Source organism: Jaculus jaculus, chromosome 3 (assembly GCF_020740685.1).
Source record: "Jaculus jaculus isolate mJacJac1 chromosome 3, mJacJac1.mat.Y.cur, whole genome shotgun sequence".
Taxonomy (NCBI): Eukaryota; Metazoa; Chordata; class Mammalia; order Rodentia; family Dipodidae; genus Jaculus; species Jaculus jaculus.
In genome coordinates, this window is record NC_059104.1 from 174556347 (window position 1) to 174628435 (window position 72089).

At 39.2% G+C, this 72089-nt stretch overlaps 7 protein-coding genes and 1 pseudogene across 7 annotated transcripts; 5 read left to right on the forward strand and 3 right to left on the reverse strand.

The window, feature by feature from the left end:
* Positions 1–8840: 8840 nt before the first annotated feature.
* LOC101599119 lies at positions 8841–9526 on the forward strand (annotated as a pseudogene).
* A 3315-nt stretch (positions 9527–12841) lies between these two features.
* Positions 12842–13787, forward strand: LOC101598821 (olfactory receptor 502-like). The gene has a single exon (XM_012950073.2). The coding sequence runs from the start codon at positions 12843–12845 to the stop codon at positions 13785–13787; it is 945 nt and encodes a 314-aa protein (XP_012805527.2). The 5' UTR covers position 12842.
* Positions 13788–23493: 9706 nt separating this feature from the next.
* Positions 23494–24438, forward strand: LOC101598527 (olfactory receptor 502-like). Its single transcript, XM_004650696.2, has one exon. It carries the CDS (start codon positions 23494–23496, stop codon positions 24436–24438), a length of 945 nt encoding a protein of 314 aa, XP_004650753.2.
* A 7723-nt stretch (positions 24439–32161) lies between these two features.
* On the forward strand, positions 32162–33106 carry LOC101605665 (olfactory receptor 502-like). Its single transcript, XM_004650897.3, has one exon. The coding sequence runs from the start codon at positions 32162–32164 to the stop codon at positions 33104–33106; it is 945 nt and encodes a 314-aa protein (XP_004650954.3).
* Positions 33107–40689: 7583 nt separating this feature from the next.
* LOC101605372 (olfactory receptor 502-like) lies at positions 40690–41634 on the forward strand. The gene has a single exon (XM_004650896.2). The coding sequence runs from the start codon at positions 40690–40692 to the stop codon at positions 41632–41634; it is 945 nt and encodes a 314-aa protein (XP_004650953.2).
* Positions 41635–48260: 6626 nt separating this feature from the next.
* Positions 48261–49085, reverse strand: LOC101598228 (28S ribosomal protein S7, mitochondrial-like). Its single transcript, XM_004650695.2, has one exon. It carries the CDS (start codon positions 49083–49085, stop codon positions 48357–48359), a length of 729 nt encoding a protein of 242 aa, XP_004650752.2. The 3' UTR covers positions 48261–48356.
* Positions 49086–53962: 4877 nt separating this feature from the next.
* On the reverse strand, positions 53963–54895 carry LOC101605084 (olfactory receptor 491). Its single transcript, XM_004650895.2, has one exon. It carries the CDS (start codon positions 54893–54895, stop codon positions 53963–53965), a length of 933 nt encoding a protein of 310 aa, XP_004650952.2.
* Positions 54896–69749: 14854 nt separating this feature from the next.
* LOC101597935 (olfactory receptor 502-like) lies at positions 69750–70698 on the reverse strand. Its single transcript, XM_004650694.2, has one exon. The coding sequence runs from the start codon at positions 70695–70697 to the stop codon at positions 69750–69752; it is 948 nt and encodes a 315-aa protein (XP_004650751.2). The 5' UTR covers position 70698.
* Between the last annotated feature and the right edge of the window lie 1391 nt (positions 70699–72089).

Here is a 72089-nt window from a genome sequence, read left to right on the forward strand (position 1 = left end):
AAAATATTTTTGTTTATTTATTTCAGAGTGACAGAGAGAAAAAGAGAGAGATAGAGAGAGAGAGAGAATGGGTGCACCAGGGCCTCCAGCCACTGCAAACAAACTCCAGACCTGTGCACCCCCTTGTGCATCTGGCTAATGTGGGTCCTGGGGAATTGAGCCTCCAACCGGGGTCCTAAGGCTTCACAGGCAAGCACTTAACCACTAAGCCATCTCTGTAGCCCAGAATCAATATTTTTAACATTAATTATTCAAAAGAAATTATGCATGTGACCCAAAAAACTAAAATAGAAAGACTTAGGAAAAGAAAGGAGGCGAACTGCTTAGGCACCCCTGACATGGAGAACAAAATAGCAGTGAGTCTCAGGTTTCCTTTTGCTTCTGCATCCTCTGAGAAGTCAGTTCATAGCCCCATCCCACCAATAGACATGGGCAAAAGAGCTCTAAGAAATGCCTGTGCTTCCTCATTCTGGAATGGTGTAATACAAAACATATGACAATCCTACTGTAGTGCTCACAAACACTATAAAAAAAAAATGGCAGCCTCCTACCAACCTCCCAGGTTTAGTGACCAAAGGAAAGGGCTGATTTACACCACCAGCCCTTCTAGTCTCTCTGCCTGAACCATCAGTCCCACTTGGGAAGTAAACCTCTGCTTTTCCCTGATACTCATAAAAAGACCTAGTGAGGTGCTGTGAGGTAGAACTACATGTCACTTTGACCTCCTCCCCTGTGTGTGCAGACCCCTTTGGAAGCAGTGTCCCCATCCTCACCCGAAAACCCAGGTCAGTAGGCTTTGCAAGCAAGCGCCTTTAACCACTGAGCAATCTCCCCAGCCCCATGAATAGATATGTTCATATATATATACATATGCTCAACTTGTTTATCCAGTCATTGTTGACAAAAGAAATTGGTCTACACGTCAGGTTGAATACCTCAGTGTCTATTATGCTCCATCAAGATATATAAGCCAAAACCAATTGTCACTCATTTGTGATGCAGCCTTGTTTGAGTCAGATCAAAGTACAAATAATGTACTACTGAGCCATCCCTCCAGCCCATCATCTGGTGTTTTTATTGAACACAAAACTACCAATATTGGACCAAAGTGTCAGCATTACAACCAACATGTGATTGAGGGACAAGAAACCTTGATTAAAGGAAGAGATTTAGTGGCATGATCAGTTGTACTCTACTGATCCAGAAGACACACATACTCTTCACAAAGACCATATGTTGCTTTCAATATTTCTGTGGGCAAAAAGTTACTTTTGACATTATCACATTCAATAGAATGGTCAGCACATCTTAGGTACATACACATACTATCTGGCATAAATATTCTCAGAGAAGTTGTTTCCAAGGTCCCTGAGCAGCATTTTCACAGTATTTCCCACAGTTAATTTCTGCATATTTCATTCCAACAGTTCATTCTCAAAGTTCATTCCAAAAATGGAGGTCTGAATAAAAGTAATCTGTGGATAGTGGCCAACCAATCTCACCAAGGGAGGATGGGGAATAAATTGCATAATGTATAGGTATATAATTGGGGACTAGTGAGCTGGAGAGGTGACTCAGTAGATATAGTGCTTGCTGCACAAGCTGAGGTACTTGAATTCATTCAATCCATGGAAAAAGTTAAAAGACTAGTGGGCTTCTATCATCACAATAACCTAACATCGAGATAGGAGGCAGAGGCAGGAGAATTTCTTGGAAGCTCTCAGAGAATAGAGTAAAAATGACAGCAGTGGGCTGAGAAATGGCTTAATAGTTAAGGCGCTTGCCTGTGCAGCCTAAGGACCCATGTTCTACTCTCCAGATCCCACACACAAAGGTGAGGCAAGCTCAAGGTCACACATGCCCACTAGGTGGAGGTGGTGCAAGCATTTGGAGTTCAAGAGCACTGGAGTGCTGGCTGAGGACCTGGTGTGCCAATTCTCTCTCTGTGTCACCCTCTAAAAAAAAAAAAAGAAAGGAAAGGAAAAAAAAAAAAAAACGACAGCAGACAGAGATCCAGAATAACACTACCACAAATGAGGTGGAAATGAGAACAGGGTTCAAAAGAAAGTCTTACAGGGCTGGAGAGATGGCTTAGCAGTCAAGGCACTTGCCTCTGAAGCCTAAGAACCCATGTTTGACTCTCCAGATCCCATGTAGGCCAGAAGCAGAAAGGTGAGGCAAGCTCCAGGCCGCACAAGCCCACTAGGTGGCATAAGCATCTGTAGTTTGATTTCAGTGGCTGAGGCCCTGGCATGCCAATTCTGTCTCTCTCTCACTCCCTAAAATAAAAAAAAAAAAGTCTTTTTAAGCTGGGCATGGTGGCGCACGCCTTTGATCCCAGCACTTGGGAGGCAGAGGTAGGAGGATCACTGTGAGTTTGAGGCGAGCCTGAGACTACATAGTGAATTTCAGGTCAGCCTGAGCTAGAATGAGACCCTACCTAGGAAAACAAACAAACAAACAAACAAAAAGTCTTTTTACCTACACACACACCATAATATTCATATATCTATACTCATACCAAAATGAATGTACATACACATAGTAACAAATACACAGACACACAATGGGATTAGAAAGTGGGGCTGAGTCTTCAGATTGAAGAGCATCACAATTTCTGTTCTCCCCCATTGCAGCCCACAAGTCCACAGCAGTTGCTACCCAACAATGATGAAGCCTTCTTTAAGCGACATTGAGGTAAGATAATGTAATTATAAGTCATACCTAAAAGTCTTCCATCTTGTTTTCACCCTCAGGTTTATTTTCAAATATTAAAATTTTATTAGTTTGACTAAAAAAATTATTTGTCTTAGAAATTTCTATTTAAAACTAGACTTTACTTGTCATTCTTTCTGTATTCCTCAAATGGACCTAGTGGTGTGTATTATGACAACCCCCACAAACCACCATCTGACTGAAAACAGCATTGCAGGAAAGAACCCAATGAAGCCTGCTTTGTGATTATGGTGAAGGGTCCTCTAATCTGAGGTATCAACTAAAATTAGGGCCAGTATTTGCTTGAAATAATGTTATTGTACATATTCCATAGGTGTCAAATGAAACTACACCAGTACTTACATTAAACAAAAATGGGATTGGGACTAAAGAGATGGCTTAACTGCTAAAGCACTTGCTTGTGAAGCCTAAACACTTATGTTTGACTCTCCAGGTCCCACATAAGCCAGAAGCACAGTGATTCGTGTGCACAAGGGGGCGCACACAGCTGGAGTTCGATTTCAGTGGCTGCAGGCCCTGCCATGCCAATTCTCTCTCTCTCTCTCTCTCTCTCTCTCTCTCTCATAAAAAAAAAAGGCCAGTCTGCCATTCCATATGAAATTTGAGATCATTTTTTCTATCTCTGTGAAGAACACTGTAAGGATTTTAATTGGAATTGCATTAAATCAATATTTGCCTTTGGTAGGATTATCATCTTCACAATGTTAATTTTGCCTATCCAGGAGCACAGGAGGTCTTTCCATTTTCTCAAGTCCTCCTCAATTTCTTTTTTGAGTATTTTTATATTTTCGTTGTATAGGTCTTTCACTTCCTTGGTTAACGTTATTCCAAGGTTTTTTTTGTTGTTGTTGTTGTTGCTACTGAGAATGGGACTATGTCCCTTATTTCTTTCTCTGTATCTTTGTCATTTACATGTAGAAATGCTACTGATTTTTGTGCATTGATTTTGTATCCTGCTACTTTGCTATAGGAGTTAATCACCTTCAGGAGTTTCTCGGGTCTCTTACATACACAATCATGTCATCAGTGAATAGAGCTAACTTAACTTCTTCCTTTCCAAATTGTATACCTTTTATTTCCTTCTCCTGTCTTATTGCTTGAACTAGGACTTCCAATACTATATTGAAAAGCAGAGGTGAGAGAGGACAACCCTGTCTTGTTCCTGATCTTAATGGGAATTCCTCCAGCCTCTCTCCATTAAGTATTATTTGGGCCTTCAGAGCTTTGTATATTGCCTTTATTATGTTAAGATATGTACCAACTATGCCAATTCTATCCAATGTTTTGATCATGAAGTGATGTTGTATCTTGTCAAAGGCCTTTTCTGCATCTATTGAAATGATCATGTGGTTTGTATGTTTAACCTTGTTTAGGTGGTGTAGTACATTGACAGATTTCCGTATGTTGAACCAGCCTTGTGTTCCTGGGATGAATTCCACTTGGTCAAGGTGGATGATGCTTTTGATGTGTTGTTGGATTCAGTTTGAAAGGATTTTGTTCAGGATCTTTGCATCTAAGTTCATTAGGAAAATAGGCCAGTACTTTTCTTTTCTTGTGGCATCTCTGCCTGGTTTTGGAATTAGGGTGATACTAGCCTCATAAAAGGAGTTGGGTAGCTTTCCCTGTTCTTCAACTGTGTGGCACAGTTTAAGGAAGATTGGTTTGAGTTCTTCCATGAAGGTTTGATAGAATTCAGCTGACAAGCCATCTGTTCCTGGACTCTTCTTTTTAGGGAGGTTTTTTATTACTTTCTCCATGAGTGTGATGGGTTCATTGAGGTGATTAATCTGCTCTGAGTTTAGCTTTGATAGATGATATGCGTCCAGGAATTTATCCATCTCCTCCACATTATCCAGTTTTGTGGAGTAGATGTTTTTGAAATAAGTCCTGATTATTCTCCAAATTTCACTTATGTCTGTTGTGATCTCTCCTTTTTCATTTTGAATTTTGTTAATTTGAAGCCTCTCCTTTTTTTTGCTTGATCAAATTGGCCAGGGGTTTGTTAATCTTGTTTATTTTTTCAAAAAACCAGCTCTTTGTTTGGACAAAGTGGATAACCACATGCAGGAAACTGAAACTTGATCCACACATTTCACCATGCACTACACTCAAATCCAAATGGATCAAAGACCTCAATATAAGACCAGAAATCAAGTACTACTGGAAGAAAATTTAGGAAGTACTTTCCATGATATAGGAATGGAAAAAGACTTCTTGAACAAAACCGCAGTAGCTCACAATCTTAAACAGTCACTCAACCAATGGGATCATATGAAACTCTTTAAGAGAAGAGTTTCTTTACAGACAAGCATACAATAAGCAAAGCCAATAGAATACCCACAGAATGGGAGAAAATATTTGCAGGTTATCCAACTGATAGAGGCCTAATCTCTAGAATCTACAAAGATCTCAAAAATGTAAACAGTAAGAAGTCAAACACACTACTCACAAAATGGGGCAAAGAGCTGAACAGACAGTTCACAGAGGAAGAAATACAAATGGCAAACACACACTTAAGAAAATGTTCATCATCCCTAATCATCAGAGAAATGCAAATTAAAACAACTATGAGATTCCACCTTATCCCAATAAGGATAGCAAACATCAAAAAGTCAAATGAAAATAAATGCTGGCGAGGATGTGGAAAAGCAGGAACACTCATGCATTGTTGGTGGGAATGTAGGGTGGTACAACCACTTTGGAAAGCAATATGGAGACTTCTGAAAAAGCTGAGTATAGAGATACCAACAGACCCAGTTATTCCCTTCCTGGGCGTCTACCCTAAAACCTTCAAACCACAGGCCAGAGAGATTTGCTCAACCATGTTTGTAGCAGCTCAATTCACAATAGCTAAGGGCTGGAATCAACCCAGATGTCCATCACTAGAAGAATGATAACTAAGATGTGGTATATCTACACAATGGAATTCTAAACAGCAGTAAGAAAAAATGACACAAAAAAATTTGAGGACAAATGGTGGAGCCTAGAACAGATCATTCTCAGTGAACTTAGCCAATCACAGAAAAAAAAATCGCCATATATTCTCACTCATCTACAGCACCTAACCTGAATCTACCCAAGATACCTTACATACCCAGCAAGCATCTCATGGACTAGACACTAGGATGGATGGGGAGGGAGGGGAGGGCATTGAAAGGGTGGGAAACACTAATTTAGACCCAAACAGCAATGGTACCATAAAATTCTACTTCCTAAAAGGCAGACCAAATGGCTGAACCTTCACCAGGCCTTTACAGGAAACACATGAACCACAAAACATTGGAGAAGGGAGCTTCAAGTCCAACCTAAATCTTCTACATCTTCCCTCTCTCTCCCTTCCTCTCTCTCTCTCTTCTCTAACTCCTATATATTAGTTACCGTTTTTCCTCATTTTCCTAGTGGGTACTGACCAGTAACTCCCAGTACCAGCATGGGGCTATCACCCACAATGAGCTTTTGACCAGAAAAACCTACAAGATTTTCTAAAAGAATGACAGATTTCTGTCAGAGAACTTGATGACCCACCAAAGGTCAGTGGTAAGACCCTATTGCTGAAGACTCCATACGCAGCTGACACATAAACTCGAACAGCATGGCTGGAAGCCAGGAGAGAGTCAGTCCCCAGACAGTCAGTGTGTCTAGTGCCAGAAGGTGCTACATGGGCGACTTGGGGAAATGACCAATATCTGTCCAAGCAACTCATGGTCTAACCTACTTAGCAACAAATAACCTGGTGTGATGCCCACACAAGTGCAATAGTGGCACACAGCCATGGTGGGGAACCAACTGCTCTTGATTTGGCTAACTGATCCCTTCAGTGGTACAAGACCCATAGCTGGAGCTGAGAAACAAGTCAGAACCACATCCAAACATAAGCCCACTCTCCAATATCAAGCTACCATCAATCATGGGCTACAGGAGGGCCTACACCTATTAAACTCTCTATAAAAAACGTAAGGGCAATCGCATTTGTCCTGGTACTAACTCACTCTCCATTGGAGAATCTGCTTTTCTTTTTCAGATAGATACAGATCCTAAGGAGAGAGCCACCCCATCATACCTCAAAAAGGCCCTGGCTGAAAGTAAGGAAAATTGGTGAAACAAGCAAGGGTGCTGTTTTCCTGATAAGCTGGATACCAGCACAAGGGGCAAGGAGACTAACACAGAGAAAAATTAACTCCTACCAAATCAGAGAGCCAGAGCCCCAGAGGTCCCCAACACCTCCTCACTGAAGCAGACCAAAAATGAACCCAACATGGCTCAGGGAAATTTTGCAGAATTGGGGGCGGAAAGAATGTCAGAGCCACATGGGTCATCATATGCAGAGACATTTATTGTAGCAATAACTGGGTTAACTCCACAATGCACAACCCATATACCTCAACAAGGAGGGGCCAATGGGGAGGTGGTAGGTCACGGATGAGCCTAATAATGGTACCAAACTGCCTGTACTTGCAGAATAGAAAACTAATTTTAAAAAAGATAAAATTAAAAAAATTTTTTAAAAGGCCAGTCTGTTGGGCTTCCCTCAAGAAACAAATGGGATTGGGATTCTCTTTCAGAAATTAAAAAGTTTTGTGCGAAATTAACTGTTGAATATTCACCTGAGAGTGTGATGATAATCCATTGTGAATTTGAATTCACATTTGAACCCAGAGATTCTCCAGACAATTACCCATAGTGATAAACAATAACAAAAGACAGCTTATCTTCCATGTAATCAGAATTATCTAGACTTTCATATTTTCAAATGAATTTTCATTTCAGGAGGTAAGATTTTACTATTGTGGGTAAATCTGATTTAACAAATTCCCTTTACAATGGAGAATGTATTTGAAAATGTATCTTTATTTATAAACCATACTTGAGATCAAGTCAGGTTGAATCATGCAATCAACTAAAATAAGTATCTGAATTGATTAATATTTTCATCAAATTCCTGTGAATAATCAGGTTGCGTTCAATCTTCAAAGATTCCTCATTAGTTCACTCATAATGGGCTTAAGAGTATATGTAACACTCATCCAAAATGGTAATCAATTCACTTGCTTTAAAATGCTTTGCTTGTTTACTGTCAGTAAATGTCTGTGGAAAGAGTGACTTGTTTCTCGACTTAAAGCTCCAGTTTGAGAGACACAATGCACTGGACTGTCTATCACAAGGATATAATGCCAACAACTAAGGTGATGAGAATCCATCTGGCTGCTAGCTGTGTGAACCTCAGCGAATGCCTTAAAATTTCAGATTGAATATTTGTTTACCAATATTTTGTTTTTCAAATCACACTATTTCTTTTCATCATAGTCCACTTAGAAATTTTATTATATTAGCAAAGCACATGGAGCATGTGGATACACAAGCTAATTGGCAATGCTGTAAATTTTATTTGTATATTTCTCTGGTAGAATATTAAAATTTCAAACAACTTGAAAAACCAAGTTTAAGTAGAAGTTTCTAAACTATTTAATAAATTAATAATAGGTACTTCCACTTGGTATTTTCATTTATAATTTTTAGCCTAAGTTCTTTTTAAGTTCTCCATGTTTCCACCCAGAAAAGTTATTTCTTACTTTCAAAGTTGTCCTTAAAACAAGGCTTGTTCTATCGATTGACTTTACGAATTATATCACCAATAAAACACTCATTTTTGTGCTAATCATTAAATCTGTAAAGCTAACCTGCCATGTCTCCAAATTCATGTGAGCCTTGAACTCCATTGTCACTAATCCTATATTCTATAGTTCCTAAAGGAATGGACTGAGTTCAACTTGCCTGGAGTTCACTGCTTACTATGCAGCATTTCCAGATTAAGTTTTCACCAAAATAAAGTGATTTTCACCAAAATAAAGTGAAAGTAACACAAGTTCTTTTTAGTGTTCCATAGAAAAGAAAATAGAATTCATGTAAAACATAATTTCCATGGTCATGATTCAGTAAGCATTCAGTAAATAAAACATCAATTTTTAGTCTTTTTCTCTATGTATTTTATTGTATTTTTTGTAATAAATGCCATCCATGGGTTAATGAAAATGAAGCACCATATTCATAAACTTTCATGCTATGAGTCCATCACAGCTCTGTGTTGGCAGCAGCTGCACTGTCCCATGGATTTCCTGGCGCATGGGAACCACACTGCAGTGACAGAGTTCATTTTACTGGGCTTAACCGATGACCCAGTCCTGTGAGTCTTCCTCTTCATGGTCATCCTGGGCGTCTACCTGGTGACTGTGTCTGGAAACCTCAGCACAGTTGTTCTTATGAGAGTCTCTTCTCAGCTTCATCACCTCGTGTACTTTTTCTTGAGCCAGCTGGCTTGTCGTGACTAAGGCTGTTCATCTTCCATAACAATCAATATGCTTGTGAACTTCTGGTGGAGAGAAACACCATCTCCTACCTTGGAACTGGCATCCAGCTAACAACAACTGCTTTCTCTGGGGCAGCGGAATGCTTCCTCCTGGCTGCCGTGGCCTAAGATCCCTTTGTGACCATCTGCAGCTCACTGCTTTTCTCAACCAGAATGTTCACATGAGTCCTTGTCCAGTTGCTTAGAGTAGCTTATGTAGGTGGTTTTTCTCAATTACTCCTCTTATACAATTTCTTTCTTTTATTTTGTCTTTTGTGAAACAAAAAGTCAGTCATTTTTACGGTGATTTTACTCCATGAGTTAAACTCTCCTGTTCTGATGTGAGCATCTCCATAGTTCGTTCCTTAATTTTTTGCTGACACGGTGGTTGTGACCACAGTGTCTGACATATTCATTTCCTATATACTATACTTACTGAGAGAATAAACTGATGTAAACCTGCCTGGAGCTCAAGTACTAATTTTATTAACGTCTTTCTCTCTTTTGTTATTAAGTAGGAAGTTTGCATGGATACATCATGTGGCAGCATCATCATTTCCCTCCTTCCTGCCCTCCTCAGTGGGATTGCTGGCACTCACCATGGGGTTGTGAACTATAAATTGTAATGGCAATAGTCAGTTGGGGGGTTGAGGCAATGACTCTGGATATTCCCTCCCACCCGTGGCTCTTATAACCGTTCCATGCCCCCTTCTGTAAAATTCTCAGAGCCTTGGTGGGAGTGTTTTATGCCTATTTTAGTGTTGAACTCTCAGAATCTTCTGGATTTCTGCTTTGGTACAATTTGAGTGTCCTCAGTGTCTGTCTCCATCACCCTGTTGCATCTTGTCAGGCTTGCCACGGAAGCAGCACTCTTGCTCATCTCCCCAATTCCTCTGTGGTTTCTCCTGGGCTCTGGCTGCTATGTGAGGGGTGGTTCATCCCCTGCCAGGGGTTCAGCTACCTTTTCCTGTCTTGTTGATAGATGTTGATTGTTCTCAGTTCTCCCTGCCTTCTGTAAAAGAGCAGATTCTCCAAAGAGAATGGGTTCAGCATAGATTAAAGGGGATAAACATTATTAATTTAGGGAGATTTTGATGGGTGTAGCCTCAGTTTGGGCCAAAACCTAGTGGGAGCTTCTCGTTAGAGTACATAAACTTGGTCTCCATAGGATTCTGACTTGGTTCCCAGTTCCAGCTATGGTTTCCATTCCACTGAGCAGATCTCTTAGCCAATCAGAAGGCCATTGTTTACCCGCCTAAGCTGGGTGTCACTATTGCACAGGGGTTTACGTCTTGTCAGGCTGGCTGTTTTTGTCCAGCAGGGTCCCCTGCCTGCTCGCAACTTTGTTGGCCAATTTCCCCCAGCAGCTCATGAGTGCTCTCCAGCACTGTATGGGCTAACCATCTGAGGCACTGGCTTCCTTCCAGATTCCAGCAGGATCTCTTGATGTTCTGTTTCAGCAGCATGTAGTGTCTTCAGCAATAAGGTGTTACATTTTATCTCAGGTGGGTAATCGAGTGCTTTTACAGAAGCTTGTCTTATTTTGGGAACCTCCCCCACAAACAGCCCAGTGTAGGTTGTAACCTATTTCTGGTACTGGAAATTACAAACTAGAACTAACTGTTTTAGGGTTAGGCTTCATCCCTCCCTCTCCAGGGCCCTTGTTACTAAATGATCCCTCATACTCCTATTGAGGGTTGTATCTTTTAATCTGCTATCCTGGAGGAAGGTTTCTATGGTACCAACTCACTTTGAATTTAGTTTTCTGTATCCCTCCTCACTGCCCTCCCGTCTCCCCAACCCCCTTCATCCCTATTATCTGTCCCTTGAGTTGCCTGTCAGGTATGCCTGCAACTCAAACTGTTCCAGGTTAGGAACCATATTTAAGGTAGAGCATGAAACATGTGTCTTTTTGTGCTTGTGTGAGTTCACTCAGTATGATCTGTTACAAGTGTGTCCATTTTCTCTTACAAATTTTATTATATCACATTTCCATGTGTATATGTACCACATCTTCATTATCCTTTCATCAAACAATGAGTATCTGGGTTGATTTCAGTTCTTAGCAACTGTAAATTGAGCAGCTATAAACATGGTTGAGCAAGTATTTCTGCAGTGAAGAGTGGCGCCTTTAGGGTAGATGCCCACTAGAGGAATAGCTGGACCAGTTGGTAGCTCTATTTTCATCTCTTTTAGAAGTCAAGTTTACACTCCAGCCATGAACAAGTTTTCCTCTTTCCCCACACCTTTTCAGCATTTATCAATGTTTGATTGTTTTTTCATTTATGAGAGGATGGGGGAGAGAGCAAAGGAGAAAGAATGGGAGCACCAGGGCCTATAGCCACTGAAAACAAATTCCAAATTCATGTGTTACCATGCTCATCTGGCTTATGTGGGTTCTGGGAAATCAAACCTGGGTCCTTAGGCATCATAGGCAAGTGCCTTAACTCCATCTCTCCAGCCCTCATTTGATTTTTTTAGTGGTTGCCATCCTAAATAGAGTAAGGTGGCATCTCATAGTAATTTCAATTTTCATTTTCCTGATGGTTAAGGATGTTGAACATTTTCTTAATAATTTTACTAATTTTTATGTTTCATTTTCAGGTTAAGTTTGTGTAACATTTTCAGGTTTTGACCACAATCACTGTTTCATAGAAACTAAAATAAACTAAATGTAAAACTGACTCCTGTGCTAATGATATAGGTACCATTCAGAAAAGATTAGTGATTACTTAAGTCTTCATTACATAATTCTACATGTGTATATTTTAATTTTGTTATGGTTATGATAACTACTTTTTGATCTTCATAAATTTTACATATTTACATCTTTAGTTAATAGCAACTCAGGTATATTTTACAACACATTTAAGTTTTTAAAAAGACACTATTTAAAGCAAATGTTTAGCATTCCCTTTGAAAATTTTTTCATATATATTCATTGCATTATAAAAACACTATCCAGGCACAGTGGTACACACCATTAATCCTAGCATTTAGGAGTCAGAGACAGGAGAATTGCCAGAAGTTTGAGGCCAGCCTGAGCCTATATAGTAAATTCCAGTTCAGCCTAGGCTAGAGTGAGACCGTACCTCAAAAACACTCCCCTCAAAAGATATAGATAGGTAGATGATAATCAGATAGATGGTAGGTAGATGATGATGATGATAGGTAGGTAAATAGAAAGAAGATAGATAGATAGTTGACAGATAAATAATAATGATGAGGGCTGGAGAGATGGCTTAGCGGTTAAGCACTTGCCTGTGAAGCCTAAGGACCCCGGTTCGAGGCTCGGTTCCCCAGGTCCCACGTTAGCCAGATGCACAAGGGGGCGCACGCGTCTGGAGTTCGTTTGCAGAGGCTGGAAGCCCTGGCGCGCCCATTCTCTCTCTCTCCCTCTATCTGTCTTTCTCTCTGTGTCTGTCGCTCTCAAATAAATAAATAAATAAATAAATAAATAAATAAATAAATAAATAAATAAATTTAAAATAATAATAATAATAATGACGATAGATAGATCAATAAATGGATCAATCCATCAATAGATGATAAATAGACAGGTAGACAGAAGATAGATAGATAGATAGATAGATAGATAGATAGATAGATAGATACTGGGAGTCTATAGAAAGACATTAATTATTACACCATATATATTATGGATGATGCATTTGTAATAAATTCCAATCATGTGACATATACATAAATGCTTTCCTGTCATGTGTCCATCACAGCCTTATTTTGGCAGCAGCTGCACTGGCCTATGGATTTCCTGGCAGACGGGAACCACACTGCAGTGACAGAGTTCGTTTTAGTGGGATTAACAGATGACCCAGTCCTGCGAGTCTTCCTCTTCATTGTCATTCTGGGCATCTACATGGTGACTGTATCTGGAAATCTCAGCATAGTCCTTCTTATCAGTGGCTCTTCTCAGCTCCATCATCCCATGTACTTTTTTCTGAGCCAACTGGCTTTTGCTGACATGGGCTACTCATCTTCTGTCACACCCAACATGCTTGTGAACCTCCTGGTGGAGAGAAATACCATTTCCTACCTTGGATGTGGCATCCAGCTTGGCACAGCTGCTTTCTTTGGGACAATGGAGTGCTTTGTTCTGGCTACCATGGCCTATGATCGCTTTGTGGCCATCTGTAGCCCACTGCTTTATGCAATGAAAATGTCCACACGAGTCTGTGTCCAGTTACTTGCAGCAGCTTATGTATGTGGTTTTCTTAATGCTTCCTCCTTCACTCTTTCCTTCTTTTCTTTTGTCTTCTGTGGACCAAATAGAATCAATCATTTTTTCTGTGATTTTGTTCCATTAATTGAACTCTCCTGTTCTGATGTCAGTGTCTACATACTTGTCTCCTCAATTTCTGTTAGCACAGTCATTGTGACCACAGTGATTGTCATAGCCGTCTCCTACATCTACATCCTCATCACCATCCTGAAGATGCGCTCCACGGAGAGCCGCCAGAAGGCCTTCTCCACCTGCACCTCCCACCTCACTGCGGTCACTCTGTTCTATGGGACCGTCACGTTCATTTATGTGATGCCCAAGTCCAGCTTCTCCACTGACCAGAACAAGGTGGTGTCCGTGTTCTACATGGTGGTAATCCCCATGTTGAACCCCCTCATCTATAGCCTGAGGAATAATGAGATTAAGAGTGCCCTGAAAAGAGAGCTTGGTAGGAAACTATTTTCCTAGGCACATCAGTTATTTTATAGGACTTGGTATAGTAAATAATGATATCTCATAGACACAGAAATAAAAAGAGTGTGTCTGTTGTAGAATTATGTCTTACATGTATTTAATAGGATTCAAAGTGATTTAGTAAATGTATGTAAGATATATTTTGGGATATCAAACACTATTATAGGTTTATAGTTGAATTTAATAAATTTATATGTAGTCAATAATAGCAAATTTCATCCCACAAAAATCATATTCTATACATTCTTTGTAAATTGTGTTGATTTTTTAAGCTTTTTTTTGAAAACTTTTACACATTTACACAAAATACCATGATCTTAATCCTTTCCACGATCCTTCCTTTTGTTCTTCTTAAGTCCCCCCACCACTGAATCCCTTCTTTCCAACTAGTCTTGTATGAAGGTATTTTCAAAAAGCATCTGCTACAATTTGAGACTATTAAGTATATATATTTTTAGAGATTTTGTACACTTTCAACAGCAGCTCACCCTGAGGTGTGCATGGTCACTGTATTCCTTACCACGTACAATCTGAGAGAAACTGACAAAGTAGAACAGAAAATAAAATTGCTGAAAATGTTTCCATTATAGTTATCATCATCAATCAAGATGGGTATTGTGTGCATTTATAGTATTAGGTCCATGCTCCTGCCCTCAGACTCCAGCATTGGTTATGCATGCTGAGGTTCCCAACAAAGAAATGGAGGAACTGCCCCCAGGTATTAAGAAACATTCTCTGTGAAGGTCCAAGTGTTCTATCACTGAGTCAAAGCCACAGCTTCTCCAGAGTATCTAAATTTACCTCTGTATTCTAAAAATATACATCTATTATATATTTATATAATATTTATAATACTTATTTATATGTAATATTTACTTATCTTTCTCTGTATTATTATTCATTCTCAGTTTATTCTCATAAGTTATGGACCCTCTCTGCTAACCAGTATATTGATTCAGCATCATGGAAGTAACAGTTTTCTCACATCTCTGAGCTCCTACATTGGGCCTGTAAGGTTTTTGTTTGTTTCTTTTACATTCTGAAAGAAACATTTATCTACAGCTTCTATCCACATCTGTCAGTGATTCAAACTTTTCCATTAGATTTAGCTTACCAGTTAATAAGACATCATACCAATAGGATGGTTAATTTTCTGTGTCAAATTGAATAGACGTGATCTCTGATGTTTGGTCAAACCCTGAGATTGATGGTATTGTTAGATGTGACTTAACATTTAGCACTCATTTTCTTAACCAGGTTAACTTTTCATATATATACCTCCTATGTTTTGGAGAGGCCTAAGCAGTACAGTCTCTAAGAAGCTTTGATCTCCTGTCCCCATCCTTCACTCTTTGTAATTCATTCACTATACATCATCCACAGTGATAAATCTAAAGAATTTTGTTTCTTAATTCTTCCAAAGGTAAATGTTTCTCATGACCAACAAGTTTCTAAAGATGGCTATGATGCTGGTTGATATTGTCAGCAAGACAAACTCTAGAATCATCTAAAAAGCAAAATCATGACTGTGACTGAGGGGAAACTTCTAGACTGGATTAATTGAATTGAGATGACTCATCCTAGTTCTGGATTCCAAAAATTCTTTTATTTTTTGTTCATTTTTATTTATTTATTTGAGAGTGACAGACAGAGAAAGAGGCAGATAGAGAGAGAGAGAGAATGGGTGTGCCAGGGCCTTCATCCACTGCAAACAAACTCCAGACCCGTGCACTCACTTGTTCATCTGGCTAACGTGGGTCCTAAAGAATCGTGCCTTGAACCAGGGTCCTTAGGCTTCACAGGCAAGCACCTAACCACTAAGCCATCTCTCCAGCCCCAAAAGTTCTTTTAAAATTTACTTAAGACAGACTTCTGGTCAAGATGTTGTCCGCCTAACCACACTTCACCTCACAGGAAAGTAAAGGCAAGATCGGTGGGACCCTTAGGGTCTGCAGGTCCTAGCAGACCTCCAGTGGGAAGGCACGGAGGAGCAAAGTAGGAAATCTGCTTATTCCCATGCTTTTGGGCAGCCCTCCAGTCCCCCAAACACCTCAAGCAGCCATGCCAGCTGCCAAGCTACCAGGTCCCTCCTACACTTCCTGCAGGCTAGGTGGACCCAGGCCAGCAGGCTCACATTCCTCCCTCCCTCCCTCGGCTTTCACCACAGTCCCGGGACTTATTTCCAAAACCTCTACTCCACAAAATTGGATAATCTGGAGGAAATGGATGAATTCCTGGACACATACCACTTACCAAATAGAAACTCAGAGCAGATTAATCTCCTAAACAAACCTATCATACCCAATGAGACTGAGAAAGTAATCAAAAATCTCCCCGAGGACCAGATGGCTTTTCCACTGAATTCTATCAAACCGTCATGGAAAAACTAGAACCATTTATCTTTTCTTTTTTTAAAAAAAATTTTATTTATTTATTTATTTGAGAGCGACAGACACAGAGAGAAAGACAGGTAGAGGGATAGAGAGAGAATGGGCGCACCAGGACTTCCAGCCTCTGCAAACGAACTCCAGACGCGTGCGCCCCCTTGTGCATCTGGCTAACGTGGGACCTGGGGAACTGAGCCTCGAACCGGGGTCCTTAGGCTTCACAGGCAAGTGCTTAACCGCTAAGCCATCTCTCCAGTCCCCATTTATCTTTTCAAACTGTGCCACAAAAATAGAGAATAGGGAAAGTTCCCCAACTCATTTTATGAAGCTAGTATCACCCTAATACCAAAACCAGACAGAGGTGCCACAAGAAAACTATAGACCTATTTCCCTGATGAACGTAGACAGAAAGGTCTTGAACAAAATCCTTCCAAACTGAATTGAGCAATACATCAAAAGCATTATCCACCTTGATCAAGTAAGCTTTATCCCAGGAATGTATGGTTGGGTCAACATATGGGAATCAGTCAACATAATATACTACATAAGTAATCTTAAGAACAAAAACCACATGATAATTTCAGTAGATTCAGAAAAGGCCTGCGACAAAATATAACATCACTTCATGATCAAAACACTGGAGAGAATAGGCATGGATGGTCTATATCTCAACATAATAAAGGCTATATATAAAGCTCCTAAAGCTCAATTAAGACTAAGTGTGGAGAGACAGAAGGAATTCCCATTGAGATCAGGAACAAGACAGGGGTGTCCACTCTCACCTCTGCTCTTCAACATAGTACTAGACATCCTAGCTCAAACACTAAGGAGAAAAAAATAAAAGGGATACAATTTGGAAAGGAAGAAGTTAAGTTAGCCCTATTTGCAGATGACATGATTCTATACATAAGTGACCAGAGAATTTCTACCTATTAAACTCTTAAAGGTGATTAATTCCTTCAGTAAAGTAGCAGGATACAAAATCAATGCAAAAAAAGAAAATCAGTAGCCTTTCTATATGCAAAGAACAAAGACACAGAGAAAGAAATTAGCAACATTGTCCCATATTCAGTAGTAAAAAAAATTAAAATACCTTGGAATAATATTAACCAAGGATGTGAAATACTTATATAATGAAAACGTAAAAACATTCAAGAAAGAAATTGAGTAGGACTTGAGAAAATGGAAAGACCTTCCATCCTCCTGGATAGGCAGAATTAATGTGAAAATGGCAATTGTACCAAAATCAAGATACATATTTAATACAATACCAATAAAAATCCCAACTTTTTTCTTCACAAAGATAGAAAAACTGACCTCAAAATTCATATAGAGAGGCAGAAGGCCTCAGATATCCAAGCATATTCTCAGCAAAAGAAACACCTCTGGAGGCATCACCATACCTGATTGAAAGCTATATTACAAAGCCCTAGTAATAAAAACAAAATACTACTGGCATAAAACAGGATTATAGACCAATGGAACGGAATTGAGGACCCAGGCTTTGGGTCAAGTAACTACAGCTATTTGATATTTGTTACCAACAAACATACAATATGCAGAGCAAATAGACTACCTACAGAATGGGAAAAAAATTTTTGGCTATACAACAGACAGAATCTACAAGGAACTAAAAAACCTGAACAATTAAAAAAAATCAAACAGACCCCTTACAAAGTGGGGCAAAGAACTGAACAGGGAATTCTCAAAGGAAGTAATGAAAACGGAAAACACGTAGCTAAGAAAAGGTTCAGCATCCCTAACCATCAGGGAAATGCAAATTAAAACAACTATGAGGTTCCACCTTACCCCAGTAAGGATAGCAAACATTAAAAAATCAAATGCTGGTGAGGATATGTAGAAATAGCCATCCACATTCACTGTTGTTGGGAATGTAAGATAGTGCAACCACTGTGAAAAGCAATATGGAGGCTCCTGAAAAGGTTGAGTGTAGCTGGGCATGGTGGTGCATGCCTTTAATCCCAGCACTCGGGAGGCAGAGGTAAGTGGATTGCCATGTGTTCAAGGCCACCCTGAGACTACATAGTGAATTCCAGGTCAGCCTCAGCTAGAGTGAGACCCCACCTCACAAAAAACAAAAAACAAAAAAAATAAAGGTTGACTATAGATTTACCACCAGATCCAGTTATTCCCTTACTGGGCATGTACCCTAAAAGCTCCATGCCTCAGTTCAGAGATATTTGCTCAACCATATTTATAGCTGCTCAATCCATAATAGCTAAGAACTGGAATCAACCCAGATGTCTATCATTAGAAGAATGGATAACCAAAATGTAACCAAAATGTGGCATATCTACATGATGGACCATCTACACAGCAGTAAGAAGAAAATGACAAAATGAAATTTGTAGCAAAATGGTTTAACTTAGAACAGATCATTCTCAGTGAACTAACTCAATCACAGAAAGATAATCATAACATGGTCTTACACATCTGTCACTCCTAACCTGGATTAGCCCAAGATGCTGACATACCTAATGGGCATCTTGAGGACCAGACAATAGGGAGGGTGGAGCTGGGGGTGAATGAGAAGGTGGGTGGGTGGGGACACAAAACTGGATCCAAATGGAACTGGTACCATAAAATCCTATATGCTGAAAGACAGACTAAAAGGTTGAACCTTCATTAGGTCCTTAAAGGGAACCCCTGAATTAAAGGGGCCCAGAGAGGATATGATAAAGACTAACCTTACTTTTCTCCTCTCTCTCTCTCTCTCTCTCTCTCTCTCTTTCTCCTCTCTTTCTATTTTATATTACCTATCTTTTTCTTCCTTCTTTTCCCTTGGCACTGGCCTGTAACTCCCAGTACTAAATGCAGCTAACATCCACAGTGAGCTGCTGATCAGAGACCTACATGGTTTCCCAAAAGAAGACAGACTTCTGTCAGAGCACTTGATTACCCACCAGAGGTTAATGGTAAGACCCTGCTGTCAAAGACGCCATATGCTGTCATTATAGAACATGGAGAGAACTGGCAGGCATCTGGAAGAGAGCCGGTCCCCAGACAGCTAGGTCATCTAGTGCCCGAAGGTGCCACATGAGCTACTGGGGGAAAGTGGCCAACATCTGTCCAAGCAACTCAAGGCCTAAGCTACTCAGCAGCAAACTACCTAATGTGATGCTTACCCAAGTGCAATCGTGGCACACAGCCATGGTGGGTAACCAACTGCTCTTGGGTTGGCTAACTGATCACTCAGTGGAACAGAACCCATAGCTGGAACTAGGAAACAATTCAGAATCATATCCAAATAATGAATTCATTCTCCAATATCAAGCTCCCACCAATCTTTGGCTACAAGAGGGCCTATAGCTAAGCTAATAATGGTTATCCCATTTATCTGGTGCTGAATTTACCCTCCACTGGAGAATCTGATTCTCTTTTTCAGATAGGCACAGAACCTTCAGCCCATCACACTTCACCAGGGCCCTAGCTGAAACCATAGAGGAATTGGGGAAATGAGCAAGAGTGCTGCTTTCTTGGTGAACTCAGTATCAGCACAAGGGTGAAGGAGACAGACACATAGAACACTCAGCTCCTACCAAACCAGGGATTCAGAGACACAGAAGCTCCCAAGACCTCAACAACTGAAGTAGACCTAAAACGAACCCAACATGGCTAAGGAAAATTTGTGGAAGAGGGGACAGAAAGATTATTAGAGCCACAAGTTGGGATATTATGCACAGAGACATTGCCTCTTCCCCACAACTGATGGCTACCCCCACAATGTATGACCCACAATCACCATGGAGATAACTGGCATCCCCAGTGAGGAGGGTCCCTTCAGAGGGGGGAGACAGGGATGAAGGTAAGGATGATATCAGCATGTGACATTAACACACTGAGTATTATATAACTAATAAAGGAAAAAAATATTTTTTAAGGCAAGGAACTTAGAGACATGGGTCAATGGATCCTGCTGATCCAGAAAATACACACAAACACACACATGGTTCACGAATGTCCACTTTTTGTTTTCAGTATTTCTATGGGAATTCATTACTTTTAACATCCATTATCTTGAACAGTATGATTAGCACATCTTGACTATGCACGCACTGCTCTAGGCCAGGAGTACAGCCAATCACTGAGGAAGTAAGGCAAGCAGCACAAGTTAAGGACAAGTCTGCTTCTCTTAACAATCCTTGTCGATTTAATTGTCTGCACTATTCAGAGCAAAGACATTTTAAGACATAGGAAATCTGCTTACATTATTTTAAGAAAGTTAAACATTTGATTGTAAGAGTAACTTTCAAGGAATATTTAGAAGATAAGAACTTAGCAGAAAAAGCGTATCACTGAAATATTCTTGTTTTAAAAAGTCATTTGTAAGGTCCATAAGAAGGTTCTTACAGTTCTTTCCCATAGTTCATTCCAATACCTCACACACAGAGTTGGTTATCATGGTTCACTCCCACATAGTAGCTTTGGATCAAAGTCAGCCTATGGTCAGCGACCAACCACCCCTACCAAGGGTGCATGAGGTGTGTAACATAAAGCCATGTAAGATGGGGATTAGTGGGTTTAAATGTGGCTCTGTGAATATAGAGCTTGCTGCTCAAGCCCAGGTAAGTGAGTTTGCTTGATCCTCGCACCCCATGCAAAAAGTCAACATACTAATGGGATTCTGTTACTCCAGTTCGGTGATAGGAGGGCCGTGGCAAGAGAATCACCTGGAAGTTCTCAGAATATACCCAAAAGAACATCAGAGAGAGAACCAGGGCAATGCAACCTAGAGAGGAGGGCTCAAAAGGTACCCTCTGACTTCCATGCATGCATTATGGGATGTGCAAACCCATGCGCACATATAGCACATGAATGCATATACAACACGCATGCACAAAGCAATAAACACACACACACACACACAAATTGGATTAACAATGGAGTTGGGCTCAGTCTTCAGGTTGAAATCTCAGTGTCTGTTATCCTCCATCATGATATAGAAATCTATACTGGTTGTCACCCATTAATGATACAACATTGTTTACATTAGGTTGAGATGCAAATAATAGAATACAGAATAACACCTGAAAGTCTTCAATACCTATTTTCACTTTCAGTTCTCTTCATAATATTAACATTGTGTGGGTTTAGCTGTAAAACTATTTCATTGCTATATAAAACTCAACTTCACTTGTTTCCCTTTTCTGCAATCTGCCAAGTACCTACTGGTTCATATTTGGCAACTCTTACAAAGTTCAAATTAACTGAACAGACTTTGAACATAAGAAATCTATTATGTGTACAGATTAATATCCTCTCATCTGTGATATCAAAATAAAATTATAGCCAGCATTTCTCAGAAATAACTATTTTCATATATTCCATAACCATCAATTGATAGTATACCAGTACCTACATGAAATGAAAATGGGATTGGTAACCTCTTTGAAAAATTAATTGTTTCATGTGAATTGAGCTATTGAATATTCACCTGAGGCTATGAAAATAATCTCTAGTGCATTTGAATTCACATGTGAATCTAGAGACTCTTCAGTTAATTATCCACAGTTGTAATAGTAAAAGGTAGCTTTGCTCCTATGTAATCAGAACCAACTTGACTTTCATATGAAGTGTCATTTCAGGAGGTGAGATTTTGGTATTGTGGGTAAATCTTGCTTACTGAGTTCCCATTACACTGGAGAATACTTCTTTTAAACTGTATTTATATTTATAAAGCATGGTTGAGATCAGCCATATGGAATCATGCAATCAGGTAAAAATGTAGCTGAATCTACTTATATTTCCATTGTCAAAATTCATGTGGATAATCAGGCCTGACCAAGTTTTCAAAGATTTCTCATTAATTCTCTCTTAACTCAAAAAGCCAACATGGTCTTAAGAGTATGTAAACTTAGCACTCAGCCAAAATGGTAATAGAGTCACTCACTAGCTTTGAAATGCTTTGCTAGCTTACTGTCAGTAAATGTCTTGTGAAAAGACTGACTTGTTTCTTGACTGAGTGCTCGCTTTAGCAATAGAGGCCCAAGAAACTGTGGATAAACCCAAGGATGTAACGCCAACTCTGGAGATGAAAATCAATCTGGACTCTAGTTGAATGAACCTCAGTAAATTTCTTAACATTTCAGATTACATATTTATGCACAAAGGTTCTGTTTTTAAAATCACATTTTTTTTTCTTACCATCATATTCTACTTAGAAATCATTGCTCCATTAGGAAAGGACTTGATGTGTGAATGGGCAAACCTGAATAATACCTGGTAATTATGTTGATAATTTCAAACAACTTGATAAGGCAGTGGTTTAAGTAGAAATGTTTAAACTATTAATATATTTACAACAGTTTTTTCCAGCTCTTGTATTTTTGGGGCACAAGTTCCTTTTGTAGTCTTCCCTGGTATACCAAGAAAATTTATTTCTTATTTTAAAAATTGTCATAAGAAGCAGGGCGTAGTGGCACACACCTTTAATCTCAGCACCCAGGAGGCAGAAGTAGGAGGATCACTGTGAGCTTGAGGCCACCCTGAGATGACATAGTGTATTCCAGGTCAGCCTGAACTAGAATGAGACCCTACCTTGAAAGACAAACAAACAAAAAAAAAAATGTCATAAGCAATGAATTATTTCACTGGTTGCCTTTATGTCACTAACAAAGCACCTCTTATGTGTTAACTGTCAGAGTTGAATAGCTAACCTGCCATGTCCCCAAATATAGATGGCCTGAACTTCATGGCCAACTTTCCTATATACTATATTTACTGAAAGTATAAACTGACTCTGACTCAAACCTGCCTGGGATTCAGGTACTAACCTTGCTAATCTATGTATCATTTTCAGGTTAAGCTTTGTCCACAATTGCTGTGTCCTAGAAATAAGAGTAGCTGGAACACAGAACTGACTCCTGTGCTGATAACAGAAGTGGCATTCAGAAGGGAGGAGTGATTACTAAAGTCTTCATTACAGAACTCTATGTTTGTATATTTTACTCTTTTGTTATGCTTATGATAAATACTTTGTGATCCTCATAAATTTCATAAATTTAAATCTTAGTTTAAAACCACACAGACATATTTTATAATACATAAAAGTTTGAACTAAAAACATAATCTTTGAATCAGAGGTCCAGAATTCTTGTTTAAAATTTTTTTCACAAAGATTCAGTTCACATAATCACAAAAATAATGGTAGCCTAGAGTAAAACATCAAGTGTTACACCAAATATTTTGGGAATGATGCATCTGTAATAGATTTCAACCACGTGCTATATTCATAAATGCTTTTATGTCATGTGTCCATCACAGCAGTCGGTTGGCAGCAGCTGCACTGTGCTATGGATTTCCTGGCAGATGGGAACCACACTGCAGTGATGGAGTTCATTTTAGTAGGTTTAACAGATGACCCAGTCCTGCGGGTCATCCTCTTCATCGTCATCCTGGGCATCTACCTGGTGACTGTGTTTGGCAACCTCAGCACAATCCTTCTCATCAGGGTCTCTTCTCAGCTCCATCACCCCATGTACTTTTTCCTGAGCCACTTGGCTTTTGCTGACATAGGCTATTCATCCTCTGTCACACCCAACATGCTTGTGAACTTCCTGGTGGAGAGGAACACCATCTCCTACCTGGGATGTGGCATCCAGCTTGGCGCAGCTGCTTTCTTTGGGACAGTGGAGTGCTGCATTCTGGCTGCCATGGCCTATGATCGCTTTGTGGCCATCTGCAGCCCACTGCTTTACTCAACCAAAATGTCCACACGAGTCTGTGTCCATTTACTTGTAGTAGCCTATGTAGGTGGTTTTCTTAATGCTTCCTCCTTCACCCTTTCCTTCTTTTCTTTTGTCTTCTGTGGACCAAATAAAATCAATCATTTCTTCTGTGATTTTGCTCCTTTGGTTGAACTCTCCTGTTCTGATGTCAGTGTCTACATAGTTGTTTCCTCCATTTCTACTGGCACAGTCATTGTGGCCACAGTGATTGTCATAGGCATCTCCTACATCTACATCCTCACCACCATCCTGAAGATGCGCTCCACGGAGGGCCGCCACAAGGCCTTCTCCACCTGCACCTCCCACCTCACTGCCGTCACTCTGTTCTTTGGGACAGTCACATTAATTTATGTGATGCCCAAGTCCAGCTTCTCTACTGAGCAGAATAAGGTGTTATCTGTATTCTATGTTGTGGTGATCCCCATGTTGAACCCCCTCATCTATAGTCTCAGGAATAATGAGATTAAGAATGCGCTGAAGAAAAAGCTTGATGGGAAACTATTTTCTTAGGAATGGCCATTACTTCACAGGACTTGGTATAGTAATGATATCTCATAGACACAATAATAAAAAAGTGTATCTATTATTGAAGCATCATTTGATATATATTTAATAGGATAGACAATGATTTACTAAATTTATAAGGTAGACTTTCTGAAACAAATATTGTATCATAGGTTCATAGTTTTATCCAATAAATTTATAGTCAAGAATAGCAAGTTGTACCCTGAAAATTCTTGTCAATTGTGCTCATTTTTTAATCCTTTCGTTGACAAATTCCATACATATAGATAATATACATGAATATAATCCCATCTAACCATCTTACTTTTCTCACATCCCCCCTATACTGAAATCCTCTTCTTTCCAAGTGTACTACCTTCTATTATGATCTAATCACTTTTGTGTTCATATTTTTAAGATGATCTGCTATAAACAATTGAGGATAGTGTGTGTATAATTCTTTTTAAGATTTTTGTCCACTTTCAACAGCATCTCACCCTGAGGTGTGCATGGTCACTGAATTCCTCACCAAGTACGGTCTGAGAGAAATTGACAACGTAGAACAGAAAATAAAATTGCTGAAGATGTTTCCATTATAGTTCCCATCGTCAGTCAAGATGGGTATTGTGTGCATGTATAGTAGTTAGGTCCATGCTCCTGCCCTCAGACTCCAGCACTGATTATACATGGGAAAGTTCCCAAGGAAGAAAAGGAAGAGCTGCTACCAGGCATTGTGCTTCCTTGATAAACATTCTCTGTGAAGGTCCCAGTGTTCTATCACTGAGCCACAGCCACAGCTTCTCCTGAGTGTCTAAATTTACCCCTATATGCTAAAGAGCATCTACAATATTTATCTTTCTCTGTCATCATATTCATTATCAACTTCTCATAAGTTAGGGACCCTCTATGCTAATAAGTATATTGATTCAGAATTGTGAGAGTAATTTATTTCTCTCCTTTCTCTACATTCTTACATCAGATCTCTAAATTTTTTATTCTGAGTGCAAGATTTATATACAGCTTCTCTCCATATCTATCACTACCTCAAGCTGTCTCTTTTATTTAGCTTATCAGTAAATAAGAAATCATATAAGTAGGATACTTAATTTTTGGTACCAAATTGAATATGATGTTGTTTCTCTGATGTTTGGTCAAACATAGTCCCAATATACCCTTCATGGTATTATTAGATGTGCTTAGCATTTAGCACTCACTGGCAGTCAGCTAAGGAGCTTAAAGAATGAGATATTCTGAAGAGAAAAAACTCTTTATTCAGTCTGACCCTGGACTTAAGACTCCTAAAACATTACCACTGTCAGTATTTTCAAGCTGTTCACCTGCACAGTAGGGTTTGGACCAGTTGTACAATTCATTAATCTCTCTGCCTCCTCTTCCTCATTCTCTCCCCTTCTTCTTCTTTCCTTCCTATCTCCCTCACTCAGCATGTGTGAATTACAAGAGCAATTCCTTAAAATCTCTCTCAGAGTATATGGGATTTGAATGTATATATACTTATGCATATCATTATATGTGTCTTCATAAATTATATCTATATATACATATATAACTTTGTCTGGTTCCATTGATTCTCCTGGGTATAACTATCTTAGAGGGTATTAACAGTCATAACAGGTGAAGGAAAGTGTCAAGATCATATCCTCTTAACAGTGTAACATCTTCTCAGACACATGCTCTTGGGGGTAGATAGAATGACAAGTTGTAGCCATTATTATGTTTATAAAGTAATTATAATTTTATAATCCTGATTTCATTAACTAGTAATTAAGATCCATGTCATAGTCATTCTAGGTAAAAATAAAAACTGCATAAACAAAGAGAAATAAATTTAAATAGAAAAATTACAATCATAGTATTTTATGGCATCATTGCATTACTTTTATAGTGAAAATAATAAAAGCTTTAAAAATAATACTTTAGGGCTGGGCATGGTGGCACATGTCTTTAATCCCAACACTTGGGAGGCACAGGTAGGAGGATCACCATGAGTTCAAGGCCACCCTGTGACTACATGGTGAATTCCAGGTCAGCCTGAGATAGAGTGATACCCTACCTCAAAACAAACAAACAAAAATAAAAAATAAATAAATAAAAGAAATAAAACAAAAACCTTACTTTAGGGTTGATCTTGCTTACCATTTAAATGTCTGATTATTCCTTTTGGTCAGAAGTTTATCCTGGTCCAGAGCCAGATTTCTTTTTCTTTTTCTTTTTCTAAGACACTTTACTGTACAAACAAATCCTGTGTTGGTCCTATTCCTCTCATACTGTCCTGTCACATCCCCTCTTCCCACCCTTTCCGCTGAGGGCCCTCATATTCTTTATGGGGTTATGGGTTATGAATGCAACAGTTAATCCCATGGTAATACCCTCCCTGACTCCCCCAAAAAACTGCATTCTTAATATTTGTGTTTATGCCTATAGATTATGACTGTGGCCAACATTCTTTTTTTTTTTTTTAAATAGGAGGTGTACTATAGGGACTCAAAACCGGCCAAAATCTTGAGAATATGAGCCTTTGCTATGGTATAGTAGAACAATGCTTGGTGAACAATGCAGAACACATAATTAGACATACATTGCAGCTCTAAAATTCATTGAAAATTGCGGTAAAAGGGTTGTAATAAATTTAAGAGCTTGAGGAAGGGGTAATGTGTTGGTATATCCTCCAAAGTTAAATATTCTGTCACAGATGGAGAAAGGAGACTCATAAGACTCAGAAATTACATGAAATATACAATATTATAAAGTATCTTAAAGTTAAGACATTATAAGGACCCTCCCCAAGGTTGTAAAAACAGTAAAGGTTGCTAGAGAGAAGAGACCCTCTGACCAGCTGAGCGACCAATATGTGCAGGAGGCTCCAGAAGTACAGCTTTGGGATTCAGCCAGCACTCATGGTGAGGGGGCCTCTCCAGTGAGTCAGCATCTCTTGAGTCACCCATGCTCCTATAAGAGAACCCTCACTGCGGGGCTCCTTCCCGCACAGGTAGTGCCGAGGGAAGGACCAGGCCTGCTGGTTCCTCCCTAGGGGTTGAGGGGATGATGAGCGTCGGACGACCCAGAAACCTCTCCTGGCCACCGGAGAAAAACCACACTGAGTCGGGAGTCTTTGCAATGCAGGAACAACTCGCTTTATTACTCTGAGCAGTTGCCTATATCATGTTGGGGATGAAGGCGGGGATTTTAGGGTGGGAGAAGAGGTAAGGGCCAATAGTAAACTTTAACTATTGAAATGGTAATTACAATTACCACGAGGAAGTAGCAGGCCAGAAGCCCTTAGGCATCCTGCTGAGTCATAGCTGGCCAGAGACAGGTCGCCAAACTTTAGCTAGGCTCAGGAAGTTCCACTAGGCCTCACGCCTAGGCCTTTCAGGGCCCAACACCTCACCCTTACTTCTGTAAGTAAAACCCAATATCTCATTGGTTACCTAAGCTAGACTTGGGTGGAATCATTTCTTTGGCCTGTCATTGCTCCCTTGTGTGGGGTGAGTAGACCTCTGGTTACATCCCGCCAGGGAAAGTCACACAACAACCACCTACCATGTTCTCTATTTAAATCATTTCTTTGTTCTGTAGTGTCTTCTCATCTGAAATTTAAAAAAAAAAAAATTAAAACCTTGAATCCACTAACCCGTCTTCAGAGTTTACTCAGTCTCCAGAATATAGTTGTGCAAAATAATTCTTGAGAGGACTAATGGACAAATGATTTTGCTACATCTTTCTATGAATCCTTATTTGTCATTACTGAAGCATTTAAGTGTTGGTGACAGTAACAGTTCACACTTCATATTGTAGTATCCATTTTGACCCAAATCCTAAACATGGGCTTAATTGTGCTCAATAAATGTTGTTTGGAAAAGTAGATTAAACTAAGCCTCATTTCTCTCATCTTTAAATTATTATAGTAGAAATAGCCCACCAGATCACTGGAAGGATAAAATGAGATAATATATACTAAGTGTTAAGTAGAGAGCTTTGCAGAGGAAGCTTGAATAAAATTCAGTTATTGTTCAGAGATCAACAATTAAGCTATGGCTTTATAAAATTAGGATGACCAAAATAGTTGGACTAAGTCTGCAAGCTGAAGATCAAAGTGTCTATTATTCTCCATCATAACATAACTGGCCAAACCAGTTGTTACCTGTTCAAGGTACATATACTAAGGTAGTAATTCTTACTTTGGAGGCCCCTGTGCTACAGTTCTCTCTATAGCATTAACATTTTATACCGTTGGCTATTAAAATTATTTTTATTTTTTTTATTAACAGCTTCCAAGATTGTAAGCAATATCCTATGGTAATCCCTCCCTCCCCCGACTTTCCCCTTTGAAACTCCACTCTCCATCATATCCCCTCCTCCTCTCAATCAGTCTCTCTTTTATTTTGATGTCGTGATCTTTTCCTCCTGTTATGATGGTCTTGTGTAGGTAGTGTCAAACACTGTGAGGCCACGTATATCCAGGCCATTTTGTGTCTGGAGTTAAAAGTGCCTGGTAAATAATTGTAATCTCAACTTTAGGATACTGAGATATGGCTCAGTGTGTAAGAATGTATGCTACATGAGAAGCCAAGTTCATCCTCAGCACCTACTAAAAAGATTGGTATGGCCAAACATGCCAGTGACCCCAGTGTTGAGGGTGGCAGAGTCAGAAGGTTCTCTAGAACTCACTGTCAAGCAGGCTAAGTGAAAACAGGTGAGCTTCAGGTTCACTTGAAACCATGTCTCAGAGAAATAAATGGACAGAGTCAGAGAGAAAGACCCCCAGATATATTTACACACACGCACACACAGATGGCATGAATATTCACCTACACATATTCAGGCTCACACTACATATTCACCAAAATAAAACATTAACAACACTCAACTTTACATCTATTCCTCCTGTGTTATTTAAGGTGTCTCTTAGAGGATAGTACATCCATCATTACAAAGTACGTATTGGACTGAACAGACATTGAATGAAAGAAAGCAAAGACATCCATCCTGTGTTTAAGATTTAGTATACTCTTAACTTGAAATATCAAATAAAATTTAAGCAAACATTTCCCTCAGATACCTTGCTATCATGTACTTTCAATAATTACCAAATAAAACTTCACTAGTAATTGTATTAAACAGAAAAGATCACTTTATTAACAGACTCCTTGACGACTAGTTGTGTTAATATGCTATGAAGTGCTAATATTCATCTGAGAATGTGATAATGACCTTGGTGTATGTGAATTCACATTTGAGTCCACAGGCTCTTTGGAGACATATCCCCAATGATAAACAATAAAAGACAGTGTTGCAACTATAAAATCATACCAGCCTTGTATTTTATACTTTAAAATGGATTCTCATTTCCAGAGGTAAGATTTTGCTATGGCAAGTAAAAATATCTTTTGTTGATTTTCCTTTATCTTTGGAGAATACTTTCCTCCTTGAAAATGTATCTGTATGTATGAGCCATGGCTGGGAATCAAGTCAGATGGAATAAGGCAAACAACGGGGATAAAGAAAACATTTTAGCTGAATCAACTAGTTCTGTACTCAAATTCCTGTGAATTATCAAGCCTAACTCGGTTTTCGAAGATTCCTTACTTCTTCACACTTAATATTTTTAATAGTTTCTAAGCTTTACACTCATTAAAAGGCTCAGCAATTAGCTTTGAAATGCTTGTTGGCTTATTCTCAGTAAATGTCTGGCGGAAAGACTGACTTGTTTTATTGACTGAAAGCTCCAGCATCCCAGGCCTAGACACTAGACACGCACAGGGAAATAAAGCCAGTATCTCAGGAGGTGAGAATCCACCTGGCCCCAGGCTGCGTGAACCTGGATAAATATCTTAACTTGCAAACTGAATATTTATTCACTAATGTGCTCTGTTGAAAATCACATCAAATCATTCCATCGTACCTCACTTAAGAGAATATTGTTACCCTGAGAATAGATTTGGTGTGCATGTTTAGACAAGTCTTAATAATGATAATGTTCCAAATGCTATTCATAACTTTACATGGTAGTTAGATTGATACCTCAGATGATTTGTTGAAACAATGATTTAAATGAAATACTAAGCTATTTAATAAATTTACAAATAGGTGTTTCCACCTATAATTTCATTCATTTCTTACCAGTTCTAAAAAGAAAACACAGTTCTATCTTAAATACTGTCCTTAAGGCATGGTGCATTTAACTGATAGTTTTCATTAAATGATGTCAGTAAGAAAGTGTCTCTTTTATGTGTTAATGCTCAAAAACCTGAAATGCTGACCTGCCATGTGCCCCCATCTTCATTGCAACTCCTCTAATTTAGTTTCATTTGTAAAGAAATAGACCAAGTTCAACATTGTTGGGGTTCAAATCCCAGTCCTACCACATCATATGAAACCATAACTTTTTAACATGTTCAAAGTAATTTGTTCCCAAAATAAATGGAACTAATAATAATGCTTAAAACTATACTTCATGGAAATAAAAATAGAATTACACATAAATTTTAACCCTATACTCATGTGTTACTAAGCATCTATTCAAGTAGCATTAGAGATTAGTCAAGTCATGACATAACTTTTTTTTTTGTTTATTTTATTTATTTATTTCAGAGCAACAGACAAGGAGAAAGAGGCAGAGAGGGAGAGAGAGAGAGAGAGAGAGAGAGAGAGAGAGAGAGAGAGAGAGAGAGAGAGAGAATGAGCAAGCCAGGGCCACCAGCCACTGCAAACGAACTCCAGATGCCTGTGCCCCCTTGTGCATCTGGCTAATGTGGGTCCTGGGGAATCAAGCCTCAAACTGGGGTCCTAAGGCTTCACAGGCAAGCACTTAACTGCTAAGCCACCTCTCCAGCCCATTACATAACATTTTATTTGTACATTTCAATCCTTTGCTGTATGATAATTATTTTACCATTTCCATAAGTCACATTTTTAAATTCTAAGCTTTTCAGCCAATCAGGTATGTTTTATAGATCAAAGAAAATGTGTAGATTCTTTTAAGCAAATTTCTGTTTTAATTTTTAATAATTATTTTATTTATTTATTTGAGAGAGAAAGAGGCAGAGAGTGAAAGAGAGAGAGAATGGACATGCCAGAGCCTCCAGGCACTGCAATTTAACTCCAGATGCATGTGCCACCTTGTGCATCTGGCTTACCTGGGTCCTGGTGAATCAAACCTGGGTCCCTTGCCTTTGCAGGTAAATGCCATAATTGCTAAACCATCTCTCCAGCCTATGTTTTAAACATTTTTAAGCACATTAATTATGCATAAATATGCAAGCAAAGTATAAATACATAGAAATATGCACAAATAGGGCTAGAGAGATGGGTTAGAGGTCAAGCAGTTCCTGTGAAGCCTAAGGACCCTGGTCTAAGGCTCAATTCCCCAGGACCCACGTTAGCCAGATGCACAAGGGGGTGCACAAGTCTGGAGTTTGTTTGCAGTGGCTGGAGGCCCTGGCACGCCCATTTTCTCTCTCTCTCTCTCTCTCTCTCTCTCTGCCTCTTCCTCTGTCTGTCGCTCTTAAATAAATAAAAATAAAAACAACAAAAAGAGAAAAAAGAAATATACACAAATATGAACAGTAGTGCAAATTGTAACTTCAATTATGTATTTGTTTTTAATAACTACAATCCATGCATAAATGAAAGTGAAACCATATGTTCATAAATGTTTTCATGTCATGCGTCCATCACAGCTCTGTGTCAGCAGCAGCTGCACTGTCCCATGGATTTCCTGGCAGATGGGAACCACACTGCAGTGACGGAGTTCATTTTACTGGGCTTAACAGATGACCCAGTCCTGCGAGTCTTCCTCTTCATCGTCATCCTGGGCATCTACCTAGTGACTGTGTCTGGAAACCTCAGCACAATCCTTCTCATCAGGGTCTCTTCTCAGCTCCATCACCCCATGTACTTTTTCCTGAGCCACTTGGCTTCTGCTGACATAGGCTGTTCATCCTCTGTCACACCCAACATGCTTGTGAACTTCCTGGTGGAGAGGAACCCCATCTCCTACCTGGGATGTGGCATCCAGCATGGCACAGCTGCTTTCTTTGGGACAATGGAGTGCTTCCTTTTGGCTGCCATGGCCTATGATCGCTTTGTGGCCATCTGCAGCCCACTGCTTTACTCAACAAGAATGTCCACACGAGTCTGTGTCCATTTACTTGCAGTAGCCTATGTAGGTGGTTTTCTTAATGCTTGCTGCTTTACCGTTTCCTTCTTTTCTTTTATCTTCTGTGGACCAAAGAGAATCAATCATTTTTACTGTGATTTTGCTCCTTTAGTTGAACTCTCCTGTTCTGATGTTACAGTCTCTGCAATTATACCCTCAATTTCTACTGGCACAGTGGTTGTGACTACAGTGATTATCATAGCCGTCTCCTACATCTACATCCTCATCACCATCCTGAAGATGCGCTCCACTGAGGGCCGCCACAAGGCCTTCTCCACCTGCACCTCCCACCTCACTGCCGTCACTCTGTACTATGGGACCGTCACATTCATTTATGTGATGCCCAAGTCCAGCTTCTCCACTGACCAGAACAAGGTGGTGTCCGTATTCTACATGGTGGTAATCCCCATGTTGAACCCCCTCATCTACAGCCTGAGAAATAATGAGATTAAGGGAGCCCTGAAAAGACACCTTGGTAGAAAAATATTTTCTTAGAGACCTCTGTTATTTCCTGAGACTTGGTGTAATCATGATATCTGTGGACATAATAACAGACGCTAGCTGTGTGTCAGTGGTTGAAATAGGTTTTGATACACATATTTACCTGGATATGGAGCTTTTATAGTAAATGAGGAGGATAAATTTTCTCATATCACAGGGTGAATAATAGTAGGTTTTGTTTTATAAATATCTACAGTCATTAGTAACCAACTGTCTCCCATAAATATCATATCCTGAAAACTCTTTTCCATTGCATTTATATTTTTAAGTATTTTTCTTATACAACTAGTGTGTCCACTTTCAACAGAAGCTCAACCTATGGTGTGCATAGTAAGTATACTCATGAATAAGTTATTTTTACAAGAAAATGGAAAATGAGAATATAAAATAAAATTTCTGGAGATTTCTTTTATTACAGTAAGGTTACACATATGTGTGAGGATTATATAACCATAACAGTTAGGTCTGTGTTCTTTTCCTTGGACTCTAACATTATTATCCATGGGGTGGGCCACATAGAAAATAAAATGCTCATGAATAGTCACTGTCCCTGAGAAACATTCTCTGTGATAGTTGGGATTATTCCCAGGACCTAGTGTGTATAAGTGTTCTAACACTGAGCCCCTATGAATCTTCTTGACCTCTAGATTATAATAACTACCACACTTATTTTTCTTTATTTTTCTTCTCTGTTCCCCCCCAATTAACTCCCATCCAGTTAGGGACTCAATGCTAACCAGTTTATTGATTCTGAAGCATGAGAGTAATTTATTTCTCTTCCTCCTCTGTACACCTATATTGGATCAACAAGTTTCATACATTCTGAGACAAATACTTATCTACTGCTTCTCTCCATGATTGTCAGTGTTTCTACTTCAAGCAGACCCTTCATATTTAGTTTACATACTTGTACCTGTAAGATGGTTAAGTTCATGGTCAACTTGACTAGGATGTGATGAGTGATGTTTGGTGAAACACTGGTCCCAATAAGCATTAATTCTTAACAAGAACTTCTAGGAAACAGTGGTTTTAGCAGAACAGAAAACCCTTTGGTAATGAAAATAGAAACTGCTGAAAATATGGAACCTTTCCATTCTGCCAGATTTCGGTGAGCAGAAGAGAGAGGCAGATTTTACCCTACCCTCCTGTTTACTCTGTCTTACTGGACCAGGAGTTCCACTGGGAAAATGAACCACAGATGTCACCTGGCAGTGACGATCCTAGTGAGATGGATTGAGGTGACACTATTCAGAGCTCTCACCTTCTCCCTCATTTTTGCATGTTCAAAGATTGTAAAAAGTTTTGGATGCATTTCAGCAATATAGTGCTTGTCATATCCTGAGATTTCGTAAACTATACTATACTAAACACAAACAGAAAAAAACATTTTATATTCAGGGTATTATGGTACATACCTAATCTTCTGGCACCTTACATGAAGGCAGGATGATTACAATACATTAGCCAGCCTCAGATGTGAGAAACTTTCTCAAAGGGAAAAGGGATATTTTTAAGATGCAGTACATGCTAATTTGATGTACATAAGCTTACCATCACCTCACATTGTTTTGGTGATAGAGTATTTATTTATTTATTTTATTTTATTTTATTTTATTTTATTTATTTTTATTTTTTTTGGTTTTTCGAGGTAGGGTCTCACTCTGGCCCAGGCTGACCTGGAATTCACTATGGACTCTCAGGGTGGCCTTGAACTCACAGCAATCCTCCTACCTCTGCCTCCCAAGTGCTGGGATTAAAGGCGTGCGCCACCACGCCCGGCTAAGTATTTAAAATCTACTATTTAGGGTTGGAAAGGTGGCTTAGCAGTAAAGGTACTTGCATGCAAAGCCAAAAAACCCAGATTTGGTTCCCTAGGACCCACATAAGCCAGATGCACAAGGTGGTGCGTACATCTGGAGTTTGTTTGCAGCGGTTAAAGGCCCTAGCACCTGGCACATCCATTCTCTATCTCCCTTTCTCTCTCTCTCTCTTTCAAATAAATAAATAAAATAGAATAAAAATATTTTTTAAATCTACTCTTTAGAAAATGTCAAGCATATAACATAAATATTTAACTACATTACACATTGTCCACTGCATTCCTAGACATTCAAAATTTATATTTGCAACTTTACACTCTGTTGTTTTTTTTTTTTACTTCCTGTTATCCACACCCCAAACACCTGATAACCACTAATGGGCTGTTTCTACATGGGAGGAAACTTTATTTACTACTTAATAATATTCATTTATATACATGTCCTAATTTCTCTATCCACTTGTCATAGACAGATTTTGATTGTTTCCATGTCTTGTGTACCCTGAATTGTGCAAGAATTATCAAGATAATTTACATATCTCCGTGTGGTGCTGATTTCCCTTCCTTTTTTATACACTCTGAAGAAGAATTTTTGGATAAAGTTTAAACTTGTACAACTGCTGGGGCAAAATGGTTCCAACCATCCTGATCAACCATGGAAACTGCATTCCCCAGCCATACCAATATCCCAGGCGAGGTGTGCCTCACTGTGACATAGTGCCATGACCTAAATGGGTACAAACTAATTTCTTTCTCACGGGGTTTAAGGCCAGCTCCACAGCATATAATCACATCAGATACTAGAATCCATACACTACATATTACAAGCATACCAAAATAAAAATTTTTAAACCCTCATCTTTGATGCATCTTTCCGTGCTGAATGTGAGTGTGGTAGTGTGAATGGAGGCTCTCCAATATATTCAGGAATTTTCGTCAATCTTGCAACTTGGTGTCACTGTGGGTAGATGCTAGGGTGCAGCCCTAAGGTGTGGGGGCATATCTAGAATGCTTGAGCTCTGCCTGGGGGTCCTGGAGTGTGCTTGCTTATGGGCTTATGGTGTTGGTGGTGGTTTTTTTTTCTTTTTTCTTTGGATCTCTGAGTGTGAAAGGGGGCCAACTTCTTCCACCATTATGGAACTTCCCCTGGATCTGTAAGCTTTAATAAATCTCTTTCTCTCATAACTTGTGCCTGGTTTAGAGATTCATCCCAGCCACATAAAGCTGACTACAACAGAATTGATACCAGAGCATGGGTTGTTGTTGCTGTGTGATGAATCTGACCATGAGTGTTTTGGTCTTTTGGAACTTTTGTGTTGGAGTAACCGGTATGGACTTGGTACTTGCAACTGAAAATGCCTTCTAGAGCAGAAAGCCAAGTTTTATGGACTATTCTGGTGAAAACTTGAAAATTCAAAGTGCAGAGAGAATTGTATTTGGAGGCTTTGCTTAAAGGAAAGACTGTTGAAATGGTCTACTGGCATAAGGGCTGGCTGCATTCTGCTACTCATGCCCAGAGAGTTTGATCAAGGTTATATTCATAGTGGACTGATGTATTTGACTAAAGATATGGAAAGGAGAAATTTAAGATTTAAATTGGAAAAACTTAAGCAAGTTTAAAATTAGGAGTACTGAAGCTGGTAACAAGTGGCTATTGTCAAATACATTAGCATTTGGGAGGAAGATGACCTGACTACTTTACATTAAAACAACATAAAGGATGCCCAAGGAAACACTGGATGGTAAAAATGCAAACTCTTTTGAGTTGACTGAAAAGAAGGAACCTGCTCTTCAAGGTCAAGATTTATTTTATCCCTGAATTAAGAATATGGCTGTGGGCTGGAGAGATGGCTTAGCAGTTCACGCGTTTGCCTGCGAAGCCTAAGGACCCAGGTTTGATTCTCCAGGTCCCATGTAAGCCAGATACACAAGGTGGCATATGCATCTGGAGTTTGTTTGCAGTGGCTGGAGGCCCTGGTGCACCCATTCTCTCTCGCTCTCAGTATCTCTCTCTCCGTCCTCTCTCTGTCTCTAATAAATAAATAAAAATATTTTAAAAGAATATGGCTGTGTCCTGCACACCTGGTTTTGGTTTCAGAAGCATGAAAAATGCACGGAGGGCTGGAAAGATGGCTTAGTGGTTAAGGTGCTTTCCTGCAAAGCCAAAGAATCCCAGTTCAATTCTCCAGGACCCACATAAGCAGATGCACAAGAGGGCACATGTGTCTGGAGTTCATTTGCACTGGCTGGAGGCCCTGGCACTGGCACACCAATTCCCTCTCTCTCTCTCTCTCTCTCTCTCTCTCTCTCTCTCTCTCTCTCTCTCTCTATTTCTCTCTCAAATAAATAAATAAAATATATAAAAGTGCATGGAGCGGGTCATGAAGTGCACACAGTTTCAGGAGCAGCTGTCGAGATGGGGCCAGTGAAGCCACGGGAAGATGGACCACGATTTGCATGAAGACTGGAAGTCTTTCGGTTACACCAGCACTGGGCAGCGACTATCATGGAGCTCTGTTGGCTCAGGATGGAAGTTTTACCTGGCTACTCAGCCCAACTGGAGCTCAGAATGTCAGTCACTGTTTATGATATCAGATTTAAACTGCCAATGTTTGATGTTTCCTTGATGTTTATTGAGTTTTAATTGGTCCCATCTCTCCTTGTTACACCTTATAGCAGTTGCAAATATTACTGTGTTCCTTTATATGTTGAAAGTATATAACTTGTTTGGATTTTATAGGCCTCACAGCTAAGGGAGAATCTTAAATCTCAGATGAGACTTGGGACTTTGAAACTATTTTAAGTTGGTGAAGACTATGGGATCTTTGAATTTGAACTGAAAATAATATACAATGTGAGATAGTTATGAATCTGTTATGGTAGTTTCAATAGATTCGCGAGTTTTATTCAAGCTTGTAACTTGGTGTTACTGTGGGTAAATCCCAGGGTCCAGCCCTAAGGTGTGAGAGTAAATGTGGAATTCCAGACTAAAGATATGCAAAATGCATGAGATCTACCTGGCGTCTCTAGAGTGTGCTTGTTTATGGTGCTGGTGGCTGCATTCTCTCTCGGCGTGTACCTGTGAAAGGGGACCAGCTTCTTCTACCATCATGGAACTTCCCTTAAATCTGTTAGCTTCAAATAAATTCCCTTCCTTCCACAACTGTGCCTGGTTTGGAAGTTCATCCCAGCAATAGAAAGCTTACTACTATAGTGAGTCACCAGCTGCCTCAAGCTTCTGCCATGATGTATTCTCATGATGACTCTCTGGAATTGTAAGCAGAAATAAACTCTTTCCTTCCAAAAAAAAACTTCAACTTTACATTTTTATCTTTCCTATATTACTCCATGTGTCTACCTTATGGAGGACAGTGCATCCATCAAAACAAAGTATTTACTGAAGTGAACAGACATTGAATGAAATAAACTAAAGAAGTCAATACTGTGTTTATGGTTTAGTATACTCTAAAATATCAAATAAAATTAAAACCAATGTTTACCTGATTCATATGATTCTAATAATCATCAAATGAAAGTTCACAAGTACTTGTATTAAGTAGAAAAGATCACTTTAGATTGGAAGACTCCTTAAAAGTTAGTTGTGTTCATATGAAGTGAAGTGCTCTGTATCCATCTGAGATTGTGCTAATGACCCTAGTGTATATTAATTCACATTTGAGTCCATAGACTCTACAGAGACTTATCCCCAATGAAAAACAGAAAGCAATGTAGCATCTATAAAATTGTAGGAATCTTGTATTTCATACTTTAAAATGAATTCCTTTTTTCAGAGGTAAGATTTGGCATTACAGGTAAAAGTGTCCTTTGCTGATTTTGTTGTTTACCATCAGAGAATATTTTCCCTCCTGAGAATATATGTGTATTTATCAGCCATGGTATCAAAGAATCAACTAGAAAAAAATTAGCTGAGTCAAATATTTCTGTAGTCAAATTCCTGTTAATAAACAAGTTTGACTCAGTTCTCAATGATTCCTTATTTCCTCACTCTTAAGACCAGAAACCTGCAGTTTCTAAACTTCATACCCAGTGAAAAGGCTCAGAAATTCACTTGCTTTGAATTGCTCCTTTGGCTTGTATGTTCCAATATCACAGGTCCAGATACAAACACAGGTATATAACACAGGTATACAGAGCCAACATCTCAGGAGGTTAGACTCCATCTGGCCCCTGACTGAGTGAACCTGAGTAAACTTCTCTAAATTTTATGTTGAATATTTATTCGTCAATGTGCTGTTTTGAAAATTACGTTACTTTATTTCATCATACTCCACTTAGAGAACATTGTTATCATCGGAACAGATTTGGTGTGTATAAACACATAATATTAATGTTCGAAAAGCTATTCATATGTTTACAGGATGATTAAATTTATAGCAAATAACTTGATAAAACAATGGTTTAACTTGAAATATTTAAACTGCTTAATAAAATTAGGATGGATACCTCCATCCATAATTTTAATGTGCATTCCTTGGTATTACTTATCTGTTCTAATAAGAAAATTTATTTCACACTTTTAATACAGTGCTTAAGGCGTAGCCTTGATTAACTCATAAACTTTATGTCACAAATAAAGCACCTCTTTTATGTGTTAATTATCAAAGCTAAGAAGCTGACTTGCCATGTCTCCAAACTTTATTATAACTCCTCCAATATAGTATAATTATTTAAAGAAGAGATTGCTTAATGGTTAAGGTGCATGCCTGCAAAGCCTAAGGGCCCAGGTTTGATTCTCCAGGTCCCATGTAAGCCAGATGCATAAGGGCACATGCAGCTGGAGTTCGTTTGCAGTGGCTAGAGGCCCTGATGTGCCCATTCTCTCTTTCTCTCTCTTTCCCTCTCTGTGTCTCAAATAAAATAAGAATGGATTGAGGTTACCCTGCCTGCAGTTCAAATCCTCATTGTACCACTTCTCATGCAAACTTCTTACATAACATTTTCAGATTAAGTGTTTCTAGCATAAAACAGAAGTAATAACATGCTTAATACTACCCTTCATACAAATAAAAATAAAATTATATATAACTTTTTTAAAGATTTTTATTTATTTATTTGATTATTTGAGAGTGACAGAGAGAGAAAGAGGCAGATAGAGGGAGAGAGAGAGAATGGGTGCGCCAGGGCTTCCAGCCTCTGCAAACGAACTCCAGACGCGAGCGCCCCCTTGTGCATCTGGCTAACGTGGGACCTGGAGAACTGAGCCTCGAACAGGGGTCCATAGGCTTTGCAGGCAAGCGCTTAACCGTTATGCCATCTCTCCAGCCCAAAATTATATATAATTTTTATTCCCATGCTGCTGTAAATCTTTCAAAGAGCTTACTGATTACTTAATTTCATTACACAATACCATGCTTGTATATTTTAACCATTTGTTAAACTTCTGATAACTATTTTATAATTCTCTTAAATTTCACATTTTTGATGGTTTAGATTTAACCATTCAGATATGTTTTACAATAACCATAAGTTTAAGACAAATGCATACATTATTTAAAGCAAACTTCCTCCATTTCTGGTTGAAACATTTTAGCAGACTTATGCATGAGTACATGAGCCCTGGGTGTCCAGAGTGAAACCCCAAATGTAAGCTCAAATTTTTCTTGAATTAAGTTTGTTTATAACTTCCAACTGTTTGTTGAAGATGTGACTACATAAAAATAATTGCAAAGTAATAAATAATAATGATAAATGCTATGTGTCCATCACAGCTCTGTGTCAGCAGCAGCTGCACTGCCCCATGGAATTCCTGGCACATGGGAACCACACTGCAGTGACGGAGTTCATTTTACTGGGCTTAACAGATGACCCAGTCCTGCGGGTCATCCTCTTCATGGTCATCCTGGGCATCTACCTGGTGACTGTTTTTGGCAACCTCAGCACAATCCTTCTTATCAGATTCTCTTCTCAGCTCCATCACCCCATGTACTTTTTCCTGAGCCACTTGGCTTCTGCTGACATGGGCTTTTCGTCCTCTGTCACACCCAACATGCTTGTGAACTTCCTGGTGGAGAGGAACACCATCTCCTACCTGGGATGTGCCATCCAGCTTGGCGCAGCCGCTTTCTTTGGGACAGTGGAGTGCTTTGTTCTTGCTGCCATGGCCTATGATCGCTTTGTGGCCATCTGCAGCCCACTGCTGTATTTATTCAAAATGTCCTCACAAGTCTGTGTGCGGTTGCTTGCAGTAACTTATGTAGGGGCATTTCTTAATGCTTCTTCCTTCACCATTTCCTTCTTTTCTTTTGTCTTCTGTGGTCCAAAAGCAGTTAATCATTTTTTCTGTGATTTTGCTCCTTTAGTTGAACTCTCCTGTTCTGATGTCAGTGTCTCCACAGTTATTCCTTCAATATCTGCTGGCACAGTGGTTGTGACTACAGTGATTGCCATAGCCGTCTCCTACACCTACATCCTCATCACCATCCTGAAGATGCGCTCCACGGAGGGCCGCCAGAAGGCCTTCTCCACCTGCACCTCCCACCTCATTGCAGTCACTCTGTTCTATGGGACCGTCACATTCATTTATGTGATGCCCAAGTCCAGCTTCTCCACTGACCAGAACAAGGTGGTGTCCGTGTTCTACATGGTGGTGATCCCCATGTTGAACCCCCTCATCTACAGCCTGAGGAATAATGAGATTAAGGGTGCTCTAAGAAGACTGCTTGGTAGGAAAACATTTTCTTAAAAATGGGCATTATTTCACATGACTTGGCATAGTCATGATGTAATAATAGATACTGAGTTTCAGTTATTAAAATAGGTTCTGAAATGTATTAAACTGGGTATGGAGATTTTATTATAAATCTAAGATTGATTTCTGCTATCAAGTAATAAATCATGGGTTAATATTGAGGTTTTAAAATATATTTTATGTATATCAACAATAATTATTTCTCATAGAATAATCTTGTTCTGAAAATTATTTTCAGGTGTAATTATATTTGTGAAGTATTTGCTGCAAATTGTATGTACAATTGTTTAAGATTATGTCCACTTTCAACAGCAGTTCACCTTAATATGTACATGGTAACTATAGCCATGACCAAGTACATTCTGGAAGAAAATGACAAAGTAGAACAGATAATAAAATTGCTGGAGATTTTTTTTTATTGCAGTAAGCTCTTCTATTGGGCTGGGATTTGTACAGTCATAGCAGCTAGGTCTGTGATCCTGTTCACAGGCTCCAAAATTTGTAATATATGCAGTGTTTCCCACTAAATATTCATGAGATGCCCCTAAGTAAATTGTGCTTCCCTGAGGGGGACAATATGTATTTGATAAGTGAGGATTGATCTGGGGACTGGTTGGTCCAAGGGTTCTATCACTGAGCCACAGGCACAGCATCCCCTGAGAATTTTTATTACATTTAGATGATAAGTATCACATTTACTTATTTTCCTCTGTCTTCTCTCATCAACCCCCTAATTTTCTCACTTTCAATTAGGGACCCTATCATCCAATCAGTTTCTTGATTCCAAAGAATGAGTGTGATTGATTTTTATCCTTCTTCTGCATTCCTACATTTTATCACTAAGCTTTATACATTCTAAGACCAACATTTATCTGCTGCTTCTCTCCATAATTATCAGTGCTTACACCTTAAAATGACACTTCACATTTAGTTTACAACAATTTGTCTCAGTAAGGTCATTAAATTTATATCTGAGCTTAACTAGAGTATGGTAACCAGTTTTTTTTTTAATGAAACACCAGTCCCATTATGCCTGTATTTCTTTTTTATTTTTATTTTTGGTTTTTTGAGGTAGAGTCTCACTCTAGCCCAGGCTGACCTGGAAGTCACTATGGAGTCTCAGGGTGGCCTCGAACTCACAGCAATCCTCCTACCTCTGCCTTCTGAGTGCTGGGATTAAAGGCATGAGCCACCACGCCAACATGCCTGTATTTCTTAACAAGAATCCCTAGGAAAGTGTGGTCTTAGTAGAACAGAGAACCCTTGGGCAATATTTGCCTTAGTTCACACACACAAAATAAGAAAAATGCAATATGCTCCCACTCTCCCAACTTTCAGTGGCCCAGGAGAGGTTCTGACTTTCCCCAGCCTCCTTTCTACTCTGTCTTGCTGAATTAGAAGTCCCACTAAATACAGTAGCCTCCAATGTCACTTCCAACCATAGACCTACTGAGATGGGTTGAGGTGGCACAAACCAGGACTTTAGCCCCCTCCCATGATTTTTTGGGTTTAAAATACTTAAAGGATTGGGATATAGCTCAGTTATACAGTGCTTGTCCAGACCCCAAAGTTGATGACCTACACCAAACACAAGCAGGAAAGCCACTTTCTGTGCAGAGTCTAGAGGTACATTCCTTACCTCCTAGAACTGAGGCGATGAAGGCAGGAAGACAAGATCTTGGCCAGGCTCAACTATGAGAACCTTCCTTAGAACAAAAAGGTATATTTTTAAGATGCAAAACATGATGTTTTGATGTATATAGTATATGCATCACCTCACATATTTTTGGTGGTGAGAGAACTTAAAATCTACTCCTCAGAAAGCTTTCAACATTTAACAGACCATTATTAAGTGTACTATTTCTACTATCCACTGAATCACTATGTATGTATTCATTCCTTATAACTGCAACTTTATACATTTTGTCCTATATCTCCCATTCTGTATACATCTTACTCATAATAACCACCAAGAGACTGTTTCTATGCATTTGGCTTTTAAAAAAGATACCACATGTAGGTAAGGTCATACAACATCTTTCTGTTTCTGGCTTATTTGACATGATTCTATATATAAAGGACCCTAAAGACTCTACCAACAAACTGTTAGAGCTGATAAACACCTACAGCCATGTAGCAAGATACAAAATAAATATACAAAAATCAGTAGCATTCCTATATACTAACAACAAACATACAGAGGATGAAATCAGCGAATCACTCCCATTCACAATTGCATCAAAGAAAATAAAGTACCTTGGAATAAACCTAGCCAAGGAAGTAAAGGATCTCTTCAATGAAAACTGTAAAACACTCAAACGAGAAATTGCAGAACACACTAGGAAATGGAAAAACATCCCTTGTTCCTGGATTGGAAGAGTCAATATTGTGAAAATGGCAGTCTTACCAAAAGCAATCTACACATTTAATGCAATCCCCATCAAAATTCCAAAGGCATTCTTCACAGAAATAGAAAAACACAATCCAAAAATTCATTTGGAATCACAAAAAAACCTCGAATATCTAAAATAATACTGAGCAACAAAGATAAGGTGAGTGGTATCACCATACCTTATTTTAACCTATACTACAGAGCCATAGTAACAAAAACAGCATGGTACTGGCACAAAAGCAGATATGTAGATCAATGGAACAGAATAGAGGACCCAGATGTAAGTCCAGGTAGCTATAGCCACTTGATATTTGATAAAAATGGCAACAATACTCATTGGAGAAAAGACAGCCTCTTCAGCAAATGGTGCTGGGAAAACTGGGTATGTATCTGTAGAAGGATGAAAATAGAGTCTTTTCTCTCTCTCTCCATGCACAAGAATTAAATCAAAATGGACTAAAGGCCTTAACATCAGACCTGAAACTCTGAAATTGCTAGAGGAAAAAGTAAGGGAAACCCTTCAACATATTGGTCTTGGCAAAGACTTTCTGAATATAACCCCAATTGCTCAGGCAATAAAACCACAGATTAACTACTGGGACCTTATGAAATTACAAAGATTTTGTACTGCAAAGGACACTGAACAAAGCAAAGAGGCAACCTACAGAATGGGAAAAAATCTTCACCAGCTATATATCTGATAGAAGATTAATATCTAGGATATACAAAGAACTCAAAAGTTAAATAATAATAAGTCAAGCCAATTAAAAATGAGCTATGGGCGCTGGAGAAATGGCTTAGTGGTTAAGCGCTTGCCTGTAAAGCCTAAGGACCACAGTTCAAGGCTCATTTCCCCAGGACCCACGTTAGCCAGATGCACAAGGGGGCACATGCATCTGGAGTTCGTTTGCAGTGGCTGGAAGCCCCGGCGTGCTCATTCCATCTCTATCTGTTTCTTTCTCTCCCTCTCTATCTGTCACTTTCAAATAAATAAATAAAAATGAACAAAAAAAATGAGATATGGAACTAAATAGAGAGTTCTCAAAGGAAGAAATAGGAATGGCATATAAGCATCTATAAAAATGTCCTACATCACTAGTCATCAGGAAAATGCAGATTATCTTATGTAGCATAATGTCCTCAGGATTTCATCTATATTATTGCATAAGGCAGGAAACTTTAAGACTAAATATAATCTCATTAAGTGTGCTATAATTTCTTTAGTAACTCCTTATTTATAGACATCAGTTATTTCCATGTCTTACCTACACAAAATTGTACAGGAATTGCCAATGTGGTTAGGAAAGCTCCATGTGGTATTAACTTCATTTCTTTTGAGTATTCACCCAAGAGAAGAATTTCTGGGTCATGTGGTGGTTCTGTTTTTAATTTTGCATACTCATGTAATGTCCATTATTAACACCATGTTTGACATCTTGTTTACTTTTAGTTTACTTTTATTTTACTTTACATCTCTATACACTGTCCCATATGCTTCCACCGAACACAGTCACGTCAGCGGTTGCTAGTGTTCCTGTTCTTCATGCTCCCACACAGGTGTCGTCAGTGGCTTTCCATAAGACCTCTGTAACTCTGTAGCAGTTTTAATGCTAATTTAACCACTGGCTAAGGACACTGATTACAACTGTTTCATAGAGATGACAATTTTCCTGTCTTCCTTAGAGAAATGCCTATCTATATCACCTATTTTTCATTTTTATTTTGGACACTTTCATAGTTTTATAAATCATACTTTAATCTTATCCCACACACACCCATTTACATTCACTTTTCCTCTCCCCACCCCACTAGACCCCTTCTTTCCAATTAATCCCTATCCCACTTTCATGCCTTTTTCTTGAAGCAATAAGTTAAACTAGGGTTGCTTGCGTGATCATGAGTTGGGAGGTATTTGCTGGAATATGGGCAACTTATCCACTGGTTTTACTACTAAAGAATATGACTCTTACCTCCCTCTCTCTCCCAGCAACAATTAATTACCAATAATCCCCTTGGGAGGAGTGGGTCCTCTTGAGCACCTCCCCATCCATGATGGAATATTGGCAGGCTATTAACCACATAGACTGTGAGAGCAGGAGTTTATCAGCCATGCTATATCCAGAATATAGCATTCCATAGTTCTCCTCTCCATCTTCCTGCTCTTACATTCTTACTGCTCCCTCTTCTTGAGGTTCCCTGCACCTTGGAGGAGGTAATTTAAATGTACTATTTAAGGCTGAGCACATAAAAGTTTCATATTCCCAGACATTTCACCAGCTGTGTAACTCTGTATTAACCTCTTGCTCATATATGGGAACACACATGGATATTAGAAGACAGTCTGTCATATTGTTTGTTTAGAATAACCATAGCAGACTAAGGTGCTTGCCTGTTGTGTTTGATTCAGGTGTCCCCCATAAACTTAGGTGTTCTGAATGCTAGGTTCCCAGCTGATGGAGATTTGGGAATTAAAGCCTCCTGGAGGGAGCATATTGTTGGGGGCGGGCTTATGGGTGTTATAGCCAAGTTTTCCTATGCCAGTGTTTGGCACACTCTCCTGTTGCTATTCTCCAACTTTTGTTGGCCAGGGGGTGATGTCCACCCTCTGCTCATGTCGTCGTTTTCCCTGCCATTGTGGAGCTTCCCTCTTGAGCCTATAACCCAAAATAAACCTCTTTTTCCCACAAAAAAAAGAACCATAGCAGTAGTTCCCCCACAAGGGCTATATCCCTCACCACATTCATCTGACCAGCCTTACTGAACCAGAATATTCAGACATCTAATGTTTTTAATTATGTTATATATTTTTTGTTATTAGCTTGTATAAATTCTCTATGTAGTTAGATAATAATCCCTTATCAGCCACCAGTTTGCAAATACTTTCTCCAAGTTTGTCAGCTATCTTTGTTTATTTTCTTTGCTGTGCAGAATATTTTCAGTTTGATGTAGCTTATATTACCACCTTACCCTTTTATGTTTTTATCTATTTATTTGAGAGACAGAGAGAGTATGAGTTCCAGGGACTTCTGTCATTGTAAACAAACACCAGATGCAAGCACCAGTTTGTGCATTTGGCTTATCTGGGTAATGGGGAATTGAACCCATGCCATCAGGCTTTGCATGCAAGTACCTTTAACAACTGAGCAACCTCTCTAGCCCCACCTTAACCTGTATCAATCATATGACTCCTATTTGTCTTTCCACACTAGAGATAGAGATCAACAAATCAAGAGGCACTAGAAAATAAACCAATCTTTTAAATTTAGAGCATGGTGCAGAAAGACAAATAGTATTCTCTAGTGCCTGCTTCACTACAGTCTCAAAATTCTACAAAAATTCTTTTATTTCTGCACATATTTCAATATAGTATCAACCCAATTTATAGAGTACAATGATTGTTCAGCAAGTATTTCTGAAAGGAGTGAGGCTAAATGGTTATCTGTAAGACAAACTTCAAAGCTCTGATACTCCAAAATGAATTTGAGATCACACAGGTGGTAAATTATTAGTGTTTGAGATCTCTTCCTGTCTTTCCTCTAAATTGTTCCTAACCATGCCCAAAAGGAGATATAAATTTTAGCAGATATATTTATTATTGTTTCTTTCTAGCCATTGACATATTATATCTCAGTTGTCAAAGCTCAGTTAATACTTAACATAAAACATAGGAAAACCAGGCTGGAGGAATGGCTTAGCAGTTAAGATATTTGCCTGCAAAGCCAAAGGACCCAGGTTTGATTCCCCAGGACCCATGTTAGCCAGATGCACAAGGGGGCACATGTGTCTGGAGTTCATTTGCAGTGGCTGGAGTCCCTGGCATGCCCATTATCTGTCTATCTGCCTCTTTCTCTCTCTCTCTCTCAAAATAAATAAATTAAAAAAAAACATTTAAAAAATAAGCTCTAAACATGTCTAACCCCTTTACTTCCTTGCACAAAGCCCTTCAGTACCTCCACTCCAGAGAAAGTACATGTTCCCATGGAATTTATGACTTTTTTTTTTCTTCCTGCAGCCACTTTAATGAGTATGATTCATCAGGTTAAGGATTTTCTAATAAATTTTTTTTTGGAAACTAATACCGCTTCCTTTCCTAACATCCAAAACTACCCCACGCTGAGGGATGAGAAGACCAAATTTCTTGGTAGAAATCCCCAAGAAGACATGCTCCCCCTTTGCAAGGAGGGGGTGCGGGGAAAGCAGGCCTAGTGCAGAGGGAAGGGGGTTGGAGTCCTCCTCGACTTACAGGCGCTTCTCCGTGGGGCAGCAGCTCAAGTGGTGTGCCACGACAGAGCACGCCCAGCTCCTCAGAACCTCTCCACTCCTGCTACCACCAGCGGTAGTGGGCCAGGGCACGGTTGGCCTCTGCCATCTTGTGCATATCGTGCTTCCTCTTGATCACAGGGCCCTTGTTTGCAAAAGCCTCCAGCAGCTCATATGACAGCTTCTCTGGCATCAGTGTCCGCCGAGGCTTGTTCTCTCGGCAGTCCTTGATCATCCACTTCATGGCTAGGAAGCGACGACGTCGGTCAGATAAGGGCACAGGGACCTGGTAGAAATGGCCACCTTTGAGGATGGGTACCAGCCCAATCACAGGCTCGCAGTTTTTCAGTGCCTGGTGGAAGATGGTGTAGGGGTTGCGTTCAATGGTTGCTTGTTCCTCTGCAGAAGCAGCATGGTACTTCTCAAACTGTTTCCTTTCCACAGCTTCCAGGGTCTGAGCCATGAGAGATCTGGCCAGTACTTTGCTTCCTCCTTTCATCATCATGTTGGTGGATTTACTGATCACTGGATCTGCAAATGCAGAGCACGTTTGTGCCGCTGGCGCGGCTTTGATGAGCTGGGTTTTCCCGAGATCCTGATCATATTTCTCCTCTTCAGTGAGCTCCGCTGCAGGCTTGCGGCAATGTCCTTTGTCAGTCAACGGATCCCTGAACTCAGGACCATAGCGGCTCCACCTCACCTGGGTGAGCCCCGGAAGCCTCCGGACCGCACGGTTCACGGCCCCGGCCTGCTCCGAGCAGCGCCCCGCAGCCCACACTGTGCGCGCAGCCATCTTGGCTGGAATTTATGACTTTTTAGCAGTGTTTTCTAGCTGGGCATGGTGGTGCACGCCTTTAATCCAAGCACTTGTGAGGCAGAGGTCGGAAGATCATCATGAGTTCAAGGCCACCCTGAGACTACATAGTGAATTCCAGGTCAGCCTGAGCTAGAGTGAAACCCTACCTCGAAAAACCAAATTTTAAAAAAAAGTGTTTTCTAGTTGACAACGTCTATCAGCATCTTCCATACCCAACACATTTGTTACCCTACCTAAGCTTTCATTTTTTTTGATATTTGGATGTGTGTATGTAACCTATGATCATATCAATCTTTATTACCCTCTATTATTCTCTTTCCTCACCATATTGACACTGTTTCATGATGTCATTTCCACACCATTCCCCACAACCTTTTCTTTTCATTCAAATATGCTGTTTCCAATGCTTCTTCTTATGCATGAAATATCTCTTCAGTACCCTAATCTTGCTTTATCTAGTTATGTTGTAAGACTATGTTTTGATGCTTTATTTTTCTGGGAGGTGTTATCCTTCTTTCCTGGTTTGTAAAAGTATAGCCTCTTTGGCCTACTGATCTTTATTTAGTTAACAACATTGTATCAAACTATATCTAAACAAGGAAACACATGGCTTTTATTCAACAGCAATTACTTAGTTCATATGATGAGTAATTGTTGTGGCATCAACACAATTCTTGTCACCTAAGAAATGTCCAGTAGGACTGGAGAGGTGGCTTAGCAGTTAAGGATTTGCCTGTGAAGCCTAAGGACCCCAGACCCCAGTTCAAGGCTTGATTCCCCAGGATCTACATAAGCTAGCTGCACAAAGTGGTACATACATCTGGAGTTCTTTTGTAGTGGCTGGAGGCCCTGGTACTCCCATTCTCTCTCTATCTGCCCCTTTCTCTGTCAGTCTGTCATTCTCAAATAAATAAAAATAAACATTTTTTTTAAAAAAGAAAGAAATAAATATCCAGTAAATGGTCATGGTGAACTGTCTTCCATAGTACTGGGAAATCATTCATTGGCCTGGCTTCACATGCATGGAACAGACAAGATGCCTACCTACAGGGAAAGATCCTTTCAGAGTCACACAGGTGCTCTCTGTGGCTGCAGTTCTGCTTTCCATGGACAAAAAAAGGAATATCCTTCCAACACCCAAAGGAGAAATTCAGATACCTGTGTACTACTTGGTAGGATAGTTTCAGTGCCAGCATGTGTCAATTCTTTTCCTATGTTCTATAATTTTCCTTATTCTTAATGTTTACTTATGGTAAATAAAGAATAAAACAGAAGTTAAAGACATACCATACCTACACCAGCACCTCAGAATTTTTACATTAATTTACCCTGTTTATGTTTAAGTCTTGCTTAGTATTTTTCAACAGAAAACATTATATCCCACATTCTCTAATAGTGAAATGTAAATATTTCCACTTTGGTAGATATTTTAAAATATCTCCAAACTTTAATGTTTCTTATCCATTAAACTGAGGTAGGACACCTAGAATCAAAGTCTTGCTTTCGGATGCTATTATCAGTTGCCCCAGCATTTTTTTTGAGTTTCAGTATTCCATCAATTCTCCTCATTCTTTCCCATCTGGTAATGAAAATAATACAAATGAAAGTAGGTCTTTTCCACAAGAAAAAAATGCACTAGTGCAATTTGTGACAACACTTCTAGGTGCTTTTTGTTTGCTTGTTTGTTTGTTCAATGTGTTTTCCTGAAAAGCCAAAGGACCCATGTTCAATTCCCCAGGACCCATGTAAGCCAGATGCACAAGGTGATACATGCATCTGAAGTTCATTTACAGTGGCTGGGGGCCCTGGTGCATTCTCTCTCTCTCTCTCTCTCTCTCTCTCTCTCTCTCTCTCTCTCTTTCTCTCTCTCTCTCAAGTAAAGAAATAAATAAATATACATTTTTTTTAAAAAAAAGAAAGACTGGTGCAATGTACCAACTTGGGCTTGATAACCACAGACAGTTCCCTACATCAGTAGTAGTACTAAAATCATAGGACTGATTGTGCTGGGATAGTTTAATATCAGGACATGGAGCATACAGACTCGGAGGACCTGAATCCATATGTATATATCTGGGCAAACTAATCTAAGGTCAGTCTCTAAGGTTTTCTCATCTGCAGTTTTGAGGAAATAAGATTCCAGCATGGTAGATTTATTGTGAAAATTAATGGTGGTAGTAATATAGAGATTGCAGAGTTGGATTCTCTGCTCAAATGCTGAATGAATGAGTATGATAACCTATTACTAACTCCTTATACTATTTATTTTTAATATAAAATTAAGATCACATCATCAAATTGTTGTGAGGACTACATAAAGTTTGTTTGTAGAATTCATTCAGAATGGTACTGGATACATAGGAAGTATAAATTATTTGCTGCTACATAAATTTAAAAAATGAAAATTTCTTGACATCTGCAACAGTTACAATAGTATTAATTATCACTTTTTTTTTAACTTAAAGATGCCTTTAAGCTGTGCATGTTGGAGCATACCTTTAATCCCATAACTTGGAAGGCAGAGGTAGGTGGATCTCTGTGAGGTTAAGGCCAGCCTGAGACTATGTAGTGAATTCTAAGTCAGCCTGAGCTAAAGCAAACCCTACACTGAAAAACAAAAAAAGAAAAAAAAAAAGATGCTCTGCAATTTATATACACATGTATACAGGAGTTGAAGCCAGACTAAAAGTAGGAAATTAACTTAAGCAGTCTCTCAGGTAGCATGAGACAGATGGTAAGTGTGACATGAATAAATTAAATCTTTATAGTTTTTCTTTAAAAAAATAGATTGAATGAGCTGAACAGGCAGTTCACAGAGGAAGAAGCACAAATGGCAAACACACACTTAAGAAAATGTTCATCATCCCTAATCATCAGAGAAATGCAAATTAAAACAACTATGAGATTCCACCTTACCCCAATAAGGATAGCAAACATCAAAAAATCAAATGAAAATAAATGCTGGCGAGGATGTGGAGAAGTAGGAACACTCATCCACTGTTGGCGGGAATGTAGGATGGTACAACCAATTTGGAAAGCAATATGGAGACTCCTAAAAGAGCTGAGTATAGAGATACCAACAGACCCAGTTATTCCCTTACTGGGCATCTACCCTAAAACCTTCAAACCACAGGCCAGAGAGATTTGCTCAACCATGTTTGTAGCGGCTCAATTCACAATAGCTAAGAGCTGGAATCAACCCAGATGTCCATCACTAAAAGAATGGATAACTAAGATGTGGTATATCTACACAATGGAATTCTATACAGCAGTAAGAAAAAATGACACAAAGAAATTTGAGGACAAATGGTGTAGTCTAGAACAGATCATTCTCTGTGAACTTAGCCAATCACAGAAAAAAAAATCGCCACATAGTCTCACTCATCTACAGCACCTAACCTGAATCTACCCAAGATACCTTACATACCCAGCAAGAATTTTATGGACTAGACACTAGGAGGGATGGGTAGGGAGGGGAGGGCATCAAAGGGGTGGGAAACACTAATCTTGACCCAAACGGCAATGACACCATAAAATTCTACTTCCTAAAAGGCAAACCAAATGGCTGAACCTTCACCAGGCCCTTACAGGAAACACCTGAACCACGAGACACTGGAGAGGGTAAGATCAAGTCTAACCTAAATCTTCTACATCTTCCCCCCCTCCCTCTTCCTCTCCCTCCCTTTCTCCTCTCTTCTCTCTCTCTCTCTCTCCTCTCTAACTCTTGTATATTAGTTATCTTTTTCCTCATTTTCTTAGTGGGCACTGACCTGTAACTCCCAGTACCAGCATGGGGCTATCATCCACAATGAGCTTTTGGTCAGAGAAACCTACAAGGTTTCGAAAAAGAATGACAGATTTCTGTCAGAGTACTTGATGACCCACCAAAAGTCAGTGGTAAGACCCTATTGCTGAAGACTCCATATGCAGCTGACATGTAAAATGGAATGGCATGGCTGGAAGCCAGGAGAGAGTCAGTCCCCAGACAGTCAGCATGTCTAGTGCTAGAAGGTGCTACATGGGCGACTGGGGCAAATGACCAATATGTGTCCAAGCAACTCATGGTCTAAACTACTTAGCAACAAATAACCTGCTGTGATGCCCACACAAGTGTAATAGTGGCACACAGCCATGGTGGGGATCCAACTGCTCTTGATTTGGCTAACTGATCCCCTCAGTGGTACGGGACTCAGCTGGAGCTGGGAAACAAGTCAGAACCACATCCAAACATAAGCCCACTCTCCAATATCAAGCTACCATCAATCATGGGCTACAAGAGGGCCTATACCTATTAAACTCTCTATTAAAAATGTAAGGTCTATCTCATTTGTCTGATGCTAACTTACTCTCCGTTGGAGACTCTGCTTCTCTTTTTCAGATAGATGCAGATCCTAAGGAGAGAGCCACCCCATCATACCTCAAAAGGGCCCTGACTGAAACTAAGGAAAATTGGCAAAACAAGCAAGATTGTGTTTTCCTGATGAACCAGATACCAGCACAAGGGCGAAGGAGACCAATACAGAGAAAAATCAACTCCTACCAATTCAGAGAGCCAGAGCCTCAGAGGCTACCAACACCTCATCACTGAAGCAGACCAAAAATGAACCCAACATGGCTCAGGGAAATTTTGTGGAAGAGGGGGCGGAAAAATGTCAGAGCCACATGTTGGGTCATGATATGCAGAGACATTTATCATACCAATAACTGTGGGCTAACTCCACAATGCATGACCCATATACATCAACAAGGAGAGCCCATTGGGGAGGGGGTAGGTCATGGAAGAGCCTAATAATGGTGCCAAACTACCTGTATTTGCTGAATAGAGAACTAATAAAAATAAAAAATAATAGATTCTATGAATACATTTTCACAGTTGCCTTTCTTAAGGCCTCTTTTACATCTCTATTCCTCAGACTATAGATAAGAGGGTTCAACATGGGGATCACCACTGTGTAGAAGAGGGACACCACCCTGTTCTGTTGAGTTGAGTAGCTGGACTTGGGCATCACATAAATGAATGTGATGGTTCCATAATAGAGAGTGACCGCAGTGAGGTGGGAGGTGCAGGTGGAGAAGGCCTTGTGGCGGCCCTCAGTAGAGCGCATCTTCAGGATGGTGATGAGGATGTAGATGTAGGAGACAGCTATAACAATCACTGTAACCACAATGATGGAGCCAGAAGAGATGGAGGGAATTATTTCAATAATGGTGACATCTGAACAGGAAAGTTTCAACAAAGGGGAGAAGTCACAGAAAAAATGATCTACCTGATTTGGCCCACAGAAGGACAGACTCAATAAACAACTAGTAAATGTCCAAGCATTCACACAACCACCAGCATAGGAAGCCCCAACTAAGAGAAAACAGACTTCGGGGGACATATGTGTGGAATAGAGCAGGGGAGAACAGATGGCCACATAACGATCATAGGCCATAGCTGCCAGAAGAAAGCACTCGGCTGTCCCAAATGTCACCACAGAACAGAGTTGAGTTTCACAGGCAGCCACAGGGAGAGCCATTCTAGGTGAAACAAATCCTATTAGCATAATAGGTGTGACTGATGTGGAATAACCAATGTCTACAAAAGCCAGATGACTAAGGAATAGGTACATGGGGGTGTGGAGCTGGGGACAACTTCTTATTAAAGTGATGATGCTGATATTGCCTAGTAAGGTGACAACATATATTCCCAGAAATACAACAAAGAAGAAAACACACAAAGTTGGATCCTCTGTTAACCCCAAAATGATGAACTCTGTCACTTTGGTGTGGTTTACACCCTCCATCTCTTGTGTAAACTGGATCTGTTAAGAGAAATGAAAAGTACTTATTTTTTTTAATTTCATTTACACCTTCTTGGTTTTCTTTGATTATTTCTCAGGTGAATTCAAAGTAATCTCTTTCGCTGTACAACCTTTTACATCATTGTTCTACAAGATTGGGATATTTGTCCCTTTGCATGGAAGAATGATTAACCCTCACTCTCTGTCATTTATTTAAGGTGCTTCTCATTCTTTATTCCTAGGATGAACTGACTCTCAATGGCCAGATCCATGGTTTTAATGATACGGTGAGATTCTGCTAACGCTTGATGGTCCATTGACAAAGCCAGTACACCCTCAAATGTTCCTCCCCACAGCATCCTTTCTTTAGCTACTCTTCTTGTATTTATATGTGGGAAATGATGCCCTACCCACCCAGTTTCTCATGTCTGCAACATAGAAGTCTTCCTGGCCCTCTTCTTCTTGTCACTATAGCATTGTCATCTTTTCTTCTCGATTTTCTTTCTGTGTCCTCACTTTAGACATTTTTTCCTCATAATTTTTCTTTTTTATCTTATTTTTACCACCTTCTTTATAATGCTTTCTAGTTATAATACACAATATTATGCCATGGTGACTCTTTGACAATCTTTATGTATTTGAAAGAGGAGGAGAGAAAGAGAGGGAGAGAGAGAATATGGGCATGCTAAGTCCTCTTGCCACTACAAAAAACTCTAGATTTATGTGCCACACTGTACATCTGGCTTCACATGGGTACTGGAGAATCAATCTGGCTAGTAGGTTTTGCAACCAAATGCCTTTAAACACTGAGCCATCTCCCCAGTCCTTTCATAGTGACTTCTTACTAGTAAAAAGTAGAAGATGACAAAATAGTTGCTTCTTTGTTTCTCAAGGATGTCATAATTAAATATAACTTCATTAAGCACAGGATATGGCAATCCTTTCTTATGTATCCCTTGCAAATATATTTCAATTTTTTAACACACTGTAGATATATAATTAAATAGTGACATTTTTGCTTTACATTTAAGAATTGTATTACATTACAATTCTTCACAGACAAGTTTGGAGAAAGGTTTGCTTGGTACACTAATAAAACCTCCATTTTATGGTAACCATTCCTTTTGGACATTCACCTGCTCCCAACCCTTTACTATCATAAATTGAAATATCATAATCTGCATCAAACCTCAGGGTTTGAAGTACATGGAAATATATCACCAATTTCATAATTTGTTTTAACTTATTTTTTTCTTAAGGCAATAATTCAACAGAAGTATGGTCTATGCTCCAAGTAAGACTATCCTTATAGCTTGGAGAAGTGAAAAGTCTAAACCAGTTTGCTCTCGAATGCTCAGTGACTTGTTTAGGACTTGGCTACATTTTGATAAAAGTTTAGTATGTTTTGTCACTTTGCTGGAACAAGTGCAAGTGTTTGTGCTTTTAAGCAGTTCTAAGAAAGCATAATATAAGTCACAATCATCATAAACCAAGAAAGACACAAAACACTACTGTGACCATACCAAAACTTCAGTGAAAATTAGAAAAGGTCATAGTTATGAACATGAAAAATTCAGAGGATGAAAATCATTCTAAAACATTTGTGACAAATATTATAATTTTATTTAGGATTTTTTCTGTACCAGAAAATTTACTTATGCACACCTTCTCACTACCACTTACTTCAGCTGCATGTTATTACTTTTATGTAAGATCTATAGACTTACAAAGTCTATTTGCTTGGATTTTCTTTTATTGTTTTGAATACTTGTAACAATGAAGGAAAAGTTTATTCTATGAATTATTAACTTTCAAAGTATCTTGCAATCCATTCAGTTATTTTTAATTTGGGTATACAAATGATACTATTTATATTCATAATAATATTGTACCTACAATTTTGTAATGTACATTCTAATTAATATTATTAATTATATATTTCTCATATTTGAGCAATATTTAAAGAATAAATATTATGTAGAACATATATCAAGCCAAGTGCTTATAATCTGTCTTCAGAACCTAATGCCTCCTTAGTTCTGCACTATGCTTTAAATGCACATGCTATACTGGCTGATTTTTTTGTTCTTCCCTTCCTCTCTATTCAACATTTAAAATCTAAAGCTCTCACCTGGCATTCCTGCCTATTGACCTGGATCAGGAACTCTTACCACTCAACTATACTTTCCCTCAATGCATCAGCCACTTAGGATGATAAGTAGACATCATATAAATGTGAAACTGATCCAGCTAAATATTGTTGTTTTTCTTCTGATTTCATTTCATAATCTTAACTTCCCAGCTACTGCTCATACCCAGAAATGATTTTGGTTACTAGAAGCCATCCATATTGCCCTGGGATCTCTTGGAAAGAGTGGCCTAAGTGTGCAAGATGACTATTTCACAGAGCTCACCTGATGAAGGCATGCTTTCCATTGGGAGTAGAGGAGTCAAGTGCTAAGTCTGGTAAGAGAAATTCTTTTGTTTTCAATTGATTCTAAAACTATGAAAAAATCATCTTAATGAAAATACACAAATCTTGTACTTACTTTTTGGAAGCGGAATTAAAAGGGGAATTTATGAAGTAGATCCCTTCCATTTATTTGTAAAGACAGTTGCGGGCTGAATACATGATGCATGACTGAATGCACCCACTGGTCAAGGGGCATAATTACATACAGGCAGTAGGGATGATGATGGTGTCTCTGCATATGTTGGGAAAGAAAAGACTCCCATCAAATATGATGAACACCCCAGGGCTATTGTTGCTTTCCCCTTTGAGAGAAAGGACCTTGGGCTTGTTGGACAGAAAAGACTTATGGAGCCAAGTGACTCATTAAGGCTTAGCTGGCTCTCCTCAAGAGACATCTACATGCCTTAGTATCCTTTGGACTTCTTTTCCCTTTGTTTAATAAAAGTGAAGAAGTCTTTGTTTCCCAGAAGCACATCTAATATTAAGAACATATAAATGATAATAAATTTATCTGCTTAAAAGAGTATGAAATGCCAGAGTTAATTTAAATAAAAATAACCTTGTCTCTGAGTTAACAAAAAGAGCTGAAGCAGAAAATAGTAAAGAAGGAAATTTTACTCTGACTTGCTGTCTGTTGGGGAAAAAAAACTTAGAGAATCCTCTATAAAGAATATTGTCTCTAGTTGTGTCTTAGGCCTGTTTCTTTCCAACCCTCAACAGAACAACTTAAGAAGCTCTTTTGAGACATCTGATAACTCATATTGCATTGAGGTAGGAAGCAACAGTAATAATAAATAATGAATTAATATTAAGTTTTGGGTCATATTAACTCTTAACGCCACACTTCTCCATGTTTGGGGGGTTAATATGGGTCTTTGATTAGTTCTCGTAAGCACCATATCTCAATACAATTTATTTTGCTTTGGCCAATCATAATTTCTACCCTCCAGTTTTGATCATGGCTAATACCTTTACTTCTTTCTCCATAAATTTACTCTATATCCATACTAAGATTCTATGGCTCCACAGAGATGTCTTCAAAACAAAACTATGGACATAGTCTCTTCCCTCACAGACTGATCCATTGAAGCAGAGTTCATTATGGATCTTGAAAGGGGCCCATAAATCAGCTCCAGCCTCTCTTCCCTTCCTTCTTAGACTCAAACCCATTGTCAGATGTAGGCATCTGTGACCATAGTGACAGGCATGAAAATCTCAACATCATCTCAACCATGAACCTTGAAACAGCCCTGGGATTCAATGTCACACAACTGCACACTACAACAGCACTGCCTACCTGAGACCTGATTCCATGATCCAATAGGAGTCCTCCAAGGGACTCAGAGGAAAATATGCTTATCTATTGGTATGATAACAAGCCCACCATATGAGGGCTGTGGTAGTTTGAATGGATATCCCCCAGTAGATTTAGGAGTTTATTAAAGCTCTAGGTCTCCAGCCACATGTCTAGAGGAGGTATTGCTGTGGGTGGATCCCAGGATCCAGCCCTAAGATATGTTTGGATGCAGATATAAATTCCAGACTAAGGTAGGCATAGTGCTTGAGCTGTGCCTGAGGTTCCTGGAGTGTGCTGGCCTGTGGTGCTGGTGGTGTTATTTCTCTCTGCATGGACCTGCGAAAGTGGTTTAGCTTCTTCTGCCACTTATGTGACTTCTCCAATCTGTAGGCCTCAGTAAATCCCTTCCTCTCATAACTTGTGCCTGGTTTGAAAGTTCATCCCAGCACTGTAAATCTGACTACCACAAAGACCTTGGAGTGGATCTCCATCCCAGTACCAACCTTGTAGTCCAAGGTACTGGAGGTAAGAGAAAGCAGTCTGTAGACCCCTGGCGACAGGCTCACCAACATGCCCTTTACTGTAGACCTAGCAACTGCTAATGGAACATTTACACATTCACATAGGAAAATAAAAGAAAGACTCCCTAACCCTGATATCACAACATGTAAGAAATCAATTCAAACAACATAACTGTTTCACAGCTATTTATACCAGGTGGAAAGCTCCCCACCTAGAAGGAAGAGAAAGGCTCATATGTCTCATGGAACTCACAGGAAATAAAACTTAGGGGCTGGGGAGAAGATCAGTAGTTAAAGATGCTTATTTGCAAAATCTTCCAGGCCTGGTCCAATATACCCCAGCACCCAAGTAAAGCCAGGCACAAAATGTGGTACATCTGGCAGCAAGAAATCATGGTGCACCATATGTATATGCACATGTGCAAATTAATTAAAAGAAATAAGAACAATAATATTAGTTAAAAGAAATTCCACTTGGGATGTCCTTTCTCACGGTTATATAAGCAGTAATTGTTGGGGTAAAGTAGGCATCTTGAGCGTGTATAGTTGTTCGGGGAGATACAGTAAGGCAACTCGTGGGAGAAGACTCCCACAATGATGAGGTGGGGTTTTTGATGATACAACTACCTATACTGCTGTAAGTAACCACTCACCCATGTTCACATGAAGTTTCCCCTAGAGACTACAAACTGGGATTAAATCTTTCCTTCCATCAGCTGCTTTTGATCAGGTGTTTGGTCTCAGCCATGAGAAGGTAATTACAACAAATGCCAAAAGACTAACAAATACAATTTCTAGAAATAAGGTGTAGTACAAAATATTTTCATTTGTTGATAGACTACAACACAAACAAGAGTTACAGAAGCGGTTAAGATGAAGGCGTAGGTACCACGCCAAAGCAGCCTAGGGGGGAAAAAGACCAAAAAAACTCAGCAAAATACACACTTTTACTAAAAAGTGAGGTGTATAGGAAATTGAGGCGGCAGCGGAGAAGTAGAAGAGTTATAGAGCATCCAGAGCCCGCACAGGCGGGAAAAGCGGCTCCGGCAGCTCGGCCAACCCCCGCAGCCGCCGCGGCGCAGCAGAAAGCTACCAGACTCTCGGCTCGAGCCGCAGGAAAGCCAGGTGCGGGATTTTCCCCTCACACCACGCTCTCCGCAACTCGGGAAACGTGAGGGGAGAGCGGCAGTGAGCAGCGGAGGAGAAGACTGCGAAATAGAAGAACTCGTGGAGCAGCGAGACAACCAGAGCAGCCCGGCTCCCTCCCCTCCCCCACCACCTGAACCCAGCTCCAGCGAACACAGCAGCGGCCCAGGACCTGGCCACGCCAACTTGGGCTGACAGCGGGACCCAAGCAGGAGCAGAGTTCGGCAGCAACTTCAGCGGCTCCAGCACCGGTCCCAGCGGCCCCAGCAGCAGCGGACCCAGGAGCGGCAGCGGCGGCAGATCCCGCAGCAGCGGCTTCGGGGGGAGCAGAGGCGATGGACACGGCAGTGGCAGCTTCAGCAGCGGTGGTGGCTCCGGTGGTGGCAGCTATGGCAGCAGCAGAGGCAGCAGCAGCGGCTCGGTTTGCCCGGTAGGAAAAGCAAGTGCCCTGCTCCAGAAATCAGAACAGCAGCCCGACGACCCAGGCAGCAACTTGACTGAGACCAAAATCACCCAAGGTAACTGGGATTGCACCAGGGAAGGGTCTCACTTGGTCACAAGCTGACTTGGATCCCTCAACAGACCAGAAATCTAAACCTCTTTGTTGATAGAGGATCTGGTCATTATAATAACTACTCTTGCATACATTCTCGGGGCTGTTTCTGATTGAATGTGTACAGTGTTTAGTTAAATTTTAGAATCTACCTGTATTTTATTCCACTCAGCCTGCTTGAATACTCCTATAGCAGGGAAACTCAAACCCTAAGAACATCTTTGTAGATACTCTGAGAGTCTTAAGAGCCACACCTAATACCTTAAGGTCCTACCCTGAAAATATATTACATCAAATCAATTGATACAGCTAAGAATACACAGCTAGCTAGAAAATCCAAGCATTAACTTAATCCAAGATGCAAAAATATATACATTATAACACAAGAAACACTAAAAAGCAAGACGATATAAATCCACCTAAAAGTATTAATGCATCAGAAATGTCCCCCAGTGAGAAAGAGTTAGAGGAAATGCCTGAGAAAGAGTTCAAAAGAATAATTATAAATATGTTCAAAGAGGTCAAAGAACACATGAAAACAATCAAAGAAGAAATCAAAGAGGAAATCAAAGGAATCAAAGAAGAGGCAGGACACCAATTTAATGAAATAAAGAAGGCAATACAAGACATAAATAGGGAAATAGAAATAATTTTAAAAAACCAGTCAGAATTACTAGCAATGAAGAACACAGTTAATGAAATAAAAAACTCTGTAGAAAATCTCACCAGTAGGATGGATGAGGGAGAGGACAGAATATCTAAGCTAGAAGACCAGGTGGCAGACCTAATGCAGTCCAACAAAGAGAAAGACAAACTTATAGAAAAGTATGAGTGGGAATTTCAAGATATTCGGGACACTATGAAAAGATCCAATATAAGAATTCAGGGCATAGTAGAAGGAGAAGAACTCCACTCCAGAGGCATAGTAGGCATCTTCAACAAAATCATAGAGGAAAATTTCCCCCAAATTGGGAAAGAGGTGCCAATACAGATACAGGAAGCCTTTAGAACCCCAGCCAGACAAAACCCAGAAAGAACCTCTCCTTGCCATATTATAATCAAACTTCCAAACACACAAACCAAAGAAAAAATATTGAAAGCAGTTAGAGAGAAAAATCAAGTTACCTACAAAAGCAAGCCCATCAGGATTACAGCAGATTATTCAACACAAACTTTTAAAGCCAGAAGGGCTTGGAGTGATATATTCCAAGTTCTGAAAGATAACAACTGTCAACCAAGGTTACTTTATCCTGCAAAGTTATCCATTCAAATAGATGGAGAAATAAAGACATTCCATGACAAAAGCAGGTTAAAGGAGTATTTGAAGACAAAACCAGCTCTACAGAAAATACTTGATAGAATCCTCCATGCTGAAGAAAAGGAAAAGCACACATATAAGGAACCTAGAAAAAACAAGCTATACTCAAATACCAGTTAACAGAAGAGAGCACAGGTAGAACCAGTAACACACACACACACACACACACACACACAAATGGCAAACATAAATACACACCTTTCAATAATATCTCTTAATATCAACGGTCTCAATGCCCCAACGAAAAGACATAGATTTGCAGACTGGGTTAAAAAGCAGGATCCTACAATTTGTTGTCTCCAAGAAACTCACCTTTCTACAAAGTATAGACATTATCTTAGGGTAAAAGTTTGGAAGACGGTGTTTCAAGCAAATGGGCCTAGAAAACAAGCAGGGGTCGCTATCCTAATATCAGACAGGGTAGATTTTAGTCCGACGTTAGTCAAGAAAGATAAGGAAGGTCACTTTATATTGATTAAGGGCACACTCCAACAGGAGGACATTACAATCCTAAACATATATGCACCTAACATGGGGGCTCCCAAATTCGTCAAACAAACACTATTAGAACTAAGGTCACAGATAACACCAAACACAGTGGTGGTGGGTGACTTTAACACCCCCCTCTCATCAATTGACAGGTCATCCAGGGAAAGAATAAACAGAGAGGCATCTGGACTAAATGAGGTCATAGAAGGAATGGACCTAACAGATATATACAGGACATTTCATCCAAAGGCTGCAGAATATACATTCTTTTCAGCAGCACATGGAACATTCTCTAAAATAGACCATATATTAGGACACAAAGCAAATCTTAACAAATTCAGGAAAATTGAAATAATTCCTTGCATTCTATCTGACCACAATGGAATTAAACTACAAATCAGTAGCAAGAAAGGCTATAGAGCATACACAAAATCATGGAAACTAAACAATACACTACAAATGATGAGTGGGTCAATGAAGAAATCAAAAAGGAAATCAAAAAATTTATAGAGTCAAATGATAATGAGAACACAACATACCAAAATCTCTGGGACACAATGAAGGCAGTTCTAAGAGGTAAATTTATAGCCTTAAGTGCCTATATTAAGAAATTAGAAAGGTCGCAAGTAAACGACCTAATGCTTCGCCTTAAAGCCTTGGAAAAAGAAGAACAAGGCAAACCAAAAATTAGTAGACGGGAAGAAATAATAAATATTAGGGCAGAAATTAATGAAATAGAAACAAAAAGAACAATCCAAAGAATTAATGAAACAAAGAGTTGGTTCTTTGAAAGGATAAACAAGATTGATAAACCCTTAGCAAATCTGACCAAAAGAAAGAGAGAAGAGACACAAATTAATAAAATCAGAGATGAACAAGGTAACATCACAACAGATTCCAGAGAAATTCAAAAAATCATAGGGACATACTATAAAAGCATATACTCCACAAAGTATGAAAATCTGAAAGAAATGGATGATTTCCTTGATCTATATGACCTACCTAAATTAAATCAAAATGAGATTAATCACTTAAATAGACCTATAACAAACATGGAGATCCGAACAGTTATCAATAATCTCCCAACTAAAAAAAGCCCAGGCCTGGATGGATCCACTGCTGAATTTTACCAGACTTTTAACACCATTGCTTCTTAAGCTTTTCCAGGAAATAGAAAAAGAAGGAATTCTACCAAACTCCTTCTATGAGGCCAGCATCACCCTGATACCAAAACCAGGCAAAGATAGAACAAAAAAAGAAAATTACAGACCAATCTCCCTCATGAACATAGATGCAAAAATTCTCAACAAAATATTGGCAAACAGAATACAAGAGTATATCAAAAAGATCATTCACCCTGACCAAGTAGGCTTTATCCCAGAGATTCAGGGATGGTTCAACATACGCAAATCTATAAATGTAATACATTACATAAGCGGGTTGAAGGACAAAAATCACATGATCATCTCATTAGATGCAGAGAAAGCATTTGACAAAATCCAACATCCCTTCATGATAAAAGTCCTACAGAGACTGGGAATAGAAGGAACATATCTCAATATAATAAAGGCTATTTATGACAAGCCTACAGCCAACATATTACTAAATGGGGAAAAACTGGAAGCTTTTCCACTAAAATCAGGAACAAGACAAGGGTGTCCACTGTCCCCACTTCTATTTAATATAGTTTTGGAAGTCTTGGCCATAGCAATAAGGCAAGAGACACACATAAAAGGGATACAAATTGGAAAGGAAGAAATCAAGTTATCATTATTTGCAGATGACATGATTCTATACATAAAGGACCCTAAAGAGTCTACTAGCAAGCTGTTAGAGCTGATCAAAACCTACAGCAATGTAGCAGGATACAAAATAAATACACAGAAATCAGTAGCCTTCATATATGCTAACAACAAACACACAGAGGATGAAATCAGAGAATCACTCCCATTCACAATTGCATCAAAAAAAAATAAAATACCTTGGAATAAACCTAACCAAGGAAGTAAAGAATCTATACAATGAGAACTTTAAAACACTCAAGCGAGAAATTGCAGAAGACACTAGAAAGTGGAGAAACATCCCTTGTTCCTGGATTGGAAGAATCAATATCGTGAAAATGGCAATCTTACCTAAAGCAATCTACACATTTAATGCAATCCCTATCAAAATTCCAAAGGCTTTCTTCATGGAAATAGAAAAAACAATCCAAAAATTCATTTGGAATCACAAAAAACCTCGAATATCTAAAATAATACTGAGCAACAAAAAAGAGGCTGGTGGTATCACCATACCTGATTTTACCCTATACTACAGAGCCATAGTAACAAAAACAGCATGGTACTGGCACAAAAACAGACATGTAGATCAATGGAACAGAATAGAGGACCCAGATGTAAGCCCAAGTAGCTATAGCCACCTGATATTCGATAAAAATGCCAAAAATACTCATTGGAGAAGAGACAGCCTCTTCAGCAAATGGTGTTTTGAAAACTGGATAAATATCTGCAGAAGGATGAAAATAGATTCTTCTTCTCGCCATGCACAAGAATTAAGTCCAAATGGATTAAAGACCATAACATCAGACCAGAAACTTTGAAACTACTAGAGGAAAAAGTAGGGGAAACCCTTCAACATATTGGTCTTGGCAAAGACTTTCTGAATACAACCCCAATTGCTCAGGCAATAAAACCACAGATTAACCACTGGGACCTAATGAAATTACAAAGATTTTGCACCACAAAGGACACAGTGAAAAAAGCAAAGAGGCAACCTACAGAATGGGAAAAAATCTTCACCAGCTATATATCTGATAGAGGATTAATATCTAGAATATACAAAGAACTCAAAAAGTTAAATAATAAGGAATCAAACAAGCCAATCAAAAAATGGGCTATGGAGCTAAATAGAGAGTTCTCAAAGGAAGAAATACGAATGGCATATAAGCATCTTAAAAAATGTTCTACGCCACTAGTCATGAGGGAAATGCAGATTAAAACTACATTGAGATTCCATCTCACTCCTGTCAGATTGGCCACCATCATGAAAACAAATGATCATAAATGTTGGCGGGGATGTGGAAAAAAAGGAACCCTTCTGCACTGCTGGTGGGAATGCAATCTGGTCCAGCCATTGTGGAAAACAGTGTGGAGGTTCCTAAAGCAGCTAGAGATTGATCTACCATATGACCCAGCTATAGCGCTCCTAGGCATATATCCAAAGGACTCATCTCATTTCCTTAGAAATACATGCTCAACCATGTTTATTGCTGCTCAATTTATAATAGCTGGGAAATGGAACCAGCCTAGATGTCCCTCAACAGATGAGTGGATAATGAAGATGTGGTACATTTATACAATGGAGTTCTACTCAGCGGTAAAGAAAAATGAAGTTATGAAATTTGCAGAAAAATGGATGGACCTGGAAAGTATTATACTAAGTCAGGTAACCTAGGCCCAGAAAGCCAAGCACCACATGTTCTCTCTCATATGTGGATCCTAGCTACAGATGACTGGGCTTCTGCGTGAGAATGAAAATACTTAGTAGTAGAGGCCAGTAAGTTGAAAAGGAGACATAAAGGGTGGAGAAAGGAAGGGAGGAGGATACTTAATAGGGTGATATTGTATATATGTAATTACAATGATTGTAATGGGGAGGTCATATGATGGAGAATGGAATTTCAAACGGGAAAGTGTGGGGGTGGGGAGGGAGGGAATTACCATGGGATATATTTTATAATCATGGAAAATGTTAATAAAAATTAATAAATAAATAAATAAATAAAAAGAGTTACAGAAAAAAGAACAGACTAATTTTTGTGGAGGGAGGACAGGGTCTCATGGAGCTCATACATACAAAGTCTTTGCAATAGTGAAATGTTTCTTCATGAGAAGGACTTTATGAACTGTCACTAGTTGTCAAAAGATCCCTCGCTGTCTTTTTACTGCTTGAGTTTAGTTTTTTTAAATTATTTTCATCTTTATGCTGTATATGTATGTGTGGTGGTTTTATTCAGGTGTCCCCCATAAACTTAGGTATTCTGAATGCTAGGTTCCCAGCTGATGGTGATTTGGGAATTAACACCTCATGGAGGGAGTGTATTGTTGGGGGCGGGCTTATGGGTATTACAGCCAGTTTCCTCTTGCCAGTGTTTGGCACACTCTGCTGTTGCTGTTGGCCACCTGATGTTGGCAAGTAGGAGATGTCCACCCTCTGCTCATGCCATCATTTTCCCCTGCCATCATGGAGCTTCTCCTCAAGTCTGTAAGCCAAAATAAATATTTTTTCCCATAAGCTGTTCTTGGCCAGGTGTTTTCTGCCAGCAAGGTGAACCTGACTGCAACAGTATGTTTCTCTGTGTGTTCACATATATGAATATGGGCACACACATGCCATAGCATACACATGGAAGTCATAGGAAAACCTTTACTGTGAATCCTCACCTTCCACCTTGAGGTGGTATCTCTTGTTATTCCCCAAGGCAAGACCAATCTGGCTAGACCTCAAGATTCTGGGATTCTCCTGCCTCTACCTCTCATCTCACCATAAGAGAAGTGGGATTATGGATGCTTGCTGCTGCGTATGGCTTTACCTGGTCTCCAGAAATATGAACTCAGGCTGTCCTACTTGAGCATCAAGGACTGGTGCTCATGAAGCCATGTTCCTAGCCCTTGACTTAGTTTTGATTAATTGTGATGTACTAGAAATTTTCAGTTTATCAAACAAGAAAAACAATTACATAGAATTGTTATAATTGTCTTGTATTTCTAACAATATCTTTAAAATTTATAGTAATGTTTCCTGTGATATTTCTTTTGCAAAGCTTCTGTGCTTTTTTTGCTACGTTTTCCATGATAGAGGCCAACAAAAATCACTTTAAGAGAACAAATATTTGGCTGTTGTAGACTGATTATTTTCTTTTACTAAGTTTATTGTTATTTATTTTCCTACTACACCCTGAGTCCTGTGTTTCTGTTGTTTAGTACCTTACTTACATGAAGTAAAACATTGTTTATTTTTTGGCATTTTTGTAGAATGTGAATTTGTTTACAAATGTGTTTGTAGAACTATATGCTTCCATCATATATTTTGACATATTGAATTTTTCTCAACATTCATTTATTTCCTGATATCTATTGTGATTTTTTTTCCCTTTGGAATAATATTATTTAATACTTTGATCCATTTAGCAATCAATCAAACTTTTCTAGGTATCTTTTTGTGTTGATTTCTAGCCTTTTTGTATTATATTTACTGATGGTACTTTATATAGTTATACCAGGTATTTTTTTCTTGATAAGCAGAGTCATCACTGGTTTTTGGATGGAATGGTCAGTGGTACTGCTTGGAAAGCAACTTAATGGTTTAATTTTCAGTAGTGAAGTTCTATATGATCACTTTGCATATTATTTTGGCAGTATTTTTCATTTTATGTGATCACACATATCCCAAGTATGTCTTACATTTTTAATAAAAGTAACATGATTCTCTGTGCTGATTAATTCCTATATATTCAGACTTTAGTGGTTTCTTTCCTGTTAAATGTTGTTGTCATTGGCTTCCATTAGTATCTTAGGGTCTCTTTTGGCTGGTCATTATTTTTCTCTGTATTTGGCAAGAATCACTGGGGCTTGTGCTGTTTATTTACTTAATGCTCCTGAAATACAATTTGTTCTTGGGCAGCTTACATCCAAATTCAAGGCTTGATATTCCCTATCCTCTGTGGCTATGAGAGGTTTGGTTACGTAGTGTGCCTTTGACATGAGGACATATGTTATGTCTACCCATCAGACTTGTCCCAGGAACATGTCATAGTTGTGTTTCTTCCATCGCTCTCATCCCAGAAGAATACAAACTTCTTCCAAATCTTCAAGTTCTCTCACTGAAAAAGAATTTGTGAATGTTAAGTCTACTTCAGGGTTCTCACACTTTCTGAACATGCTATAGAATGCTTATCTTGAAAGCAATAATTTGATGTTGAGGAGAAGCTCCATATTTTTTTGGTTATATTCATGATGGAATTAATTAAAAAGACCAGCCTTTATATTGTTGGAACATAGCCCTCAATTATAAATTCCATGCAAGTGAGTGCACAATACTAGACCCACACTGTTAATAGTATACAGTATCTTATTCAACACAAGTGTAATCCTTGCTCGGGTGTTAGATTTTAGTAAAACTTGGACTGAACACTCCCTGTCCTTGGCACATCAACTTCTTACATTTCTCTCATGTTTTTCTTTATGTTTTTCTTCACAATACTTTACCCATTCTAACTGTCTATATCATTTTGACTGTCTGGATCCTATACTAGAAGATAAATTCCATCTTTGATTTTTTTTTTTTTTTTGTCATTTGTCAATCCAAATGGCCAAGAATACTGCCTGACCCATCATAATCATTTATATACTTCTGGAATATCTGAAAAAAATAATGACCTTGATTATATATAGAGAAATATGGCATTTGTTTCTGAAACACTAAAGTGGAGAAAGAAAAAGGAAATAAATTACAATAATGACCAGTATAAGGTTGAGTATGTCTCTCCAGGGAGTAGTCACAATTTCAAGGCAGAACCAGATAATCCACCTACAGAGCTGGGTGTGGCTCTGACCATGAAGCCATTCTAAATCTAAAATCTGAATAACTCCACCGACAGCATGTCTCCTGTGAACTAAACAGTCCTCTAAGCTGACCTCCTCAAAGGTTACAGCACTACCCACAAGCATCACACAGGGAACAAAGCTTTTACCAAACAAGACTCCACTGACAACTAGATCTGATTTATAAAAATATTAACAATAAAATGTCTCATAAAACATGAATACAACATCAAAGGTATTTATCAAATGATGTTTATGTGACTTAATTTATGATTTTATTAAAGGTAACTTGCAATGAATGTCTTACTATTAATGTGTAAAATGAAACAGGATATTTATTGTGAATCTCCTCACATAGAAGTAATATATCAACGCACTTATTTCAACCATAGACTTTCCTTTCACCAGTATTCTTATGAAATATAATTATTCAATAAGATCCTTCAGAATGACAGATGTCACAAGGAAAATATTTTCCTGCCAAGTTCTCTCTTCAGAGCACCTTTAATCTCATTATTCCTCAGGCTGTAGATGAGGGGGTTCAACATGGGGATCACCACCATGTAGAACACAGACACCACCTTGTTCTGGTCAGTGGTGAAGCTGGACTTGGGCATCACATAAATGAATGTAACAGTCCCATAGAACAGAGTGACCGCAGTGAGGTGGGAGGCACAGGTGGAGAAGGCCCTGTGGCGGCCCTCCATGGAGCGCATCTTCAGGATGGTGATGAGGATGTAGATGTAGGAGATGGCTATGGCAATAACTGTCAGCTCAATGATGGAGCCAGCAGAAAATGAGCAAGTGTCCTCCAGGATGGTGACGTCAGAACAAGAGAGTTCTAATAATGGAGCAAAATCACAGAAAAAATGATTCACTCTGTTTGATGCACAGAAGACAAAAGAAAAGAAGGAAAAAGTGAAGGAGGAAGCATTAAGACAACCACATAAATACGCTACTGCAAGCAACCAGACACAGACTCGTGTGGACATTTTGGATGAATAAAGTAGTGGGTTGCAGATGGCCACAAAGCGATCATAGGCCATGGCAGCCAGAAGGGAACACTCCACTGCCCCAAAAAATGTAGCTGCGCCAAGCTGGATGCCACATCCCAGGTAGGAGATGGTGTTCCTCTCCACCAGGAAGTTCACAAGCATGTTGGGTGTGACAGAAGATGAAAAGCTTATGTCAGCAAAAGCCAAGTGGCTCAGGAAAAAGTACATGGGGTGATGGAGCTGAGAAGAGACCCTGATGAGAAGGACTATGCAGAGGTTTCCCGATACAGTCACCAGGTAGATGCCCAGTATGACAATGAAGAGGAAGACTCGCAGGACTGGGTCATCAGTTAAGCCCAGTAAAATGAATTCTGTCACTGTAGTGTGGTTCCCATCTGCCAGGAAATCCATGGGACAGTGCTGCTGCTGCCAACACACAAAGCTTTGATGGACACATGACATGAAAATGTTTGTGAACATGTTTCATTTTCATTAACACATAACCAATGTTAATAAATATTCAATTACACATAGACATATATATATAATTAATGATATAAATTAATATACATATATATTAAATAACAGTGGTAACACTACCATAATTTAAAGGATCATTTTAAACCTGAAAATTTCTTTCATATGTAGAGAACAATGTTTTAATTCTTTTTTGTCTTTTTATGAACTTTTTACTGAAAACTTCCATAAGTATAGACAACATACCGTGGCCACACTACCCTCCCACCACCCTTATTTTCCCATTCCGAATTCCTCCTCCATGGAATCCCTTCTTCTTTCCAATTAGCCTCTTCATTACATATATAAGAAAACAGCTAGGTAGGGGATGGTGGCACATGGCTTTAATCCCAGCACTTGGGGGGAAGAAGTAGGAAGATTGCCATGAGTTCAAGGCCACCCTGAGACTACATAGTTAATTTCAGGTCAGCCTGGACCAGAGTGAGACCCTACCTTGAAAAAACAACAACAAAAAAATTTAAAGCTAACAATTATATTTATACACATGTGTAGATAATTCACTACAATTTTCATAAATGATGTTGTATATCAGCTGAGTTTGACAGAGATTATATAATTTGTAAAAGGTTGTATAGCAAGTGATAAAAATCAGGGTCACCCACTTACTTTCACCTATGTAATGATAAAGGAAAATAACAATTATCAAAAAATCAAATACATCAATGAATAGACAACAAGACTTTAAAGCCTCAATGACTGTTAAGGTGTAAAATAGTTACCTAGACTGTTATCTGACTTACAAATACCAAAACCATGGTCTATTTTCTTAAATTTTTATTTATGTGCATGTGCACATTTGTGTGTGTCAGGGTTTCTTTGTGCTGCAAAATAACTGCAGATGCATGTACTCCTTTGTGTCTGGCTTTAAATAAGTGCTTAGAAATTGAACTTGGGCCAGCATGCTTTGCAAACAGGTGCTTTTAACCACCTTTTAAAGTCATCTCTTGAGCCCCAATTTGACAGTTTCTGTTTTAAATATTTTATTTGCCTATTTATTTAAAATAGAGAATGAGATAGAGAGGAAAAGGGTGTGCCACGGCCTCTAACCACTGCAAACGAACCACAGTCATATGTGCCACCTCGCACTTCTGGCTTTACATGTGTACTGGGGAATCAAATCTGTATCCTTTGGCTTTGCAGACAAGCACCTTAACTGCTAAGTCATCTCTCCAGGCAAATATGGCAGTTTCTTTAAAGAGAAGAAGGAGGAGGAGGAGAAGGAGAAGAAGAAGAATAAGAAGGAGGAGGAAGAGAAGAGGAGGAGGA

What these genes read in the sequence shown, in the direction of transcription:
- LOC101598821 (XM_012950073.2), top strand. Translation starts at nt 12,843, where the DNA reads ATGGATTTCCTGGCAGACGGGAACCACACTGCAGTGACAGAGTTCGTT.
- LOC101598527 (XM_004650696.2), top strand. Translation starts at nt 23,494, where the DNA reads ATGGATTTCCTGGCAGATGGGAACCACACTGCAGTGATGGAGTTCATT.
- LOC101605665 (XM_004650897.3), top strand. Translation starts at nt 32,162, where the DNA reads ATGGATTTCCTGGCAGATGGGAACCACACTGCAGTGACGGAGTTCATT.
- LOC101605372 (XM_004650896.2), top strand. Translation starts at nt 40,690, where the DNA reads ATGGAATTCCTGGCACATGGGAACCACACTGCAGTGACGGAGTTCATT.
- LOC101598228 (XM_004650695.2), bottom strand. Translation starts at nt 49,085, where the DNA reads ATGGCTGCGCGCACAGTGTGGGCTGCGGGGCGCTGCTCGGAGCAGGCC.
- LOC101605084 (XM_004650895.2), bottom strand. Translation starts at nt 54,895, where the DNA reads ATGGAGGGTGTAAACCACACCAAAGTGACAGAGTTCATCATTTTGGGG.
- LOC101597935 (XM_004650694.2), bottom strand. Translation starts at nt 70,697, where the DNA reads ATGGATTTCCTGGCAGATGGGAACCACACTACAGTGACAGAATTCATT.